Below are 72,089 nucleotides of genomic sequence, written 5' to 3' on the forward strand. Positions count from 1 at the left end.
AGGACAACAACAAGACCTGACACCTTACTAAATTAAAGGACAACTACAGGACCTGACAACATACTAAATAAAAGGACAACAACAGAACCTAACAACATACTAAATAAAAAAGCAACAGGACCTGACAACATACTAAATAAAAGGTAAACAACAGAACATGACAACATACTAAATAAAAGGACAACAACATAACCTGCCAACATACTTAATAAAAGGACAACTACAGAACCTGACAACATACTAAATAAAGTGACAAAAACAGCACCTGACAACATACTAAATAAAAGGACAACAACAGGACCCGACAACATACTAAATAAAAGGACAACAACATAACCTGCCAACATACTAAATAAAAGGACAACAACATAACCTGACAACATACTAAATAAAAGGACAACAACAGGACCTGACAACACACTCAATAAAAGATCAACAACAGGACCTGACAACATACTAAATAAAAGGTAAACAACATAACTTGACAACATACTAAATAAAAGGACAACAATAGGACCCGACACCTTACTAAATTAAAGGACAACAACAGGACCTGACAACACACTCAATAAAAGGACAACAACAGGACCTGACAACATACTAAATAAAAGGTAAACAACATAACCTGACAACATACTAAATAAAAGGACAACAATAGGACCCGACAACATACTAAATAAAAGGACAACAACAGGACCCGACAACATACTAAATAAAAGGACAACAACAGGACCTGACAACACACTCAATAAAAGAACAACAACGGGACCCGACAACATACTAAATAAAAGGACAACAATAGGACCCGACAACATACTAAATAAAAGGACAACAGCAGGATCTGGCAACATACTAAATAAAAGGACAACAACATAACATGACAACATACTTAATAAAAGGACAACAACAGGAACTAAAAAGGCACCAAAGGATGTACAAAAGTGGGACTAAAATGGCAACAAATGATATACAAAAGTGGGACCGAGAAGGAACCAAAAGGGTATACAAAAGTGGAACTAAAAAGGCACAAAAGGATATACAAAAGTGGAAGCAAAAGGATATTCCAAAGGCGAATCAAGAGGGAACCAAAAGGATATACAAAAGTGGAACGGAAAATAAGCAAAAGGATATTCCCAAAGCGAATCAAGAGGAAGCCAAAAGGATATACAAAGTGCGACCGAGAAGGTTCCAAGAAGAAATACAAAAGTGGAATCGAGAAGGCAGCAAAAGGATATCACATAAAACATGGTGTTTTGATTCTTTCGCCAAGAAGAGGCTCTACACATCAGGAACACATGATTTCGTAACTTCTAGTTACGTATGTAATGTTCTCTCCTCGTCCTTCTTATTTATGGATACGTATAATAAACAAAATAACCGATTGGATTTATTTTCTGTTTTTCTTTGTTTATGGCTTGATATCAACAACTCTTGTTAGTGTACATCATCATTAACCAGCAAACCTACATTAGCTGTCTATTAACTCGACGGTTCGGACATCATTTTATATTAAATACTTTTATGTCTTGTTTGTATATAGTTTAGTACCTAAACCATAAACTTGTCTTAAGTCAAAACAAGCACTGGTATTTACACGAAGCCAATGAAGTCCAGCGGCGTAATTTCAGTTCGTTACTATAGAAAACCCTGGTTGAGCAATTTCTTGATAGACAAGACTAATCTAATTAGAACGCGTAATACTTATAACATGTCAAGAAATAGCAAATAAATTATGAAAAGTAAAATACATATGTAGCTGAGGATGATAAGTTCCTATCGACAGAGGAAGTCAAGTATCATGAAAAGCTCTTATAGTGAAATTCAATATTTTAAACAGACACATGTCATATAGTATCAAAAAAAATTATAACTAAATACCTGTTTACTCGCAATGAGGTACATGCATACCGAGAGGTTCGTCTGGACCAGACAATTAAGCGCAATGCTTTGTTGTCAATGCTCGCTTTTTAGCACTTGTCGATACGTCATAGCCAATTTCTAAAATAAATGTGTTAAATTACCGCATCTGGAGACCATTGTGACGTAACTTAGACAGAAAAGTGTTGACGTAGACGCTTTATCTGCTCTGTCCATTAAAGTATAACATACGTACCGAACGTTGAGTAGCAGAAAGCGATCCAAATATCGTTAGCTAGAGGTACACTCATTCCTTAACCGGGCTTTCTAACCTAATTAGGCCGCGGGGTCTACCACCAGGAGACAAACAATGGGTCGTGTTAAATAAGTAAGCAGGATACCTCTAAAGTTAAATGTCAGAACCTTATGTACATTTTGTTCAAATATGGACGTTTATTGACAAACGCATTTATGCCTATATATAACTTTGTTCATTCAACGCTTAAAAAACATCAATGTCAATGGTCTGAAATCTGCGAAAAGTGGAATTCTAAATTAGTCTTTCCGACTTGAAGCTAATCAGGCGTTGATGGGGGCTGTTTAGTCGTTAGTCAGTCTTTAGAGTGCACAAGACATTTTGTTTGGCTGCTGGGCATGGAGACATATACCTGTTAATGGCACCTGGCGAAATAAGCTCATTCTTCTATAACTAGGTCTGATGTCCATCGCCGTCACAAAAGTACAAATCACTTTCCCCTCACACAAACGCTCCTGTCGGCCTTTAGTAGTTACTGATGGCAATGATACAAGATCATGATTCCTTCTGAAAAATTATAGATTGATTAGATCGGAATAGAAACAAAAATACATGATGACCAATTAAGTGCCAAGAGAAGTTGTTGGTTTTTGGGGATTTTTTTTTCAATATACACGACATATTGTAAGGTGCCACATGTTTTCTAGAATTTCTAAGGTCGTATCCAGTATTCACACCTTTATTAACTGTACCATTCTTCATTTTAGATTACCATTACATGTCGTTTGTTTTTGGTAACATTGCATGTCGTTTGTTTTTGGTAACATTACATTATTCTTTGTTTTTTAGGATCTCGCCGGTTTTTGTTTAATTTCCGTAATGTTAAGTATCTCGCCTTTTTTTCATTTTGGTTTGGTATCAACCCGTTCCATTTTGGTGGTATGCGTGTTGACTATTTCATTGTGTCTTAAACTGTCTTTGGTAATGTTTTGCATTTAACTGGTAGGGTTTGTTGGCAGGCTCCGTTGGTTGACTTCTAGACGCCGAAGTTTGATGTTATACTGCATATCACAATTAAATTCTTATGAATAGTGGAATCATCAGTCATACTTCAGGTTCCTAAAATATTATCCAATATCCAAAACGTACAGAATTTATTCAATTCCGGGTCAAGTGTATATTTTACACGTATTCACATTCTTAATTGCGACTGGTGGAAAGTGATATTTGAGAGTTTCCCTAAATGACGGCTGTCAATGGTGCAGCTTACCCTCCCGTAACGCCTGGTCTCTGTGTCCTTATTCTTCCTGTTTCTCATGCGATTCCATTGTAATCCTCCTGTTGATTTAGATACAGAATTACGGTTTGTTGACACGTAGTTATCCTCTAGTTGGTGTTGATCATCAGTAGAGTGCTACAAATCAAAGTTCAGCTGAGGAAAGGTCAAGGTCATTTGAACACTTATGTATTTTTTTTTTTATCTTTTAAAACATTTACAGTGTATTATAATCAAAATAAAGGTTTTGTTAGAGTCTTTTTTTATGCCAAGGTCATGTTTTGCATCTCTTAACATGTAAACAATCTGTAATAGCCTTACAAAATGAGGTCGATAGATGTCAAACAACTCACCTACAGTCAAGGTCATCGGGTACAGTCTAGGTCAAAGTTTGTCTTTCTTTTCTTGTCTTTATTTTATTTATCGAATTGCGTCCATACTGATCCACGTTAACAACACAGGTATGAACCAATAATGTCCTTGTGTCTATCGCTCCAATCGTCAGAAATGGAGTACAAAGTACTGTTTTGATGACTCTAGTATGTCACAGCTTGGGAAAGGAACAGCCTTCCTCACGTGGGCGAAAACTTTAACGCAATATGAGGCAATGTCAAGGGAAACATAAGTGGAAACAAATATTAGAAAGACAAGAAAGGTAAAGAATCACATCTTAAGGAATGATGTCATGGGGACAGTAGGTACAATTATCACCCGCTAGCTACAGGGTTTTCCATCTTTGATTTCAACCTCGAAATCCATTTAGTCATTTGACATAAAGCGCTCTGGATAAGTTGTCACGGCGGCCAAACTTTCTTGACTGGTGATTATATTCAGGGTTCTAAGTTTTCTTTGTTGGGTTTATGTAAGCTTTGTGACTTTTAATTACTCAGGTGTTTATTTAATGGGGGCGGTTATATACCATAGTCAATAATGACGGTTGTTTATGTAACTATGGCGGTAACATACCGTAGTCAATAGTGACGGTTGTTTATGTAACTAAGGCGGTAACATACCATAGTCAATAGTGACGGTTGTTTATGTTACTTAGGCGGTAACATATTATAGTCAATAGTGACGGTTGTTTATGTAACTAGAGCGGTAACATACCGTAGTCAATAGTGACGGTTGTTTATGTAACTAGGGCGGTAACATACCGTAGTCAATAGTGACGGTTGTTTATGTAACTAGGGCGGTAACATATTATAGTCAATAGTGACGGTTGTTTATGTAACTAGAGCGGTAATATACCATAGTCAATAGTGACGGTTGTTTATGTAACTAAGGCGGTAATATACCATAGTCAATAATGACGGTTGATTATGTAACTAGGGCGGTAACATACCATAGTCAATAGTGACGGTTGTTTATATAACTAGGGCGGTAATATACCATAGTCAATAGTGACGGTTGTTTATGTAACTAGGGCGGTAACATACCGTAGTCAATAGTGACGGTTGTTTATATAACTAGGGCGGTAATATACCATAGTCAATAGTGACGGTTGTTTATGTAACTAAGGCGGTAATATACCATAGTCAATAGTGACGGTTGTTTATGTAACTAAGGCGGTAACATATTATAGTCAATAGTGACGGTTGTTTATGTAACTAAGGCGGTAATATACCATAGTCAATAGTGACGGTTGTTTATGTAACTAAGGCGGTAATATACCATAGTCAATAGTGACGGTTGTTTATGTAACTAAGGCGGTAACATACCATTGTCAATAGTGACGGTTGTTTATGTAACTAAGGCGGTAACATACCATCGTCAAGAACAATGGTTATTGAAAACAGGATAGAAGTTATATCAATGTCACCATTATACAACAGAAGGTAGATATATATCGCTTGTAAAATCATTTCTACGCAGATGAGAGGCACTGATCGGTATGCGGAGGAAGTTCCCGGAAATACATGTACTCTCTAACAGAAATCTATGAATGCAGCAGCCGAAGTATTGGATATCGTCGTCCTAATAGAGCTTTCCGCAAATGATTTCTGCCAGGCTGACATCCGCCAATACGCTCAGGACATCAGCTTGTAAATCCCAGACTGCAAAGCTTACAACTGACCTGTGTGTATGCTACATGACTGACGGTACTACCACAAAACGGGCTTTACAAAGAATGGGTTTAACGGCTAAACTGGACATTCTACAACCACGATAACCGTAATGTTATTGTATAGTGTAAGACTGATGTAGGATATGTTGGTGTATTGTGTAAGACTGATGTAGGATGTGTAAGTGTATTGTGTAAGACTGATGTAGGATGTGTTGGTGTATTGTGTAAGACTGATGTAGGATGTGTTGGTGTATTGTGTAAGACTGATGTAGGATGTGTTAGTGTATTGTGTAAGACTGATGTAGGATGTGTAAGTGTATTGTGTAAGACTGATGTAGGATGTGTTGGTGTATTGTGTAAGACTGATGTAGGATGTGTTGGTGTATTGTGTAAGACTGATGTAGGATGTGTTAGTGTATTGTGTAAGACTGATGTAGGATGTGTTAGTGTATTGTGTAAGAGTGATGTAGAATGTGTTGGTGTATTGTGTAAGACTGATGTAGGATGTGTTGGTGTATTGTGTAAGACTGATGTAGGATGTGTTGGTGAAGTGTGTAAGACTCATGTAGGATGTGTTAGTGTATTGTGTAAGACTGATGTAGGATGTGTTGGTGTATTGTGTATGACTGATGTAGGATGTGTTGGTGTATTGTGTAAGACTGATGTAGGATGTGTTGGTGTATTGTGTAAGACTGATGTAGGATGTGTTGGTGTGTTGTGTAAGACTCATGTAGGATGTGTTGGTGTATTGTGTCAGACTGATGTAGAATGTGTTGGTGTATTGTGTAAGAGTGATGTAGAATGTGTTGGTGTATTGTGTAAGACTGATGTAGGATGTGTTAGTGTATTGTGTTAGACTGATGTAGGATGTGTTAGTGTATTGTGTAAGACTGATGTAGGATGTGTAAGTGTATTGTGTAAGACTGATGTAGGATGTGTAAGTGTATTGTGTAAGACTGATGTAGGATGTGTTAGTGTATTGTGTAAGACTGATGTAGGATGTGTTAGTGTATTGTGTAAGACTGATGTAGGATGTGTTAGTGTATTGTATAAGACTGATGTAGGATGTGTAAGTGTATTGTGTAAGACTGATGTAGGATGTGTTAGTTTATTGTGTAAGACTGATGTAGGATGTTTGTGTGTATTGTGTAAGACTGATGTAGGATGTGTTGGTGTATTGTGTAAGACTGATGTAGGATGTGTTAGTGTATTGTGTAAGACTGATGTAGGATGTGTAAGTGTATTGTGTAAGACTGATGTAGGATGTGTTAGTGTATTGTGTAAGACTGATGTAGGATGTGTTGGTGTATTGTGTAAGACTGATGTAGGATGTGTTAGTGTATTGTGTAAGACTGATGTAGGATGTGTAAGTGTATTGTGTAAGACTGATGTAGGATGTGTTAGTGTATTGTGTAAGACTGATGTAGGATGTGTAAGTGTATTGTGTAAGACTGATGTAGGATGTGTTAGTGTATTGTGTAAGACTGATGTAGGATGTGTTGGTGTGTTGTGTAAGACTGATGTAGGATGTGTTAGTGTATTGTGTAAGACTTGTGTAGGATGTGTAAGTGTATTGTGTAAGACTGATGTAGGATGTGTTGGTGTATTGTGTAAGACTGATGTAGGATGTTTGTGTGTATTGTGTAAGACTGATGTAGGATGTGTTGGTGTATTGTGTAAGACTGATGTAGGATGTGTTAGTGTATTGTGTAAGACTTGTGTAGGATGTGTAAGTGTATTGTGTAAGACTGATGTAGGATGTTTTGGTGTATTGTGTAAGACTGATGTAGGATGTGTTGGTGTATTGTGTAAGAATGATGTAGGATGTATTAGTGTATTGTGTAAGACTGATGTAGGATGTATTAGTGTATTGTATAAGACTGATGTAGGATGTGTTGGTGTATTATGTAAGACTGATGTAGGATGTGTTGGTGTATTGTGTAAGACTGATGTAGGATGTGTAAGTGTATTGTGTAAGACTGATGTAGGATGTGTAAGTGTATTGTGTAAGACTGATGTAGGATGTGTTGGTGTATTGTGTAAGACTGATGTAGGATGTATTAGTGTATTGTGTAAGACTGATGTAGAATGTATTAGTGTATTGTATAAGACTGATGTAGGATGTGTTTGTGTATTGTGTAAGACTGATGTAGGATGTGTTAGTGTATTGTGTAAGACTGTTGTAGGATGTGTTGGTGTATTGTGTAAGACTGTTGTAGGATGTGTAAGTGTATTGTATAAGACTGATGTAGGATGTGTTGGTGTATTGTGTAAGACTGATGTAGGATGTGTTGGTGTGTTGTGTAAGACTGTTGTAGGATGTGTTGGTGTATTGTGTAAGACTGATGTAGGATGTGTTGGTGTATTGTGTAAGACTGATGTAGGATGCGTTGGTGTATTGTGTAAGACTGATGTAGGATGTGTTGGTGTATTGTGTAAGACTGATGTAGAATGTGTTGGTGTATTGTGTAAGACTGATGTAGGATGTGTACGTGTATTGTGTAAGACTGATGTAGGATGTGTTGGTGTATTGTGTAAGACTGATGTAGGATGTGTTGATGTATTGTGTAAGACTGATGTAGAATGTGTTGGTGTATTGTGTAAGACTGATGTAGGATGTGTAAGTGTATTGTGTAAGACTGATGTAGGATGTGTTGGTGTGTTGTGTAAGACTGTTGTAGGATGTGTTGGTGTATTGTATAAGACTGATGTAGGATGTGTAAGTGTATTGTGTAAGACTGATGTAGGATGTGTTAGTGTATTGTGTAAGACTGATGTAGGATGTGTTGGTGTATTGTGTAAGACTGATGTAGGATGTTTGTGTATTGTGTAAGACTGATGTAGGATGTGTTAGTGTATTGTGTAAGACTGATGTAGGATGTGTTGGTGTATTGTGTAAGACTGATGTAGGATGTGTTGGTGTATTGTGTAAGACTGATGTAGGATGTGTTAGTGTATTGTGTAAGACTGATGTAGGATGTGTTGGTGTATTGTGTAAGACTGATGTAGGATGTGTTGGTGTATTGTGTAAGACTGATGTAGGATGTGTTAGTGTATTGTGTAAGACTGATGTAGGATGTGTTAGTGTATTGTGTAAGACTGATGTAGGATGTGTTAGTGTATTGTGTAAGACTGATGTAGGATGTGTTAGTGTATTGTGTAAGACTGATGTAGGATGTGTTGGTGTATTGTGTAAGACTGATGTAGGATGTATTAGTGTATTGTGTAAGACTGATGTAGGATGTGTTAGTGTATTGTGTAAGACTGATGTAGGATGTGTTGGTGTATTGTGTAAGACTGATGTAGGATGTGTTAGTGTATTGTGTAAGACTGATGTAGGATGTGTTAGTGTATTGTGTAAGACTGATGTAGGATGTGTTGGTGTGTTGTGTAAGACTGATGTAGGATGTGTTGGTGTATTGTGTAAGACTGATGTAGGATGTATTAGTGTATTGTGTAAGACTGATGTAGGATGTGTTAGTGTATTGTGTAAGACTGATGTAGGATGTGTTGGTGTATTGTGTAAGACTGATGTAGGATGTGTTAGTGTATTGTGTAAGACTGATGTAGGATGTGTTGGTGTATTGTGTAAGACTGATGTAGGATGTGTTGGTGTATTATGTAAGACTGATGTAGGATGTGTTGGTGTATTGTGTAAGACTGATGTAGGATGTGTTAGTGTATTGTATAAGACTGATGTAGGATGTGTTGGTGTATTGTGTAAGACTGATGTAGGATGTGTTAGTGTATTGTGTAAGACTGATGTAGGATGTGTTAGTGTATTGTGTAAGACTGATGTAGGATGTGTTGGTGTATTGTGTAAGACTGATGTAGGATGTGTTGGTGTATTATGTAAGACTGATGTAGGATGTGTTGGTGTATTGTGTAAGACTGATGTAGGATGTGTTAGTGTATTGTATAAGACTGATGTAGGATGTGTTGGTGTATTGTGTAAGACTGATGTAGGATGTGTTGGTGTATTATGTAAGACTGATGTAGGATGTGTTGGTGTATTGTGTAAGACTGATGTAGGATGTGTTGGTGTATTATGTAAGACTGATGTAGGATGTGTTGGTGTAATGTGTAAGACTGATGTAGGATGTGTTGATGTATTGTGTAGACTGATGTAGGATGTGTTGTGTAAGACTGATGTAGGATGTGTTGTGTAAGACTGATGTAGGATGTGTTGGTGTATTGTGTAAGACTGATGTAGGATGTGTTGATGTATTGTGTAAGACTGATGTAGGATGTGTTGATGTATTGTGTAGACTGATGTAGGATGTGTTGGTGTATTGTGTAAGACTGATGTAGGATGTGTTAGTGTATTGTATAAGACTGATGTAGGATGTGTTGGTGTATTGTGTAAGACTGATGTAGGATGTGTTAGTGTATTGTGTAAGACTGATGTAGGATGTGTAGGTGTATTGTATAAAGCTGGTTTGTGATAATGTGGAACATTAATTATAAACCACGCTCTTAATTAGTGAAATATTTACTCTATAATATAATGAAGAAAAGAAACATTAAATGGTGTCAGTTTATGTTTCATACATTATTTCATTAAAGGTATTAGTTAAGATTCCTTTCCGTTGCTCATCCTCAGCTAGCGAGGTGTGTCTTTATGGGTGACTAAAGACACAAAGTAGGGCAGTAAAGGGAGGTCTCTGTGGTACCAGGTAGCCGGGGACCTGATTTAAAAAGGACAGTTCTCGCTACCATGTTTTGTGATTGGATGATTTTAAACGGATATCGGTCGCGTGTTAACAAGACATCAGTCGGTAACGTTTGAACATTTACTGTTGTGGACCAACAACTTTCGTCCCCGACAGCCCATTCAGGTCGAAGTCGGTGTACGACAAAGGAGCAGCGACAATGAATAGTGTTGCCACTCTATGACAAGAGGGATCGTCCAACGCCAATAAGAGGTTACAATACAATTGTAAGCAAATCACTGTCCCCTAACATAATGAAATGATTCCTAGGCGGGTTGCTCTGAATAGGATGGGACCTAAACCTTTATCGCTATCAAATTAAAATATTTCTCGACAATGCCTTTAAAATTGATCGTAAATATATTGGTCAGCATCGATCAATTATACCCCGTGAGCTTAGAACGGGAATCATTTATACGTCTGTGTACATCCTGATTCGGGTCACGTACGTAATGACGGCCATATACCGGACAGGCGGGATCGTGTAACAAAACTTACGAAATAAGTCACCAGATATATCACAGCGGGTCCATCATCCAATACCACAAACAATCAAATTGGTACCACTTAAACTGACCATGCTTCTTGATCACCGGATACAACTTGGACAGTGGTCATTATGAGATGACCACCAAATGGACAAAGGACGATTGTCGTGCGTCCCCAATGAAGGCGCTGTTTTGTATAACGTCCTCGTCCCTTTATGCCGTATGTTAGATCAGTGATTTAAACAAAAGCAGCCGCCGCCGACAACTTAACTCGGTGTCACTAGGGAACTATGTGTGGCATGTGGTGGACAAAATAGGGGGAGACTGGGGAAGGCTCTCCACCAAGCCGTCACCAAATTTACACAATTCCTGTCAGAAAAAGAAATGTCAAGGAAAACATGCGAAATATTGAATTTTTTATCAATAACACCTGTAATGGGTACAACAAACCTCTAGGTTCCACTATTAAATCATTTCGGTTCAACATGGGTTAAGTGTGAGTGACGAATAAATTGTTTTATTCTTTGTCTGAAAATAATTTTGAGCAAGACTGCTTTCGTGGAGACACACCCGAATGTTAATTATGTACTTGCGCAGATGACTGGTGCGAGTATTCCCTCAGTGTCTGGTATGGTAGCTTTACTTTATAGTACAGTACCATCTACCCAGGAAGCGGTTTACTTAGTACAGTATCATCTACCCATCAGTATAATCACACAGTATTATCTTATTGTGTATTGGTTTCCTATTCCAACAGTTTGATGCATTGTCCTGTATTAAAAATATATATCACTCAGCAAGACATTTATCTACCGCTAAGAGCTTTAGAGCGAAATAAAATGCGATACGTAAGACAATCTATTTGGCGTTGCTCTCAGTGAATACATCACAGGAATATACGGAGACTTTCTGCTGCAAGCGGCTTTCATGTTGCTGCTGTTTATCCATTTAATATTAAGCGCTGAAGTTAACATGCTTGTTAATTCTTAATCGGACAGTACGTTGTACGCGTTTGTTGTTATCCTAACCGATATTTGTTTAGAGGTGACGTTCTATAGTAAACACTCCAGAGGTAAATGGTACCAGTCATAAGAAATGAGCTCGAAGTTCCATTTAGCTGTATCCTCGCATTTATGTAGGAGAGGCAAATGACAACAGCAAAAACAAATAACTTCAAATTCATTTTTAATAGAAACTTTTCTCATCAAATTTTAATAGCAACATCAGTATTATAATACAATAGTTAACAACAGAAAGTTCGTCTTGTTCAGTTAATTCTGGCAAAAATATAAAATGAAATAATAACAAACTTTAAATTAAGTAGTTCAATTCTGTGAAAATGGTAGCAAGTATAACAATATTCATCATATATGTATATATGTCTTAATGGTGATGGGTCATTAACATTCAATATACTGATCGGAGACACTCTATCTCCTTGTCGAACACCACACGACTGACAAAGAGTTAGCTCCCCTTATTAGAGTTATCTCCCGTTATTCACAAGATATGTCGCCATTCCCTTGTATCACACGGTGGTCCCTCGATTGTTCGGACACTTTCTCAAGAAAAATAACGAGTTAGTAATTGTAATTCAAAGGCTACTAAGTACCAATGAAATTAGATACCTATATCACTATTTATATTGACTTCAAATCTGAAATAGTTATATAATATAAATATGGATTTAGAAAGCCGAAGTTTGTGGGAGATGGCGACATACAAGATGATTGTAGCAGTACTTTGCTGCAATGGTTAACCACGAATGTAGTTGTGAACAGTCCATCTCCTCAATATTATAAGATACCGCCATATTATAAAATATCGGGTTCATCTCCACGTCAGTATGAAGGAGAGACAGTGGGAGTTGAGGACAACTTTGAATGTTCAGGGGAAAAGGTTACTTTCATATCGGCGATACTATTTGGTCCCATGGTATGAAGTAATAAGAGGAAATGACGTCATTTTCATTTTCAAATAGTGAATGATGAACAAATCAATAATGAAATAAGATAAAATCTTAAATAACACAAGAAACAATCTTATTTTGAATAGTTAAAACCTTTGAGACTTTCAATGAAGGTGTTTTAAAAAAGTAGATAACTCTGACAATAAGTGATGATTTTTCTTCTGTCATGGTAAAAAGGGGCTTTCAGTAAAACAATCCCTTAACAACTTAATTATCGTTTCATCGATGAATTAAAATGATAATACTCAAATTAAATAAAAACTCACAGAAATCATTAAATATGAAATGAAGACAAGAGTAAAAGAGAAAAGAAACACCGGCCAGGTAAGACAATATCTACCTGAGAATAAAGTACTGATATCCATTGCATATATTTATACATTTGTATCTATATATACATTTGTATACATACATTTGTATTTATACATACATATGTATCTATATATACATTTGTATCTATATATACATTTGTATTTATACATACATTTGTATCTATATATACATTTGTATTTATACATACATATGTATCTATATATACATTTGTATCTATATATACATTTGTATTTATTATACATTTGTATTCATACATCTGTAATATGATTAAACAAAAGTTTGGACATTTATTTAGATCAACAATTGGTTGTAGTCATTGTCTAAGAATACCCCAGTTAGGAATTTTACCAGACACCTTTCCATGACGATCAGCTCACACAAAGTATATATACAGCATTACAAGGTCTGTGTGAAATGAAAACAAACTTAAACGAATATACAAACTTGAAATAAAATATAGGTAGCATATATTAAATATAAGTAATACTGTCAGCCCGAGGTTTACGTGTCATGGAGACGTCGGAACAGCTATGTTCTGTAGTTTTTACTAGGTAAGATCTATTTCTGCAGTTGACCGAGTTGAGATTCTGCTTTGATTTCTGAATGACATTTACAAAAGACAACACAACGTAAATGTGTCTGCAAATTACTTTGCAGAAAAAAAAATAAACAAAAAATCGGACCTTCCGAAACTAAAAATGTTTTCGGTAAAGGGTGTTAACAAATGAAGCGATCTAGAATGACACCTCCCCCCTAATAATGATTAATTTGTTAAAAATCAACATCAAATTGGTAAGAATTTAAAATGAAGTCAGGAGATACAGCTTAATTAAAATATCACATCAAATCTAAATCAATGAACCGTGTCATCATTTGATTTAAAACCAATCACATCAAGATATACAAACTCAAAAAGTAGTTACCGATGGAATCGAGTCTTGACTTTGATTGTGCCCGTTTAACAGTGAAGATGCGAGGTCTCCATGCGCTAGACTCATTTACATAAACCTTCTAGCACTTCTTAATCAACAGAACAAAAGGTAACAAAACTGGAACCAATTCATGACCCAATTACGATAAGGTAATACCTCATTAAAGAAGTGGCTGTGGCGAATGATAATTTAACACCCCATCCCCAATTACCAGTGGAGCAGGACATTAACCTAATTATATAACTGACCAGTCTATGTCTGATCACGTGAATTCATTACACCGCCAACGCATCTTCATTTTGCATGTTTTCTCGTTGGCTACAATGCTACTTCCGGTTAAATTATAAACCACTTCCGCCGAAACCAATGTGATCATTGAAACATGATTGTTAGATTGTCATGATTACACACGCGTTTGTTTACTACATCACACGCATGGTCGTCACAGGAAAGACGTTTAACCCAGACACGCTTCTGTACTCGGTGACTGTATAAAATATATATAATCAAACGAAATACGAGAATACGACTGAAACATAAAAAAATAAAAGAGCTACATTTTAAAGTTGTCTAGAGATGAAACGTCACCACGCCTGTAGTCGGAAATCACTTGACTTGAGACGGGGCGAGAGGCTCCGTTGTTTGTGTGTATATCCCTACATCGAAGAACACCTCGAAGCTGAGTAATAATTCACTGTTGTCACGGAAGACCCCCGACGTGCTCAGCCAGGCGTGAAGGTTTGACGATCGTAGTGGTACGATCACCGTCACAGCCCCTTAATACATAAATAAGGATAGCCTGTCTCCCGGCGGCCACAACCCACGTCTTCGGACCCAAATGTATGGTTAACTTTCATCACAGCCAACAAAATACATATTTAAAGATTGTCAGATAAAGTTACATAGCCTCAACATTGAACAGCATTCCATACAAGCTGCCATACCTTTTGGGCAACATACCATATTTTGTTTTCAAACATAATCAATTAAATAAAATGCACACACATAACTGAAGTTGAGCTTGCAAATTGAAAAGAAATGGGTGTATTCTATATTTAGAATGGAGCATGGTATTGATACCTTCATGATGTTTGAAATTTGAAAGAAAAGAGACAATTTCAAGACGGAGAAAATCATAATGTTAAAGGAATCTGAAAAGATAGTGTTTTATGAAGAAAATACTTAGAATGTAAATACAGAGTAGGAAATGTTGAGCGAGAGTAAACGTGAAGGTTTAACGATAAAGAGTGAAAATGATACTGGTATAAAGAGTTAAATGTACCTGAAAATATCATGTGATGAAAAACTAAATTAACATAATCACTACCATGACTCAGAGTTCGTAGCTATTGAGCCACGTGTTTGGAAATGAATACTATACTAGAACAAACGTTCTCATCCCAACACTGTATTACACGGGGCTACAGAACTAGGCGGGGAATAGTCTTATAAAACTATTACATGGGGCTACAGACCTAGGCGGGGAATAGTCTTATAAAACTATTACCGGGGCCATATACCTTGGCTGGCAATAGTTGTGTAAAACTATTACACGGGGCTACAAACCTAGACGTGGAATAGTCTTATAAAACTATTAAACGGGGCTACAGACCTGGGCGGGGAATAGTCTTATAAAACTATTACACGGGGCTACAGACCTAGGCGTGGAATAGTCTTATAAAACTATTAAACGGGGCTACAGACCTAGGCGGGGAAATAATCTTATAAAACTATTACACGGGGCTACAGGCCTAGGCGTGGAATAGTCTTATAAAACTATTACACGGGGCTACAGACCTAGGCGGGGAATAGTCTTATAAAACTATGTACAATGAGGGTGATCTGGAGGATATTAAACATACCATGTACAATTCTTATTAAAAATAATTTTACGAGATCTCGACATACAGTTACTATTCAGTACATCGCAGCATTCATATCGAGTGCGGATATGGAGTATGCTTCGCCCAAGATACTTTTGTGCGCTATTGCGACACTCAAGTCACACTAAAAAATACACTATAACCTTGAAATGACTTGTTCCACATAAATGTCTAAACATCTCCCGTCGAGGTAGTTAGCTGTCGCATGTAATCAATCGAATACACATTCAGCATAAAATTTACGCCATATTGTAACCATCCACGTGTAAGCTGGGTTCCCGCGTACGTCCGGGAAAACGTGTATTCGATGACAACAAAACATCACACGTTTGCCCTGATTTAACATATCTCAAATTACGTAAATGATATTCTAGCAGCACAAACTCCAATAAATGTTCACTTTGCGCCGAGAATTTCGTCCAGCCAATTGGCGTCATTATTGCCATCTGAACTCTGTACCGTTATCCCATCGATAAAGTCAGAGTTACCAGTTTGTGCACTATCTAATAAATTTATAAAATCCTCCTGGTGGCCGTGCGTACCGCTAGGTGTCGCGTTATAACCAGTAGCATTAGCGTCCATAGATGGCGCCATTGTTCCGGAAGCGCCAGGAATAGGCCCTCGAATGTTCATCCGTTGAGAAATTTGCATATTCTGTTGTTGCATCATCATCTGCTGTGTATTACCTTGCATCATCGCAGCCTGCTGAGACTGCATCGCACTCATTTGCATCGGCCGCGTTTGCCTCTGCATTTGCATCCCGGCGACTGAGTTCATTGTACCGCACTGATTTGAATAAGAGCCGTATTGCATCATACCTGCGGCAGACATCTGAGGTCGACTCATTGAGCCCGGTCCACCCTGGTGGGGTGGTGCCGCGTACCGTGGTCCTTGGGGACCGGGTACCATTTGTCGCGGCCATTCGTGCTGAGAGCGAGGCTGAGAAATATTGAGACCATCTGGACCTACGTTCACGTTCGGCGGTCTCTGATTTCGCATTATTGCACTGGTATACGTCGTTCCTCCAGGTCGCTGTTGTCGCGTCTCCTGAGCACTGATCTGCGTTCCCGGGTATGACTGTTGACGCTGAACAGGCGGTTGACCGGTGTACGGCGCAGACGCGCCCGGCACCGGACTCGCACTAACAGGGCCAGGCATTCCCACCGCCGGACCGGCAGAGTTCATTCTCTGTAATGTTGACATTTGTGCACCTTGCATCATTCCATTATGCATTTGAACCGAACTACTTTCACTTTTGATTTGTCCATACCCTGCAGCTTGCATACTCTCGGATTTGATTTGTCCATACCCTGCTGTTTGCATGGTATTCGTTTGGTTCACCATATTTTGCATTGTCTGTAGTGGATTTGAGCCTACACCGTTTGGCGTATATCCCTCGGGCGCACTTTGATTCGACTGTTGCATCTTGTACTCCGGCGGGGGCCGGCTCATATATTGCTGCATCTGAGCAGCTTGTTGTCGGTCCATCATCGTTTGCTGTTGTTGAGTATGTTGTTGTTGCTGTTGTGAGCGTTGTTGTTGAGCATGTTGCTGTTGAGGATGGGTAGGTTGTGAAGAGTGTGGCTGTGGTTGCTGTTGTTGATTGGGGTGTTGAGACTGTGATGTGTGTTGTTGCTGCTGCTGTTGTTGTTGTTGTTGCTGCTGCTGCTGCTGCTTTCTCATTTTTTCAACCATTTCCATGTTCATTTGTTCGTTCATGTACTGTGACTGATTTGGCGTTATGTTGCCACCAGGCATAGAGAATGACTGGTGTTGTGACATTGCGATCTGGTGCGGCTGTCGCATCTGTAGTTGTTGTGTTTGGGACATTTGCATGCGATGAGGTCCGTCCGAGACCTGCATGTGTTGTGTTTGTGTAATTTCCATTTGTGTGCCCTGATCAAAATGTGCCTGCACCTGATTCTGCAGTTGTTGTAGTGATGAAGGTGTTGGGGGTTGTGATGATCCCTGTGGTGTGGAGAAATGTGAAAGGGGTTTCGTTCCCCCATACGTCAAACTCATATCAGTCTTACCCTGACCGTACGGTACCTGTCCACGAATATTGTTCATGCCGTGTTGCTGGCCTATATAACCAGCCTGCTGTGACAGGAAATGCTGTTGGTGATTCATATTTGGCGGGTAGCCATTTTGGCGGTAATTGGTGTTGGTCTGCGGAAACGTGTCGTCCATTGTTTTCATGCCGTAAACGTCTTGTTGCAGACTCTGGTGCTGGGCCGCCATTTGTTTGAGAGTCTCGGCAGCAGGCCCAGTCTCACTTAGGGGTGACCGAAAGTTTTGTGGCATTGGAGGAGTTCTTACTGGATTCAAGTTTTGATTAGTGTCATACCCGGCAGGGGTCGCGTCAGGATAGGGTCCAGAGCCTTTTTGTAGCACCGGAGAAGTGCTAGTCATGTTAAACATTTTGTCCTGGCTATCATTACTGTCTTCTTGTAACACTTTGGAATAAATTTGATCAAACTTTTTCAATTCCTCGATCAATTCGTCACTAATCTCACTATCACCGTTATCGATTGTGTTCAGAATGTCATCTAACTCGGCTTGGTTAAGAATATCCGACGAATTATGACTGGAGTCCGACTGATTGGAACCGCCACATTGGATATCCTCGCCGCCCGGTTCTTGTTTACACTCGAAGCTCGTGCTAGTTTCAACGTTCGTTGATGATTGAGCTGTACCCTGCTCGGGAGGAGCGCCGGACGAATAGTGTGTTTTGACTGTGGTGCTAACGTTCACATTTGTTTGGATTTTTTGGTCTGGGTGTGAATTTCCACTGATCTGCTGGACGATATGTACAGAGACGTCTAAGCCCTGCGATCCCGCGTTTACGGTCTTTTTTGTTGTTGTTGTATCGCTGTCGTCGAAGTCGAAGGCGCTCGTGTCCAGGGGAGGGTTCTCTGTCTGGCTGCTGTCGATCTTCTTTTTCAGACGTTGCTGCAAGAGGAAATGTAAACCGGTTAGTAACACAATATCATCAAAAGAAATGACCATTATACAATTAATTACAACGTTTGTAAACTGGATCAGTGGTCATAAAACGCCTCCCCACTTTTGACTGCACATGTAATTCAACTGGTCAGACTTATAGGAACGTACAGAGCAGGTTAAAATCAAATAATACCAAAATAGCTTAAGCACTATCAAATTTATAAATAAGATTTTGGGCAAAGTATTTCTGATGCAAGCCGCGCATATTCGTTAGCAAACAGTGAAACTGATCCGTAACCTCAAATATCTCCCTATGTCACTCGACATATCATACAAAATTATGATAGAAAAAAAAGTTCTAAAACTCGTAACTAGTTTTAATAAACTTAACCAAGCTCACGAAAAGTATATTTTAAATTTAGAAAAAAAAAACTCATATAACAGTTTTCTTATAAAATATAAAAAAAAACTAATAGCTCGACTCGGATAAAAAAAAAAGGTCAACATAAGTCACTTTAAAACAATAAAATGGTTAATATAAAAATTTGTACAAACTGAATTAAAATGTAGTATACTTCAACTATAGATTACAGAATTTTTCATTATAATTTCGCTAGGCCTAATTTGGCAAAACAAACTTTAAACAATAAAATATAAACATAAACGGGATATGCTGATGAAATTGTGATAAACACGTGCACATGGCCATGTTTGTATTGTTTGCATGTGCGATGTTCATGATAATACACAAACAAAAACCCCAGGCACTAATTCTTATTGGTTGGTGATACCCAGTTTGTTTGGGGTGTTCCCGGAAATGTAATGAATGAATTTAAGAACACTTTCCAGCATATATAAATAATTCTTCTCCGAAATATTATTGATTATCATAAATAAACAGAAAACTCGTTTGTACAGTATTCTATATATCTGTATATATTAGATTCGTGACCGACAACATCCAACACGAAAATCGTATACTCGAGACATATAAAGTATATGATAGTGATTAGCATATATCAGGAAAAAACGTAAGCTGAATGTGTTATCTACATTTCCACGTTTGTTTATGTTTTTACAGATTTCAACTTGATCGGTATTAATATGTACTAGAGAGAGGGCCGATCCTCTCCGTCAACACCCTCACTGGCCGCAGCTGCTCAGCGGCGAGACTCTCGCAGATGGTCCGAATATACACAGACATGTTTATTCAACAAATGCATGCCGCGGGTACACGTGCATTGCGGGAAGCTTTAAGTAACATATATCGTACGTACGATGTTAAACATTGCTCAACATTTCAAAATCTGAAATAAACAATTTATAACGTCAATAAAGAAATATCAGTTACGATATCTAATGATGGGGGTAATTAAATAGCGTGAGTAAATAATGTATATAAGTATAAGACAAGACCTAATTTGAATACTAGACCAAATTGCTGATTTTCGAAAAAATTATATTGGTACACACGGTGTATATTTAATCTTTTAGTTTTAGGTTTAATTTCCCATCAGTCAAATCTAATCGCTAGAGCGATGACATGAAAATTATATTGAAGATTTTCTTAAAAGGCAGAAAGTAGCCTTGGTGTTGTACTTGACAATAATGCATTGACCACCAAAGTTTTTACTGTGAATGTTGGTCAAGATACCGGCCACAGACGAGTTTATCGTCGGACATAGTCTCCAAATCAAAATCTTTAGAAAATTCTACAACACACAATATCATGAATTTTGTTGTCGCAAGGCGCTGAGAAACTCCTCCGAGTAAAGGTCTCGAAAGGCCTCATTAGGAAATATCGTGTCAAATAATTCATAAGAATTCAAATTTGCTGTCGTCAGATCATATATTATAAGTGGCCCTTGTAAGAACCATGTTAATGGGAGACTTATTTACCGATGAATTTTAATTACGATTAGCCATGTACACGTATGCAAATACGGTATATGATGAGACTGACAAGTGAGGTTCTCGGATGTAAAGACAGTTGTCAGACGAGATTTGCTAAGGGACAAGGCTTTAGTAAATGTATTAGGGGTTTTGAATTTAAAAATAAAATCTGACAAGGTCAACATTTTTCTTGAACTTGGGACTATAGGGCGGAGGTTCTGGGTTTTGTTATAGTTATGAAAATACCAAATCATCGGAAAGCTTTCATTTCGGTTGTACCTACATTTGTAGTTCCATAACGCCTGAAAATAACATTTTTTACATATATATAGGTCACCGCTTGGGAAACAACATACTCTTTATCACGGTCCCGACTGGTTGTACCGTTAATTCTTAATTACTATCAATTTGAGTCAATTGACACGACTTTATAAAGGTTACAGTCGCATTTCACGTGCGACGATCCTGCACATATTAGCATGCTCCACTTAAAGAGACTACTGTGTATCCGAGTCAATTACAGCACAGCACATCAAGCCATCTGGGAAATGCCCTGATCACAAAGTCCAACTAATACAGATTGCTATTGATCAAGTTTTCAACGTTAGATCAATTTGGACGAAGCAAGGACGCAGTATGTGGAATGGGGTCATTTAATGTTGATCATCAATATTGTATAACTACAAACGCCAAATGTTTATACGGACCTATACTGACAACAATATCAATACTTCTGTGTGTTGAAGAAAATACAGAGGGATTGAATTACTACAAGCGTGTGGATGATATCGACATACATATGCATTCTAGTTCAGGCGAGTTAGAGCAATGCTTGGCCGGTACAGACAGCACGTCGTGGTACAGTGAGGTCGGTATACACAGCAAAGAACTCGTGGTACAGTGTAGTAGGTATACACAGGATGTCGTGGTACAGTGTGGTCAGTATACACAGAATGTCCCGGTACATTGTGGCCAGTATACACAGGATGTCGCGGTACAGTGTGGTCAGTATACACAGAATGCCCCGGTACATTGTGGCCAGTATACACAGGATGTCGCGGTACGGTGTGGCCAGTATACACAGGATGTCGCGGTACAGTGTGGTCAGTATACACAGGATGTCTCGGTACAGTGTGGTCAGTATACACAGGGTGTCCCGGTACAGTGTGGTCAGTATACACAGGATGTCCCGGTACAGTGTGGTCAGTATACACAGGATGTCCCGGTACAGTGTGGCCAGTATACACAGGTTGTCGCGGTACGGTGTGGCAAGTATACACAGGATGTCGCGGTACAGTGTGGCCAGTATACACAGGATGTCGCGGTACAGTGTGGTCAGTATACACATGATATCGCGGTACGGTGTGGCCAGTATACACAGAATGTCCCGGTACAGTGTGGCCAGTATACACAGGATGTCGCGGTACAGTGTGGCCAGTATACACAGGATTTCCCGGTACAGTGTGGTCAGTATACACAGGATGTCCCGGTACAGTGTGGCCAGTATACACAGGATGTCCCGGTACAATGTGGCCAGTATACACAGGATGTCGCGGTACAGTGTGGCCAGTATACACAGGATGTCGCGGTACAGTGTGGCCAGTATACACAGGATTTCCCGGTACAGTGTGGTCAGTATACACAGGATGTCCCGGTACAGTGTGGCCAGTATACACAGGATGTCCCGGTACAATGTGGCCAGTATACACAGGATGTCGCGGTACAGTGTGGCCAGTATACACAGGATGTCGCGGTACAGTGTGGCCAGTATACACAGAATGTCCCGGTACAGTGTGGCCAGTATACACAGGATGTCCCGGTACAGTGTAGCCAGTATACACAGGATGTCGCGGTACAGTGTGGCCAGTATACACAGGATGTCCCGGTACAGTGTGGCCAGTATACACAGGATGTCCCGGTACAGTGTGGCCAGTATACACAGAACAATGGATGGGAGACACTGTATGATGGGTGGGAGACACTGTATGATGGATGGGAGACACTGTATGATGGATGGGAGACACTGTATGATGGGTGGGAGACACTGTATGATGGATGGGAGACACTGTACGATGGATGGGAGACACTGTATGATGGGTGGGAGACACGGTACGATGGATGGGAGACACTGTATGATGGATGGGAGACACTGTACGATGGATGGGAGACACTGTATGATGGATGGGAGACACTACGATGGATGGGAGACACTGTACGATGGATGGGAGACACTGTACGATGGGTGGGAGACACTGTATGATGGATGGGAGACACTGTACGATGGATGGGAGACACTGTACGATGGGTGGGAGACACTGTATGATGGATGGGAGACACTGTATGATGGATGGGAGACAATGTACGATGGATGGGAGACACTACGATGGATGGGAAACACTGTACGATGGATGGGAGACAATGTACGATGGGTGGGAGACACTGTATGATGGATGGGAGACAATGTACGATGGGTGGGAGACACTGTATGATGGATGGGAGACACTGTATGATGGATGGGAGACACTGTATGATGGATGGGAGACAATGTACGATGGGTGGGAGACACTGTACGATGGATGGGAGACACTGTATGATGGATGGGAGACACTGTACGATGGATGGGAGACACTGTACGATGGGTGGGAGACACTGTACGATGGATGGGAGACACTGTACGATGGATGGGAGACACTACGATGGATGGGAAACACTGTACGATGGATGGGAGACACGGTACGATTGGTGGGAGACACGGTACGGTGGATGGGAGACACTGTACGATGGATGGGAGACACTGTACGATGGGTCGGAGACACGGTACGATGGGTGGGAGACACGGTACGATGGATGGGAGACACTGTATGATGGATGGGAGACACTGTACGATGGATGGGAGACACTATGATGGGTGGGAGACACTGTACGATGGGTGGGAGACACTGTACGATGGATGGGAGACACTGTACGATGGGTGGGAGACACTGTATGATGGATGGGAGACACTGTATGATGGATGGGAGACACTATGATGGATGGGAGACACTATGATGGATGGGAGACACGGTACGATGGATGGGGGACACGGTACGATGGGTTGGAGACACTGTACGATGGATGGGAGACACTATGATGGGTGGGAGACACTGAACGATGGATGGGAGACACTGTACGATGGATCGGAGACACTGCATGATGGATGGGAGACACTGTATGATGGATGGGAGACACTGTATGATGGGTGGGAGACACTGTACGATGGATCGGAGACCCTGTATGATGGGTGGGAGACACTGTATGATGGATGGGAGACATGGTACGATGGATGGGAGACACGGTACGATGGGTGGGAGACACTGTATGATGGATGGGAGACATGGTACGATGGATGGGAGACACTGTATGATGGATGGGAGACATGGTACGATGGATGGGAGACACTGCATGATGGATGGGAGACACTGTATGATGGATGGGAGACACGGTACGATGGGTGGGAGACACTGTATGATGGATGGGAGACATGGTACGATGGATGGGAGACACGGTACGATGGGTGGGAGACACTGTATGATGGATGGGAGACATGGTACGATGGGTGGGAGACACTGTATGATGGATGGGAGACATGGTACGATGGATGGGAGACACTATCCGATGGATTGGCCAGTCTGACACAAGGTATAATAATATTAATCGCCCACCTTATCACTTCATCGGACAATTTCTGCTCCAAAATCGGTTCCAGACCCCCTTGCCGAGGGGCCATCTTTGCGAGAATTGTAACTAAGAATTTCATCAGAACACCACATACACAAAACTTACAAAGTTTATTCCAGTTAAAGTAGGTATCTCTAAAGTACATTATGTCCCTTCAGCTCTTAGTACAGCCGAATTAATTTGTGGCATTTATGTAGAGTTCTTTGAAGCTAAATCTATTCGAGAAGAAAAGAAAATTTAAAACATGACTTGAAAGAACGTCTTTCAAATATAGATAACGTTCACATTTCCGGTTCGCTGCAGCATGAACGGGTTAATTCGTCAACAAGCGCCATCAATTATGCACCTGTTGCTGTCAAACAAGCGTAATAACATATTGATTTGGGTGTGTATAAGTCTTGTATATCCAGAACATACGCCATATGTTATGTTTATGACGGTAGGCGCAAGGTACGTCACGGTACGTGTAAATGTATGGAAAAATTAGCATTATGGTTATAGAAGACTAACTTGGTGCGTGAAGGTGACCCATGAGTTGCAGAACTAAGTTTTAATAAATGTCATCGTAAACTATTCTTAACTTAAATATATTGAAAACCTACCTATTGACTAGATACTATTCATTTGTACATGACTTCCGGTATAAAAACAGCCCAAGTATCGGTATAACTGTTGAAAAGATTATATTTAATCAATTTGTATCTTAATTCCGGTATAAAAACAGCCCAAGTATCGGTATAACTGTTGAAAAGATTATATAATCAATTAATTTGTATCTTAATTCCGGTATAAAAACAGCTCACGTGTCCGTATAACTGTTGACAACATTAGATTAATCAATATTTGAATTCCGGTATAAAAACAGCATATATAGTCATGTGTCCGTATAGCTGTTGAATAGATTGAATTAATTTGTACAGTATTTGAATTCCGGTATAAAACAATCCACGTTTCCGTGTAACTGTTGAATATATCAAATTCATTTGTATTTGAATTCCGGTATAGAACAGCCAAAGTGTCCGTGTAACTGTTGACAAGAATAAATTCATTTATATTTGAATTCCGGTATAAAAACACCCCACGTGTCCGTGTAACTGTTGAATAGAATACATTTATTTATATTTGAATTCCGGTATAAAAACACCCCATGTGTCCGTGTAACTGTTGACAAGAATAAATTCACTTTGAATCCCAGGATAAAAACAGTCCACGTGTCCGTGTAACTGTTGACAACATTAGATTCATCAATATTTGAATTCCGGTGGTATAAAACAGCCCACGTGTCCGTATAAATGCTGAATAGAATATATTTATTTATATTTGAATTCCGGTATAAAACAGCCCACGTGTCCATATAACTGTTGAATATATTAAATTCATTTGTATTTGAATTCCGGTATAAAAACAGCCTATGTGTCCGTATAGCTGTTGAATAGATTGAATTAATTTGTACAGTATTTTAATTCCGGTATAAAACAGCCCACGTTTCCGTATAACTGTTAAATAGATTAAATTTATTTGTATTTTAATTCCGGTATAAAAACACCCCACGTGTCCGTGTAACTGTTGACAAGAATAAATTCATTTATATTTGAATTCCGGTATAAAAATAATCCACGTGTCGGTATCCATTTTTAATGTTGTATTATGTCTTATTAGAATTAAAATACACTTTTCATTTACTTCTTATTTCTAAATAACAAATTACAAATGCTAGAACAAATAAGTTTAACATGTGCTTTAGGGGTTAACAATACACAGTACAAGGGCAGTCTACCATGAATTCTACATGACTGAGTTTAATCGGTTATCTAACAATTGGAACGCATTTCAGTTTTATTACAAAAATCAATGGAAAGTGCGTCGTTCAGTCGTCGGAGTGTGTGTAAGAATGACAGTGTTTTAATAGCACACGTGTATTGTATGTGTAGGTAAATATATTACGTAAATAAATAAAACACAAAGTATGTGTAGGTGTATTATGGCACACACATGCCAAACACGTGTGTAACACGAATAAAGAATCACATAATGCAACGGAAACATTTCTACATTATGTATCTGACAAAACTATGTTATCGGTCCTATATTGCGTCTTTTCTACCGAAGGCGATATGCTTCACTTCGCCCGCACTACTTCCGGGAATGACTCCCCCTCCCAAACCTGGTGGTGGTATAGTATACAGTCATTGCTAGTTATCATGTATTCAGTTTTTCACCCCTTGTGGTCTTGGTGCAAAAACCACCTGATGCGCTACAGATTATATTTGAACGCTTTTGGAAAGGAATGGGTTTTAACAAAGACAGCGAGCGCAGACAACTAGGCTATCTATCTTAAAGTACACTGTGTTTTCTGATCACTCGGCGGGGTGCTGTGTTGGCGTTTTAAAATGTTTATAAATGACATCAAATATCCCTCCGGTCGAAATAACTATTTTTAATCATGTTTAATAATTATACGGATAAAGGTGAACGAATGTCCTAAATGGATGGAAGGGACCAGACGAACTCACGCGTGTACCTCGGTATAAACCTCTACAATAGGCGACAAATATCGTTTATACGAGTTGTTTAAACTGTCGCGATCATCTTCCACAACCAATTCGTGTCAGAAGAAAATGCTATGTTACACGGTATCAACCCCATGTAAATAGTGTCTTAACAAAAGAACGGGAAGCACGTGGAGCATTCCAGTGAGGTCCCGTCACCTCTCGGACACCGCCCCGCACACGTGATAGCGGCGGCAATGACCGCTCTCGAGACAGTCAACAGCCTTAACGACTACAGGAAAATTAATATATAGATATATACAACAATTGAATTGTTTTTGAGCAAACGAAGTTATTGTCAGCAAATAAATTCCTGATAAAAACGTGGCTAGTAGGAATCGTTAAATATTTCATTGCACGAAAAGGGGCGATGATAATCCGGGATATATAATAATGTATCCAAAGGGCGATAGTAATCCGGGATATGTTTATACTACGTCCTAAAGGGCGATAGTAATCCAGGATACGTTTACTACGTCCTAAGGGCGATATTAATCCGGGATATATTTATACTACGTCCTAAAGGGCGATAGTAATCCAGGATACGTTTACTACGTCCTAAAGGGCGATGGTAATCCGGGATATGTTTACTACGTCCTAAAGGGCGATAGTACTCCGGGATATGTTTATACTACGTCCTAAAGGGCGATAGTAATCCGGGATATGTTTATACTACGTCCTACAGGGCGATGGTAATCCGGGATATGTTTATACTACGTCCTAAAGGGCGATGGTAATCCGGGATATGTTTATACTATGTCCTAAAGGGCGATGGTAATCCGGGATATGTTTATACTATGTCCTAAAGGGCGATGGTAATCCGGGATATGTTTATACTATGTCCTAAAGGGCGATGGTAATCCGGGATATGTTTATACTATATCCTAAAGGGCGATAGTAATCCGGGATATGTTTATACTATGTCCTAAAGGGCGATGGTAATCCGGGATATGTTTATACTATGTCCTAAAGGGCGATAGTAATCCGTAATCCGGGATATGTTTACGACGTCCTAAAGGGCGACGGTAATCCGGGATATATTTATACTATGTCATAAAAGGGCGATAGTAATCCGGGATAAGTTTATACTACGTCCTAAAGGGCGATGGTAATCCGGGATATATTTATACTTTGTCCTAAAGGGCGATAGTAATCCGGGATATGTTTATACTTTGTCCTAAAGGGCGATGGTAATCCGGGATATGTTTATACTTTGTCCTAAAGGGCGATAGTAATCCGGGATATGTTTATACTTTGTCCTAAAGGGCGATAGTAATCCGGGATATGTTTATACTACGTCCTAAAGGGCGATAGTAATCTGGGATATGTTTATATTATGTCCTAAAGTGCGATAGTAATCCGGGATATGTTTATACTTTGTCCTAAAGGGCGATGGTAATCCGGGATATGTTTATACTATGTCCTAAAGGGCGATAGTAATCCGGGATATGTTTATACTTTGTCCTAAAGGGCGATAGTATTCCGGGATATATTTATACTTTGTCCTAAAGGGCGATAGTAATCCGGGATATGTTTATACTTTGTCCTAAAGGGCGATGGTAATCCGGGATATATTTATACTACGTCCTAAAGGGCGATGGTAATCCGGGATATATTTATACTTTGTCCTAAAGGGCGATAGTAATCCGGGATATGTTTATACTTTGTCCTAAAGGGTGATAGTAATCCGGGATATGTTTATACTTTGTCCTAAAGGGCGATAGTAATCTGGGATATGTTATACTACGTCCTAAAGGGCGATGGTAATCCGGGATATATTTATACTACGTCCTAAAGGGCGATGGTAATCCGGGATATGTTATACTGCGTCCTAAAGGGCGATAGTAATCCGGGATATGTTTATACTTTGTCCTAAAGGGCGATAGTAATCCGGGATATGTTTATACTATGTCCTAAAGGCTGATAGTAATCCGGGATATGTTTATACTTTGTCCTAAAGGGCGATGGTAATCCGGGATATATTTATACTACGTCCTAAAGGATGATAATAATCCGGGATATGTTTATACTATGTCCTAAAGGATGATAATAATCCGGGATATGTTTATACTTTGTCCTAAAGGGCGATGGTAATCCGGGATATGTTTATACTACGTCCTAAAGGGCGATAGTAATCCGGGATATATACTATTATGTCCTAAAGGGCGATAGTATTCCGTGATATGTTTCATATATTTGATGGGTGCTTTCTTTACACGAGACGATCGCATGTATTCGCTTGTCCAAATCACCAAGACCTCATTAAATCACAAATAAGAATTCACTCTCTGGCCTATTGTCGGACTTTACTGGGGTACTAGGCTAATGTCCAGATTGAAGAGGATTTTTCTTTAAATTTTCAGTCGATTATGAATATTTTGAAGGCTAATCGAAATAATTAATTTTATAAATCGCGTCGACGACCAAAACGGTTGACGGTACTGTAAGTAAAATGTTTCGTCGATGGCATGTCTCTAGTTAACGGCACTATCAAGGCTAAGTAGTGCTATTATCGTTATCATGAAATATTTATGCAAATCTTCCTCTGCACGAGGATTCAATATAAATCCATTTTTAAAGAAAAGTACAGTTGTTTGAGCTTTCAAATAATTTGAGTAACTGAAAACAAAACCATGCATGGTTTCCTTTTACGAACGCAGTGCTGTACGTACATAACTCCTTAAGTACGTGGCTGTGTATTTCGTATGAATCTGACCTTGAATGTACATTGTATTGTTATATCGATGAGATGTTAATGCTCAAGATAAATTAATAAGTTGATTTCACCTTTTGTGCGAACGCCATTACCCTATACGTACAAGCTATCGCGGTGTCAGACAAGAACGACTGGGGACATTCACGGTTGTCATTGCTATTTATATATAGACTTAGATTATCACATCTAATTCCTTAAATAGTACTCACGTAAGCTATATCGATTAGGATAAAAGACTGACCAAGAATCCTAATACACTACGAGGTCCCCAGGCCAGTGATGCCGAGAGGCCCTTTAATAGATTTTGTACCGCGCGAGTTCCCCAGAGACGGACAGAATCGTACAGCTTCTTCCTACTACATACTTGTTATAGTATACACTCAGTATATCGAGACAAGTACTTGTAAATGTGGCTTTCTTGATAGAATTATTGCTAGTCTGTTTATTAAATCTTGATAGAATTATTGCTAGTCTGTTTATTAAAGATTTGTTCTTGTTTTATGACTGTTAAGACGGATCTGACAAGAAATGAATTTATTTATATACATGCATGCTGTTTCTTTTTAATTGGTCGACCCTAGATTGTAAAACAAACAAACCCAATATGTATTTTATGCAATTATGCAGCTTACTTAACCTTAGTGTGTTTTGATAATCGTTTTATAATGTTATCAAACATATATACACCGACTGTATAACTATAAGCCAGGGACATGGATAGTCCGCTCGCCTTTCACTTCCAGTCAAGATTCCCCGGTTGGACATTGAAATGGAACTACTTAGATCTGCTTACAATGGGGCTTCGACTTTGTCTTCCATCTCAAGTATATGCTCTCTTCAATACTGGCTAACAAGAATGATACACGAATCTTAACTTTTTATATATAATCTACCCCTGAACGGTTACCCATACCTCATAGTGTATCATGGTAAAAGATGCAGATATTGCTGGATATATAGGCGATCTGGTGCCGAAAATATCGGGAGTTAGAGGCCCGGTCACATGGCGCTTCCTTCACCATTTATGCTACTATATACTAATTAATTTGGTTAATAGACATAGTACATATATATACCTAGTCACATAGTTCCAACTGGTTTAGAAGAAGTACAGAACATAGTATTCTAGTAATCTACCACATCATTAATAATTTCCTGTTACATAAAATGTTTTCACAATCTGTTTCTTTTAATTTAATGTTATTGTCATATTACCGTTTCAACTGTTTCCCAAAAGCCCTAAACGAGGGCTGTGTACTGTACTTAACGTTCCAATATAACAGGGACAAACCATTCTAAAAACATCCGTCAAATATACCCATCAAATATAGGTCTTGGTTTGGTGTGCAGGTCATACGTCTGTCACATTACGCCAATATTACTGAACTTTGTATAACCATATCTTAGTTTAATATGTATTCATGGGGTGTTATGAACAATTTGTCCTTCAAATGTTCCATATATTGGTTTAATGGAATATTTTTAGGAGTACCTAACCGGTAGCTATTTCGTACAAAGGATTGTCTGTTGAACAAGTTCAGGATATGCACTACCATAGTAGGGACTAGTTTTAGAGGATGGACAGACTAGAGACAAACATATACACATACCACACTACATACTAAAATATTCTATAATTACCTCGATAGTGTAACCATTCAAACCTAGGACATGGGCCATCGCTTGCGTTACATATGCCGTGTGTGACTTCCAAATCGTTAGAGTTTAGAACAATATTTTACAATACAAAGTCGCTGACCGCCTTATATGTAGGCCTATGGCCCGAGGTATAGTGGTGGGAAGGTAGGCTAACAACTAGCCCTTCCTTGTCATCTGGAGAACTTATTCTGGGGTCACACAGTTCAGGAAGTCGTCTCAATTTATATACACGTATAAAACAACGTTATTTTCCAATACCATTCAACTTGAAAACATCTTATAATTATAAAATATGATACGAGTTGTGTTTTCCGTTTACAAAGTTTAAATGGAATTTTGGATTTTTGGTGGTAGGTTTCAGGGATTAGGTAATATAAACACTATGACATTAGCCACTCAATTCTCTTGGTCTATATCTTAGCATTATGTACTACTGGTCGGTAGAATCGGTCACCTATTGATTAGCCAAATTGCAAATCATAATTAACACCGGAACCATTCGGTGTCAATTTACGTCAGGAGTCTGGTCTTATAGATTTTCAAACGGATATACATCGACATGGGGAGATTTAATAATATCAGTGAATTCGAAAGTAGCAAAACACTTGCACTACACGCTGAACACGACCACCTGTCCTCCTCCAGAGGGGATAGTCTGCCTCAAATCTGGAGTATCCGATTCCCGAACTCGCTTACAGAGAACGCGGTCAAGATAACTGTCAGTTTCGGCCGTTCTACAGATTGGATTTGAATAGATACCGGCGTCGTAAAAATGGTTTAAAATCCTGAACTCGGGCGTTCAACACTGTTGTTCGTTCGGATGTTTATATTGTTAAAATGTCCCATCGACGTAAATAGATGGATAAAATAATCCACTACGCTCCGTGCGAGTAACTTGGTACATTGAGCTAAAGACATAAATACACGATTTAGATAAATTAAACTCGTTATCTGAACATCCCAATGGCTTACATTGTATAAACACTGGACAACTCAAAACCAAACTTAACGGGTCCATGTTAATCACGTCCGTTGACGTTTAATGTTACACTTCGCGTAGTGTAATTAATTCTAGTTATTAAAGCACAAATTTCTTTATAATTTTTTTTTTAACTTTTGATTTCTAAAGTCCTTGTTATTTATTCAAACTAGAATGAATAGGTATTAACACACGTAAAATGTCATGGTTTTGTCTGGGAATCCTGTAGTATCGCGAGGGTTCCTTTTAGTCAGACATCTCGGTTCGGTCTGGTAATATCGGAAGTGTCAATCTTGTTATCCCCTTCTACCCTCATTCAAGTAAGTACTTTAACATTGTACGTCATTACGTATGTACGGAACTAAACAATAGTGGGCGATACGTCTCTGTTTGACAAGTGTATAACCTAGGAAAACTTAGGATTTCTTTCCTGAAGTTTTCAAGTTTCACAAAATTCGAAAATTCCTTTTTAATTTTTATAAGTTTACTACTTCACGGAAACCATTGAAAACCTGGTGTTGAATCATCAAATTTCAACACAGTTTCTGTAAGCGACTTTGGATTGTGAAGTGTACCCACACACGTACCAACACAAGTGTGACGGTAGGTTACGAATCACTTCCTATTTATAAGTGTGTGTATATACGAGGGATTTACGACAAACTATACACAACTTCCCACGCTTACAATAACAAAACCTTTTCAGGGTAGCGCCTACATATCCGAAAGTAAACAAAGGTCGAATTTATGACAGCGTGATTTTACTTATTTATATGACTAATGAATGTCAGTAGGTAAGAAATGGCATATATAACCACTGGCAGATTACAATATATACAGCTTAAGGTCAACGGGTACACACCTTGATTGAATGGTCAGTTAATCAGAGGAGGTCAAAAACACCTTTTTGAATGGACACTGGGGGAATAGTGGTGATTTCTGTATCACAAAGCTTGCACATTGACAGGTAGCCAGTATCACATCGCGTTAGGCAGAGTGTGGGAAAATATCCAGGCCAACCGATCACAGGGGTACGTTCAGGGGTCCCGCGATACAGTAAAATGATTTTTATGAATGGGTTGCTTACCGTTACTACGAGGTTACGGGGGTCAGTCCCGTGTCCGGTGTTGGACTCCTTGTTCGCCTTGGACTGTTTGGAGACTTTCTTAGCCCTGCTCTCCAGCCATCTTTGATGTAGTAGAACCGTGTCTTGGCGTTGTTGTTCGTACAAACCGTTTATTGTGTTTTCGAATCTCCTCAATGACCCGTTTTGATGGCGGCGATAAAATTCGTATCTCCTTCGCAGACGATCAAAAACTTCCCGCCTTTTAGGGGATGACAAATCCCCCATGCTATCCACCGCCTGCACTGTGAGGTTTTTATGAGACGATGCTGGTCCCGTTGAGATATATGTATATAGAATCCCCCGATCACAACTTAGGGTAAAACCAGTAACACATAGTACTACTCCGCAAACAGCGCCCCTGTCAAACCTACTCCGGACTTCACATTGACAGTGCCTCCAACTCGACTGTCACTACCCCACACACTATATCTGCACCATTGTCTCTGTTCCTTGGGTTCAGTATTTGCTAATCAGCTGACAGCGTCACTCGATTTGCTAAAGTCTAGTACACACAGTTCGGTATGGCCGTCCTACCACCGAGAGTCGGCCACTCTGCCTATCGCTACAGCTAGCATACAACGGCACGCTTTCCAATTTTCGGGCTAATCCATTCATCGATACGGGGGTTTCAGGAAGTAGAGGAAGGCAGTCGGCAATAAACTACCGTCTGCCGGGTCATAGTATGAAACGGAATACACCTCATGCGAGGCGAAAGGTGAACTGCACCACTGTGTATTGAAGCTGACTTTTGTAGAAGATTTAGTTAGAATTTACCAACACTTTCAGACCGACTCGGACAATGTTTACACCGTATCTGTCATTGCCACGCCGATGAGCCGAGCCTGTCCGCTGTGTTACTATATCGGTATGTCGATTTACCTGTACACAGTATACACGATGAAGACACCGACTCGGAGTTCCTGCCTCGCTTCAATGATTTTTACTGCACTCGACAGTTTACTGTAAATGTTCGAGTAGAGATTGAATGAGGGCCTATTGTTACCAGCTCGAACGTCATGGGATAGCGGACCACTAGACAGGAAACAGCAACACACGTATATAGCTGTGGTCGTGATAGCGTCATTTTAGGCCAGAGTTACAAGTCTAGCGCCGACCCACAGTCGATCATATGATATACCACGGACTTAGATATACACACATCTATCTACACCACGGTCTCTGATACACAGATTTATTTTCGTGAATCTAAAGTTGTGATATTATTTTGGGGTTATGTATATATCACCTCCCTTCAATAAAGAAAGGAATCGATCAAATCTTTTTTGCGCGTGCGACCATTCTATATTTGGTAGACTCGATGGCGTTTTTATTTATTGGACATGGAATGTTTGGAATACCAAAGTTTAGTTTCCCTAATTATTTATTTGACATGATATAGACTCATAAAATAAATTTATATAAGTGTGGGCTCTTGAGATTTGAAGGAAACGCCGTCCTCCCGAATCCTGACTAGGTCAAATGCTATCGTTTACCTATTACATAAGTCGTAAACCACGTGATTGTAGACACGGATTACAACATGCTAACTCGTTGTTTTTTTCTCTTCTATCTTGGTTCGTATTTTCCTATTGACAACGTTACAACAAAAGCAGTGCCAGTGTACATGTGTTTGTATGTAACGTGTATCAAACAAACCTCCTTTACTCGTAGGTGGGCTTCTATAATACTGAACAAGTACACATAATGCTAAATGTTACTCGAGTCTCGTTCAACACTAGTGTATAAAATGTTGTTATAAGATGTAACCCAGATCTCCGGCGGACTCAGCACACGGCCTTTGATGGTGTTACAGCAATGCGTTGATCAGAGCTATCACATTGCAGGGTTAAGTCTGAAAACGGTGGCAACATTACATTTTACCAAGTTACCTCCCTTCGAGTGACTTTATTTTATTTCTTCTCTCGTTTTTGATAGCGCGGTCTTTCGCCGCGATCCTTGTACAGTAACACATTGACCAGATTGAAAGTGTGTAAAATGTAAAATGAAATAAAATATCATTCTTTATTGGTCACGGAAGTGTGAGACACCCGTCCAACTGACTCGTGCGAAAAGCAAAACTAACAATAAATACTCGACTTTTATTGGTTAACTTTCCTCGCTATTTATTTGTCACCTTCCTCAGACAAATGACCGATATTGCGTACAGGTGCGCTAAGGTAAACGCGTATATTGAATCATGTTTTAAAACCATAAAGAAGGGAATGTGTTGAGCACTGGTATGGATTGATATGTTTCCCTTTGGCCGCGAGTCCTAAGCTTCCAGCAGACATTCTTGGACCGTTTAGAAATTAAAATACCCCCCTTCTGGAGAGTATTTCAACGGTATTCATTAAAAAGACGATGACTTCATTTCTCATGATGCGGTTTCTCAGAACGACGTCGATACAATTCGCCTAAGAACATAAATTTCCAGATCCAGGATAAAGAACACAAATTCCCAGACCCAGAATACAATGGATTTACTAGACACGTCTCATTTTTCCGAGATAACACCAATTGTTAAAGTTTAGATAGACTCCTGGACAGTCTGGTGTCTTCCACTGTAGTCAATTTGCTCGTGGAATATTTGGAAGTGCATGCCCACTTTACGAAAACGACACGTTGATGACATGTAAGTCAGAACCAAGAAATGATCATACGAGGGCTTGACTGCACGTATCGATACAGTAGATCCAAAATGAAAAATGCACGAAAATCACGTGCGGACGAGAAAACATCACCATGGTCCTCTTCGAAATCCAATTTGTAAAGAACGATGATATCCAATGCATTGATTAGCGTACCATCTCTTACGTAAGGTGAGTCAGTTAGGTGTAGTGACGTACGCTGCTCAACAGATGGGAACGGTTTGTCACAGAACTAATACCTAGGATCAATAGAATGTTGTGGATATCTGACATGGGTGTAAGAGGAAGACCAAGGATCAATATAATTTTGTGGATATCTGACATGGGAATAAGAGGAAGACACAGGATCAATATAATTTTGTGGATATCTGACATAGGTATAAGAGGAAGACCCAGGATCAATATAATTTTGTGGATATCTGACATGGGAATAAGAGGAAGACACAGGATCAATAGAATGTTGTGGATATCTGACATAGGTATAAGAGGAAGACCTAGGATCAATATAATTTTGTGGATATCTGACATAGGTATAAGAGGAAGACCTAGGATCAATATAATTTTGTGGATATCTGACATAGGTATAAGAGGAAGATAAGGGGCTCCAATAAAACATCATGAAACAGTTGTAAAAAGACATGATCAAACAGAAAAAAATACATCAGGAACATAACAGACAAAAGAAAACAGTAGCCTAGAAGACAAAGGACATCGGGAACCTAGCAGGCAAAGGAACCTAAAAAGACAATAAACCCAAAGACAATAGGAACAGAGAATATATGTTTCAATGTTACAGCATGGACACGGGAATCCTTACCAGACAAACAACATCATCAAATGCAGAGCAAGTTGGAAACAACAGGTATGAACGGACATCTTCACGGACGAACAAAGGATAAAAACAAGAGACATTAACTTCACAGTAATCTTTTTTTATCGGTGGTACGAGCTGTTCCACCTAGATTTGTCCGATAACACCATTTTTAATGTGATTTCTAAATATTTTTTATCATTCGTGATTTGCTAGAATGTGTCACTGCATACCACAAAGTCTTATACCAACAGAAGAAATCTATAAATCCATTTGCTATGAGAACAGGCGATTGACGATACAGATTGATGGACTTTAATAATCATGTTTTCTAAAAAGGCAATCTTGTATTCAATTTTACATATAACTTCCCCTAGTAAGCCATATGGTAAGATATTTCTCTCAGTCATTGAATTTAAGGGCACTTTTCGAATGGATCAGTTAAATCTCCAGTAAGTTTATAACACCAACAAGCAAACCCAAACACATTCGATATAGTGAGGTGCCATACGAGCTGCCCAGACCAAGCAGCAAAAATGTGTCCCTTATAGTTTATATCTAGGGACAGGACGATAGCTTGTTAGGACATTGAAATTTAGTCATATTCGGCGGATTGACAGCAGCGGTCACCGAAAAACAGTCAGTTTGAACTGCCAACAGGGAAGAACAACTTGTGGTCACGTGACATTTCCAAAAGACTTTATCCCTTCAGTGGCCGATAAGGGTTCTGTGAGAGCAGACCAAAATTAGCACCTCAGGTAATTTTCCGTCTACTCTTCTGTAATTATTAAGTAGCTAATTTTCCCCAGTAAATGTCGCAAAAACGTTCAGATTTAGGACAATTATTTGGATTTTTTCTGACAGCTCATGAGGAAAATGATTGGTACGACACTATTGGCGGTGTATGTAAGGGATGATATTGCAATTTATTTAAATCCTGTGTCCTAAGTGTGGTGAGATTACTTCCCTTGTACAACACACATTCCATATATTTATTCTTGAACCAAGATATTCTAGTCCTCCAGAAGATTTGGGACATTGGCGTGTGTTTCCAGACCAGTTAGCCGAGTTCGTCCAACAAATGTTTAATGAGCGGACAAAGTAAGACCATATTGAGGCCAAGGACCGGGACAGTGTGCTGCGCAAGAAAATCGCAACAAATCGTTGCAGCGTGTGACTCAGGGTTGTCCTCCTGGAAGTTACGTTCTACTGACGTATAAGGGAAGGAAGTGGGACAGGATGACCTGGCCCTCTTTTTATCAACGTTATTTAACTGACGGAAATCCCTTAAAAATCCACGAAAAAGCATGATTGGTTTAACGAAAAAATCTTAGTTAAGGAACTTAAGGTTAGGGAAGGTTGATGAATATGGAGCGCGATCCCAGTATTAAACGATGATGATATCATCTTATATAACAGTATCAGCTAAAGGTAGTTTACAACAGCTAGAAATATCTCTCCGACCTGTAACACACCAATTTCTTGTTTTCCTTAACATATCTACACGTACTTTGGCGACCATCGAACACGAATGTCTGATACGAGATGGCGCCAGCGTCGCAGTATGTTACGCAAGAACAATGTGGCGTTAAGTTGAAATCGGCAAATGACTTCCGATCGATCTCTAGTATATTTAGTTTCTAGGATTTCTCCAAAACTTGAAAATGAGAGACGTATCGCTCTCCAAGTAAACCAGGACGGTCAGTACTGGTACCGTCTGTTTACCGTCTACTGTAACGACTAAATAAAGGGACAACAGTCGATGGCTGAAATCCAAACTGCTGGCCGACGTGACGCTGTAATTAAACTTACAAAATTAGAACAATAAACCTCCTGTCTCGCTTTCAGATCAGCTTGGGAACCATGTAGAGAAGTGAGAGTGAGTACCACAAAGAGAGTACTGGAATTGATCATATACTAGTCAATGTAGCTATCTACAATTAGGGATGTTAAATAGAGAAGGCTCTAAACCAAAGTTGTGTTACTTCCGACAGTGTGTTGATCAGACAGCACAATGTCTAATATATTACGTAATAATATATATATAACACGAAGATGGATTTCCGTTACATGTAAGGTCTTAAACTTCCAGGTGGCCTGTTTTCAAACATCTGATGATTAAGATTTTCGGCTGATTTACCTGGGCTCTGCGGGAACGTCTGAGCCCCTAACTTGGACTATACCGAATGAGAAATTGTTCTGTATTTGATATGACAATTGTTAATCATTATGGTAATAAACATTTCAAGCATGAATTAGCCCTGTATTTCCGTGTGTCAGCGTGTTTGTGATGTGTACGAGAGGTTTTAAGATATGTACATGTCGTTATGTAAATAAATGCTTACGGATGTTTCTTTAATGAGGTTTAGACTGGAGATCCTTTGTTCAGTCATCCTCCTTAATGTATCGATCGCAAATATATATTTATAAATTTAATATCTTCCACTTCCTGATTTCTCACAATACCTACGAGAATTAAACCGTCACAAATGTTTTCCGCGTTTTTCTACATCCTGATACATGTCCGTTTTGTCTTTCTCCCGGATGAGAGGCATATGAACATATCAAACATTAATGTTGAGAAGTGGGTCATCATTAAAAGTCGGAGTGACATCGAAGCACAAACAGTACACAATGTATTATTTTTTAACTCCGGTGATACACGTTAGTTCCACAGGGGACACATCGCCTAGTCATTGTCAGACCCACATTCTGTATATGACATCCCCGTGTACAGAAAATGTCGTTAGACGTCTGGTGTGTAATCAACAACGACTGTTTAACTAATTATGCGGACACTAAATTCAGTTGAATATCTCTTTTGTTACACAAAGTAAAGAGATCGACGTAAGGTTTTTAAAAATCCAAGTACATTCTTTTTCTACTCCACCGAGATCAAAAGTCTACGGCCTTTCCAAAGACATGGGGGACCCTCATCTATAAATTGCAAAACTGCAAAACAGTTAATACAATTATGAGGCTGTCCAAAGACAATATGACTACATGTGACGTTTCCCCCGACCTTGGCTAGACATGTAAGTCCTTGGAGACCAACATACATTCCAATTTATTCTGTCCCTGGTTCTTAAACTAGATATATCCTTCAGATGGCGGTGATGTAGACCACGCGAATCCCTGTTTTGACTCGACTGTTGTGTCCATTCCGTTTCGCCTTTCTTGTATATAGGGGCAATTACTTGGTTGTTTTTTTTCATTATTTCTTCCCTCCAATTGCTTTACTCATTAGCCATCTATTCCTATCAGACATCCGTCGTTTTAATTCTTTTACATCCGTTCTTATGACCAATTAGACATTCGTCATTGTGACCCTTCAGCCATCCGTCCTTGTGACCCTTTAGACATCCGCCCTTGTGACCTTTCAGACATCTGTTCTTAGGACCCTTTAGACATCTGCCCTTGTGACCCTTCAGACATCTGTCTTATGACCCTTCAGACATCTGCCCTTGTGACCCTTCAGCCTTCCGTCCTTGTGACCCTTTAGACATCCGCCCTTGTGACCTTTCAGACATCCGTTCTTAGGACCCTTTTGACATCTGCCCTTGTGACCCGTCAGACATCTGTCCTTATGACCCTTCAGATATCCGTCCTTGTGACCCTTTAGACATCCGCCCTTGTGACCTTTCAGACATCCGTTCTTAGGACCCTTTTGACATCTGCCCTTGTGACCCTTCAGACATCTGTCCTTATGACCCTTCAGACATCCGTCCTTGTGACCCTTTAGACATCCGTCCTTGTGACCCTTCAGACATCCGTCCTTGTGACCCTTTAAACATCCGTCCTTGTGACCCTTCAGACATCCGTCCTTGTGACCCTTTAGACATCCGTCCTTGTGACCCTTTAGACATCCGTCTATGCGACCCTTTAGGCATCCGTCCTTGTGACCCTTCAGACATCCGTCCTTGTGACCCTTTAGACATCCGTCCTTGTGACCCTTTAGACATCCGTCCTTGTTACCTTTAAACATCCGTCCATGTGACTCTTTAGACATCCGTCCTTGTGACCCTTTAGACATCCGTCCTTGTGACTCTTTAGACATCCGTCCTTGTGACCCTTTAGACATCCGTCCTTGTGACCCTTTAGACATCCGTCTTTGTGACCCTTTAGACATCAGTCCTTGTGACCTTTCAGACATCCGTTCTTAGGACCCTTTAGACATCCGTCCTTGTGACCTTTAGACATCTGCCCTTGTGACCCTTCAGACATCTGTCCTTGTGACCAATAAGACGTCCGTCCTTGTGACCCTTAAGACATCCGTCCTTGTGACCCTTTAGACATCCGTCCTTGTGACCCTTTAGACATCCGTCCTTGTGACAGTTTATACATCCGTCTTTGTGACTCTTTAGACATCCGTTCTCGTGACCATTTAGACATCCGTCCTCGTGACCATTTAAACATCCGTTCTCGTGACCATTTAGACATCCGTCCTTATGACCATTTAGACATCCGTCCTCGTGACCCTTCAGACATCCGTCATTATGACCCTTTAGACATCCGTCCTTGTGACCCTTTATACATCCGTCCTGATGACCCTTTAGACGTCCATTCCACGTGACCATTTAGACATCCGTCCTTGTGACCCTTCAGATATCCGTCATTATGACCCTTTAGACATCCGTCCTTGTGACCTTTCAGACATCCGTTCTTAGGACCCTTTAGACATCCGTCCTTGTGACCTTTAGACATCCGTCCTTGTGATCCTTTAGACATCCGTCCTTGTGACCCTTTAGACATCCGCCCTTGTGACCCTTCAGACATCTGTCCTTGTGACCCTTTAGACATCCGTCCTTGTGACCCTTTAGACATCCGCCCTTGTGACCCCTCAGACATCTGTCCTTGTGACCCTTTAGACATCCGCCCTTGTGACCCTTCAGACATCTGTCCTTGTGACCCTTTAGACATCTGCCCTTGTGACCTTTAGACATCCGCCCTTGTGACCCTTCAGACATCTGTCCTTGTGACCCTTTAGACATCCGCCCTTGTGACCCTTCAGACATCTGTCCTTGTGACCCTTTAGACATCTGCCCTTGTGACGCTTCAGACATCTGTCCTGATGACCCTTCAGACATCTGCCCTTGTGACCCTTAAGACATCCGTCCTCTTGACCCTTTAGACATCCCTACTTGTGACCCTTTAGATATCCGTCCTTGTGATCCTTTAGACATCCGTCCTTGTGACCCTTTAGACATCCGTCCTTTTGACCCTTTATACATCCGTCCTTGTGACCCTTAAGACATCCGTCCTCTTGATCATTTAGACATCCGTCCTTGTGACCCTTTATACATCCGTCCTTGTGACCCTTTAGACATCCGCCCTTGTGACCCTTCAGACATCCGTCCTCTTGACCCTTTAGACATCCCTACTTGTGACCCTTTAGATATCCGTCCTTGTGATCCTTTAGACATCCGTCCTTGTGACCCTTTAGACATCCGTCCTTTTGACCCTTTATACATCCGTCCTTGTGACCCTTAAGACATCCGTCCTCTTGATCATTTAGACATCCGTCCTTGTGACCCTTTATACATCCGTCCTTGTGACCCTTTAGACATCCGCCCTTGTGACCCTTCAGACATCTGTCCTTGTGACCCTTTAGACATCTGCCCTTGTGACCCTTCAGACATCTGTCCTGATGACCCTTCAGACATCTGCCCTTGTGACCCTTAAGACATCCGTCCTCTTGACCCTTTAGACATCCCTACTTGTGACCCTTTAGATATCCGTCCTTGTGATCCTTTAGACATCCGTCCTTGTGACCCTTTAGACATCCGTCCTTTTGACCCTTTATACATCCGTCCTTGTGACCCTTAAGACATCCGTCCTCTTGATCATTTAGACATCCGTCCTTGTGACCCTTTATACATCCGTCCTTGTGACCCTTTAGACATCCGCCCTTGTGACCCTTCAGACATCCGTCCTCTTGACCCTTTAGACATCCCTACTTGTGACCCTTTAGATATCCGTCCTTGTGATCCTTTAGACATCCGTCCTTGTGACCCTTTAGACATCCGTCCTTTTGACCCTTTATACATCCGTCCTTGTGACCCTTAAGACATCCGTCCTCTTGATCATTTAGACATCCGTCCTTGTGACCCTTTATACATCCGTCCTTGTGACCCTTTAGACATCCGCCCTTGTGACCCTTCAGACATCTGTCCTTATGACCATTTAGACATCCGTCCTCTTGACCATTTAGTCATCCGTCCTTGTGACCCTTTAGACATCCGTCCTTGTGACCCTTTAGACATCCGTCCTCGTGACCATTTAGACATCCGTCCTCGTGACCATTTAGACATCCGTCCTGATGACCCTTTAGACGTCCATTCCACGTGACCATTTAGACATCCGTCCTTATGACCCTTTAGATATCCGTCCTCGTGAACCTTTAGGCATCCGTCCACGTGACCATTTAGACATCCGTCCTGATGACCATTTAGACGTCTATTCCACGTGACCATTTAGACATCCGTCCTTGTGACCCTTTAAACATCCGTCCTTTTGACCATTTAGACATCCGTCCTCGTGACCATTTAGACTTCCATTCCACGTGACCATTTCGACATCCCTCCTTATGGCCATTTAGACATCCGTCCTTGTGACCATTTAGACGACTATTCCACGTGACCATTTAGACATCCGTCCTGATGACCATTTAGACGTCCATTCCACGTGACCATTTAGACATCCGTACTTGTGACCCTTTAGACATCCGTCCATGTGACCATTTAGACATCCGTCCTTATGACCCCTTAGACATCCGTCCTCGTGACCATTTAGACATCCGTCCTTGTGACCATTTAGACATCCGTCCTCGTGACCCTTTAGACATCCGTCCTCGTGACCATTTAGACATCCGTCCTTGTGACCATTTAGACGTCCATTCCACGTGACCATTTAGACATCCGTCCTCGTGACCATTTAGACATCCGTCCTCGTGACCATTTAGACATCCGTCCTTATGACCATTTAGACATCCGTCCTTGTGACCATTTAGACGTCCATTCCACGTGACCATTTAGACATCCGTCCTCATGACCATTTAGACATCCGTCCTCGTGACCATTTAGACATCCGTCCTTATGACCATTTAGACATCCGTCCTTGTGACTCTTTAGACATCCGTCCTCATGACCATTTAGACATCCGTCCTCGTGGCCCTTTAGGCGTCCATTCCACGTGACCCTTCAGACGTTCGTCCTTATTAGCTTGGCTGTTACGAAGGCGTTATCTAGATACCAGGAATGAGAAATCGGAAACCCATTAAAACATCGCATTTAAATATGTGTTCTACGAAAATACAATACTGTTATGTAAATGATGTCCTTAATAGACATTTCTCTTTTTGTAGTAGACCTGTGTTTTAAGCAGGGCGGTGATCACGTGCATAAACGAAAAGTGCTTTTCAGATAACACCTTGTTTTACTGGTCTCGGTGTCCATCTCCACGCTCCTTGTTAGGTTTATCTCGAAATGAGAGCTGTCTCTTACACCACGTCACAAGGGACGACACATTCTCTTCATGTAGTAATAATTAAATATAAACTGGCCACCTATCATGTAGATTAATATTGTATGCGAAACCTGACGCTTTGATGCCGTTTTCTGAATTACCCTGCAATAAATTAATGTCGTATTTCAAATGCATTAGAAATTAATCACGCGATATTACACATAAATGATGAGAGAACATGGCTTTTAAACAAAGGGTGAGCCATTAACGGGAGGGGTCTACGTTGGTCCTAATGATTTAATTCTGGTGATAATCATTGTTAAACGACACTTCAAATGTTGTGAATATACTAATTTATTCATGAAATTGATACGTCCTATTATTAATAGAACACTATATATGATACTACACAGGTATGACGGAACAGCTAATTAGATCATTAAAACTGCATGTTTCTGTCGGAGTGATAATACTAACGGGATGTTAGTCGACATATTTGTTAGGATGGATTATGAACGAAGACTGGTTCCTCTATGTCCATATCAATAAAATTACGAGATACCAAATTTTGTCCCTTAGTGCAATGTACGTAGGCTTTATGTATTATTGTTCTTAATAAATAGTTTTAAGTTAAAGAATTTCCTTAAGTAAAGGAATATTGACGACACTAGTCCGTACAAATGTATCAAATGACGTAGACTTAACACTGATCACTAGGTAATGTAAAGAAGGTTTTGTGACCACTAGAAGACACGATATACGTCAGTTTATATACTCGAGTAGCCTTGTCACGTGCATTCTAAACTTGTATGGTATCGTACTACTGCATATTTGAAAAGGACAAAAGAAAAGGTACATTTATTCCAGGTGTAACTAAAATGATACAGACGGGAAACAAACAGACTTATTTTCTTTATTCTATGACTTACGAACATCAATATGATATATTATGTGTTATAGAAATCTTATAAAGTATTGTAATAGACATACAAGCGTGTCGAATTCATTGGGTTTTTTAATACGCAATACAAAGCTTGTGTTAAGTTATGCCAGATTTCACACTATCGCCCGATGAACCAAGTGTAATTTATGCCTAAAGAAATTAGGATCCTACTGGAGTGACGTGGAACATTGTAATTTCTTCTAACTTACCTTTTATACCATACCGCCATCGAGAACTTGTGCTATTTATATTTAGTGAGTGTGAAGCTGCTTGTAAACCGGAAGTGATATGCCGACTGGAATGCTGTGTAGAGCTAGTAATTTTTTAAGTATTTTTTGTTCATTTTTAACTAGGATATTATAGGGCCAATATTGGAATTGGATCATTATTTGCAAGTTTTGTATAAAGTATGTGCTATCAATGTGATGTATTAATTACAATCATAGGAACTTGATCGTTCTGGCCAGTTCTCTCTATTTTGCAAGTACTTAACTACGACGCTACATGCCAGACAACACTTGTCCTATTTATGGATACTTTAATTCAACTTGTCTTTGATATTTAAATTTCTTCTTAAATATACAATTATAAATACGGACAGGGAAGGACATATTGATAAGGCTTCTAATTTTGCAAATAATAGATTTGTAATGTGCGAGCGAGAGGAACTTTTTTATGAGATTTGATGTGAGACACGATTTGATTGGTTAAGAGAGATCATGTGATCTTGTGAGAAAGATATAAAACGGAGCGCGAACGATGTTAATGTCAAACAATCTTGATAGCTTACACTGCAGCAGCACATATTTTAGAAACACTTTTAGACTACATATGCGCAAGGGAGGTAATTCCAAGATTAGGTACGTTTATATTCTAATTGCATAGCTTGTGTGTGTGTGTGGGGGGGGGGGGGGGGGGGTGGGTTAAGAATAGCATTCCACCGCATACACTTAAAATTCGCACAATTATTGATGACCCAACAAAACCAACTATCACGAGACGGCTGCATTTTTTTTTACCAAATAACAAATAAACCTTAAATCAGACATCAGTATAGTATAACAGGTATGTAAACACACGAATAACAATGGCTCGGAAAACAATACAATAGACGCAATGAATGAGTTGATTTGTAAGTGACACATACCGATAACCTTTTCTCCATTGTTTATACACACCAATGGGAACAGAATACGTTTTCTCACTGCATTCTTGTAAGAGGCGACTAATGTGAGGAGTCCCTGTTGTTTTTCGGATGTGATTGATGCTGTGTCTACCTGGGGACATTAAAGTAGCCAAAGTAAGTCCGCCCAACCCATGGCGATAATCAGGCCCGATGATTTCTCCCCTTTTTAACCACCTCTTGCATTCGCAATGACAAATGGCGAATATGTCGTTCTTGTTTACTTGTTGAACGCATATGTCCAGCGATCAGGATAAACATGTTTCTAATAAATTGCTGCTTTTCGCGCTCTTCTTGACGATTATCAACGGAGACCTTGTGCAATCAACGGAGGCCTTGTAAAATCAACGGTGACCTTGTGCAATCAACGGAGACCTTGTGCAATCAACGGCGACCTTGTGCAATCAACGGCGACTTTGTGCAGTCAACGGTGACCTTCTAAAATTAACGGAGACCTTGTGCAATCAACGGAGACCTCATAAAAATCAACGGAGACCATGTAAAATCAACGGAGACCTTGTGCAATCAACGGAGACCTCGCAAAATAAACGGTGACCTTGTAAAATAAACGGTGACCTTGTAAAATCAACGGTGACCTTGTAAAATCAACGGAGACCTTGTAAAATCCCTCAACTACACATAAAGGTATATTGCCAATGTGTTATCTTTAAACAATAAAAACTTAGAAATTGAAAATGAAGGCCACTACAGTTTTAACATTTTTACTTACAGCGTAATCATGGTCAGGGGCCGCGGTGGCCGAGTGGTTAAGGTGTCCCGACACTTTATCACTAGCCCTCCACCTCTGGGTTGCGAGTTCGAAACCTACGTGGGGCAGTTGCCAGGTACTGACTGTAGGCCGGTGGTTTTTCTCCGGGTACTCCGGCTTTCCTCCACCTCCAAAACCTGGCACGTCCTTAAATGACCCTGGCTGTTAATAGGACGTTAAACAAAAACAAACCAAACAAACCAAAATGGTCAGTTTACAACTAATCTGTATGATAAGCATGATGAATTCAATTTCCAAATTATTAATTTTCCATTTCTAAATAGTAACACCCAAGCTTCCCCTACAGGTACCTATGATGATTATATGCCCCAGTTGATTATCACGACTTTCGTGACAGACGTCGACTACTGACTGAGAAGTTAACAAAACAGGGTTTGGAGAGATCATGAGATCGAACTCATCATGAAGATAATCGGAACATTTTATGGTTGACATGATCTCAAATATTTTACTTCCTTATTCGATATGAAGTTCATCGCTTGTTGATATGGCTGGTGGTTCCGTTGTCACCAACCTAGTTCTCATTTTTAGAATGTGGCTCAACCCGGACGTGATTTAGATTTGTATGGCGGGTGTCGTCGATGAAGCAGAAGACGGTCACTCTTCCGGAGCACATGGTCTTGTTTTTGTTTTTGAGTTGGAATTTAAATTATGGTTTCATTTTCATGTCAGCGTCCTTTGTTTTGATTTATACAGATACTGGCTAACCCTTCATTCGTGTATCGGGTGATGTGTCCTTTTAATATGTCCAGGTAGGCTCTGAATAGCCAAAAAAAAAATCATATACTTACAATACTTGTATGACACTCCAATAACATAAATTGAATATATCCTCTTTCATATTAACAATTCTCTATGAATATTTCACCTTGACATGGAGTGACCTTTATTTGAAAGCTCTCTCACTGCTAACTACGAGCATGGCTATGGGTATCGATCATGGAACGGCACAGTCGACTTTATAATTACTTATTTATAACGAAACGCGATCAAGGTTAGATGTCGACTGAGTAGGAGATGGAGTAGGGGATGGAGTAGGGGATGGAGTAGGAGATGGAGTAGGGGATATGATGGTTACCAAACCAGTGGTACAAGTTACATTAAACTCGTACGAGCGTCACCATGAAATTACATAAACACCAAAAAGTCGTGTGACCAGTAATATATATCAACACAAAAAGTCGTGTGACTAGTAATATATATCAACACAAAAAGTCGTGTGACCAGTAATATATATAAACACAAAATATCACGTGACCAGTAATATATATAAACACAAAAAGATAGCGTACAAGCAATTTATATCAACACAAAGTGTCACGTGACCAGAAATATATATAATCACAAAAAGATAGCGTGACAAGCAATTTATATCAACACAAAGTGTCACGTGACCAGAAATATATATATAAACACAAAATATCATGTGATCAGTAATATATATAAACACAAAAAATAGCGTGAAAAGCAATTCATATCAACACAAAAAGTCGTGTGACTAGTAATATATAAACACAAACGTCGTGTGACCAGTAATATATAAACACCAAATGTCATGTGACCAGTATTATATATAAACACCAAACGTCTTGTGACCAGTATAATTGCTAGATGCCAAATATAATGTATAAAACAGTAAGTATCGACACATGATATTGAGACCCCAGACAGCTTTAAACAAATACAAGTTTCATTCCTTCGCTCATTACATAATGAATTCAACTTTTATTCGCTATGCATTGAATATGTCTGATTAATTATATGTATCTGGATCTCCGGCGAGAAGAGTCCGTCGCAACCCTTGCTGATAACTTTAATTAATTACATGACTAAGGACGCCGAGTGATTATACCGGGCACAGGTAACTGTGTATCATGCGTTGTCATTCTTAACTATGATTTATACACTTACAAATTAAAATTCAATAATAAAAGTCAGATTTATTTTGATACATGTCAACAGTTGTTAGAATTTGATGAGTTTATAGCTCTTCATTACACGTGTTACTCTTTTTAAATTTAACATAATCGCAAACTTCAGCAAAATATTTCGAACCCAAAATCGAGAAAGTATTTATATTTATGCAAAAGAAGATCGACATTTATGAACATGAGTGACGTTATTTCACAAACTGTGTATGTGCGCCCATATGACATGCAGCAAGCAGTTAGTTCCGTCAAATTTGACTGTTTTAAAACAATACAGTATACCATTATGCCATTTGGTCATAAAAAGTTTCAATATTAATTATGTTCTACAAATTTAATTCATAAACTTATTTAATTATGCTATATAACATGCAAACCTTTATGGAAAACAACAAGAGTACCGTTTTATTATGGAAATTAAATTTTAACTCAAGCGTAAAACTATTTTGTTAAAATTTATATTTACATAAACATATTATATATGTTTACGTATAAGTTCAAGCTAACAAGAAGTACATGTACGTGCTTTACATTCATGTAACATTTGAATAACTATTACAGACAATTTTCAGTAAACCATTTCTCTCCTAAGTTGATGATAATGACGGTTGTGATTGACTAGTTGTTAATGACGGTTGTGATTGACTAGTTTCAGTAAAAAAAAAAACCGTGTTGATGATAATGACGGTTGTGATTGGATTTATTTTCAGTAAACCACCCCTCTCCGAGTGTTGATGATAATGACGGTTGTGATTGGCTATTTTCAGTAAAAAAAAAAGAAAATTAATGCTAATGACGGTTGTGATTGACTAGATTCAGTAAAGAAAACCCTCTCCGAGTGTTGATGATAATGACGGTTGTGATTGGCTATTTCAGTAATCCAATCATGTCCGAGCGTTGATGATAATGACGTGATTGGCTATTTTCAGTAAACCAATCCCGTCCGAGTGTTGCTGATAATGACGGTTGTGATTGGCTAGTTTCAGAAAACCAATGCTGTCCGAGTGTTGATGATAATGACGGTTGTGATTGGGTATTTTCAGTAAACCAATCCCGTCCGAGTGTTGATGATAATGACGGTTGTGATTGGCTATTTCTAGTAAACCAATCCCGTGCGAGTATTGATGATAATGACGGTTGTGATTGGCTGTTTTTAGTAAACAAATCCCGTCCGAGTGTTGATGATAATGACGGTTGTGATTGGCTATTTTTAGTAAACAAATCCCGTCCGAGTGTTGATGATAATGACGGTTGTGATTGGCTATTTTTAGTAAACCAATCCCCTCCTAGTGTTGATGATAATGACGTTATTGGCTATTTTCAGTAAACCGATCCCGTCCGAGTGTTGATGATAATCACGGCTGTGATTGGCTATTTTCAGTACACCGATCCCGTCCGAGTGTTGATGATAATGACGGTTGTGATCGGTTTTTTTCCTAAACCAATCCCGTCCGAGTGTTGATGATAATGACGGTTGTGATTGGCTATTTTTAGTAAACCAATCACGTCCGAGTGTTGCTGATAATGACGGTTGTGATCGTTTTTTTTCCTAAACCGATCCCGTCCGAGTGTTGATGATAATGACGGTTGTGATTGGCTATTTTTAGTAAACCAATCCCGTCCGAGTGTTGATGATAATGACGTGATTGGCTATTTTCAGTAAACCGATCTTATCCAGGTGTTGGTGATATGATAATGACGTTTTTGTTTGTCCAGCTTCAGTAAGCCAATCGTTTCCGAGTGATGATAATAATGACGGATGTGATTGGCTAGTTCCAGTAAACTAATCCTATCTGAGTGTTGATGGGAATGATGGTTGTGATTCGCTAGCTTTAGTAAAGCAATTGTCTTCGAGTTTTCACGATTTTGGCGGTTGTGATTGCTGAGTTTCCAGTAAACTAATCCTCTCCGAGAGTTGTTGATGCTGACACGAGGTGTGAGGTATGACTAGAGTATGGACCCATTAGGTACCACAACGAAATACTCGTCTCCTCATCGGATCGAGGCTGTGATGTTACAATTGATTATCACTTCATTGTGTATCGATACTCGTTATAAATTTATCTATATCGATATATACATGTCGTTTTACAATAATCTTAAAAGAATGTCAAACATAACAGGTAATTTAGATACGAAATGTGATTTTTATTACTTCATTAACTTGACCAGACATTACAAATATATGATGTCTAGTCAATTTGATGGAATAAACGGCAAGGATTTTGTTTTTATGTTGGTCATACGATAAGGTCGAGAAAAGGCATTACGCGTTCCCTATAGCGATCCATGTCGACAGGAATAATATCAGCGAATGTTTGTCAGGTTTTCGGTACTCGACTGTGCATGCGTCAAGGACATAACTGTGCTTCCGTTTGGAATTCCATGATAACAGTCTGTTTCGGTTACTGTTTCCATCTTTTATACCTTGATCACTTAATATTTATCCAATTTCTCATCGGTATAACGAAGATGTTATATCCGTATATTCGAATCCTACAAAGTTATCAGTTACCGGAATGGAAGACGACACGGATACCACTGACAACTCGCAGCTATAGCGTCATATAACTTGAGTGTAGGTTGTGATCCAGTTCACCGCTTATGAATATATGTAAATATTGGCGAACTTTTTCCGAAAAAAAGTGCCAATGTTTACAAATATACGCCATGCTTCGTTTTCATATCAACATGTATTTTTTCGTCAAAGTTTTTTTTATTACAGATAAAGTGCACAGTGTGTAGTTGTCTGCAGCAGATTAAACGTGACGTTAAAATGATTTTGAATGTAGATCACGCAAGATTAATGCGTCTATCTGACTTTTTGAATATTGTCATTGTTAAAAGAAAATATTGTAAATATTAATTTTAACCTTTTATTATTTTATTTTATGAGATCATAAATCCAATAGAACACGAGGTAAATTGCGTAAACATTTCGTGTTTACGCAATTTAGCGACTGGTCCATTGAATTTACGATCTCATTAATGAAACCATTTAAAAGGTTAATCATAAATTACACACAATAAGTGACAGTTTTAATTTCTTAAATAAATGAACTGGTATAATGTGCTGTGTGTATAAGTAAATACCATATATGTACACTGTAGAAATATTTCTATTATGACTCCAATTTTAATGTATCTGTTCCCATGATTGAATATTTAATCTAGAATACAAAAAAAATACACAGTTAAATAGCAGAAAAATAAAAATAAAGTTTATCAGCTGTCCATTAATTAAATGTGCTCGGCGCTGACACGATCTCCTCCCATTGGTTCTGAGCTTGGAATTACCTCCAACGCGTGGGGATATTATGCATTAAGGCCAGTTAATAGTATACAGCAGAGAAGAGGGGCAAACTGCATATAAATTAATGGAAAACATATGTAATTGCTGCCTTTTGTGAACGCGATGTAATATTTCGTCCTTAGATCTAAAAGTCCACAGCACGAGGTGGTCACCTCATACAAAGACACATGTCAGATATCGGTGTGATGTGTTTGTGTGATAATATTTCCTATAAACCATTGGGTAAGGCACGTCAAGCTTGGCAGACACCTCTAATATGTCCCAACACCTGGTCGCAGCATCTCAATGCAACCTCACCTGCTCGCAGAAAATAAGAGATTTTCACAAGTTGCCTTTAATGTTTGTTTATTTCAATGGTAACCCTTGATCTGCTTACTGTCTTTGAACGACTCTTACACTGCCAACACTGTCCACACTCGTCCAGAGAAGTTAGTGTTAAGACAATAAATGCAGTCTTCGTTTGTCGTTAGGACTTGTGTAAGCTGACGGTGTGAGGCATGTCGGACACAGGTCTAACGGCCCTCGGCATACTGTTACATCTAAAGTGTTGCGTGGTCATGGATGTTGCCTAATTGTGTTTTTATATTAACTATTTGTAATGATAAAACAGCGGCTAACTTCAAACAACCTTTTGAAATAGTAAACATAGAGTTTTGTTTGAGACCATCAACCTTACAGAATATGAGGAAATTTAAGTCGACATGATGCACTATTAGTTTGGACATAAATTTGGGCTGACGTCTTGAATCATTGGTAATGATATAGAGTATGCTTGAGTACAATACATTATCTTTTTAAACATTTACAAGATTTTACAGCTGTTAGATATGTCCACGCGTCATAACTAAGAAGCTAAACGAACATAAATCGACAATATTGATATCTCAATAGGATAGTCCACCAGGATGGTGCTTTGTATTTTACGGTACGGCATTCATTTCCATGTATCCTTGAACTAACTCTGTAAAAGGAAGTGGTATCCATACCTCAACTTATTTTTCCGAACAGTAACAAGATACCGGTATTGTGTGGAGCATGTTTCCATGTGAGGTTTGGTCTGCAGACGGGGCAAATGGAGTATTTGCCAGAATTTAAGATAATAAGTCCATATATGGAATGACTCTCTGTCTCTCATCTCGACCATGTGTAGTGTCTCCGCGTGTCTAGAGTGTTTTATACTGATATATTTACATCTGTCCCTTCTTAGCTTAGTAAATTCTGACTGCGAATAAATGACCGTACACTGAGTGAAAAAAAGGTTCAGCGTATTAATTAGCGCGGGAATCGGCAACATGATCATGACGTCGTCTATTTGTGACGTTACCGGAACGTCAACTAGACGGCGCCATTTTGAAAGGACTGATCAACGCAATTTTAGCGTTTTCTCCTGTTACCCGATGATCTCAGCACAAAAAGCTAACGTCAAGTGAGTATTTTGTCAAAACCTGAGCTGAATATTGCGGAAATGGGTGCATATTTAACTTCTCCACGAGGTAAGCTAACAACAAATGGCTGAAGCGTGCAGTTCTTCGAGAACATTTGACCACGTCACTACTAAATCTGTGTCAATACACATAGTGCTTGACAACCATAGCTAATATGAGACGGAAATTCTGGATTGTGAATATTTAAGGATCGTACAGCATTTTGACATCGTATACGGTAGTATGCCCGCAGTTGGCAACAAACATTTCCTATGGTTAGCGCGTTTAGTTCCTTCCGGCCAGATTTATTTGTCTGATTGCTTATAATTACAGCTGCAATGTGATGGCTAAATTTGTACAAATAAGTAGCCTTGATAACTGAATTTGCGCTAGTACCCCTTGATTTTTGTTGGTACCCCACCAATTTTCAGAGGAGGGGTATACTATACCCCTGACAGGATAAATTAATGGGGTACGCTTTAAATGTACCGTGATACGTAACGTATCGTGAGACAAGTATCGTGATACGTAACGTATCGTGAGACAAGTATCGTGATACGTAACGTATCGTGAGACAAGTATCGTGATACGTAACGTATCGTGAGACAAGTATCGCGATACGTATCGTATCCTGAGGGACGCGTATCGTTGCTGCACTAGGGTATACATGATATGGAAACACGTGTATCAGGGTATATATGACATGAAAACACGCGTGTATTAGGGTATACATGACATGGAAACACGTGTATCAGGGTATATATGACATTGAAACACACGTGTATCAGGGTATATACATTTGTATGACATGGAAACACACGTGTATGTTATATGGCCAGTGACAGGTCGGGTTTTATCCATTTTAAAAAACTTGTTGCCATTCGTGATAAGAACAAAAAAATCGTTTTGCTGTTTAAGAAGTATTTATAATTTCAACCGGTTGACAGTAGGAATTAGGATGTAATTTTATTCACTTCGGTATTGGATACGCCAATAGGTGGCGCTACCGGTATTTGCATGTACAAATGAGCTTAGGTATAATATATACGTGTCATTCAGGCGACGCAGCAGGTAACAGTGACCACACGTAATTTTATTATCATTATTATTATTAAATACTCAAATGTAGAAAAAGCTGAGGAGATTGTAGGATGTGTGCGAAATGTGTATTTTCTATGTCATTGTTTTGATAATTATGACGTTTTTGAATAAAATCATCAGTCAGTGCCTATGTCGTGAAATACAGTTGTAATTGTTTTGTTTAACCTACTGGATTATGTAGAAAAGTTTACTGTCATTGTGATACGGCATGTCGACAGTGTAAATACTAAGATCGTTATCCAGGTGTCAACCACTTAGCTTCCAATAAACTGTTTTTGACTTTGATGAAAATATCACTCATTATAACACCAGTCGTTTACTTTACTCTGTAGTGTAACATCTTTGATGACAATATCACTCATTATAACACCAGTCGTTTACCTTACTCTCTAGTGTAACATCTTTGATGACACTATCACTCATTATAACATCTGTCGTTTATATATTACCTTACTCTCTAATGTAACATCTTTGATGACAATATCACTCATTATAACACCAGTCGTTTACCTTACTCTCTAGTGTAACATCTTTGATGACACTATCACTCATTATAACATCTGTCGTTTACCTTACTCGGTAGTGTAACATCTTTGATCTATAATCCCGCAACTGAAGCACATCATCGCGCCTCGTCAATTTGATCAATACTACCACCCGTAACAAATCAGGTTAACAGTTTTATTCTTTACAGCGAATGTGTGAAATTATAGACACTTCAGATACATTTACTCGTCAATTTTATTAGTGTATTAGAACTTAAGTTTAAAGATCAAGGTAAAATACATATTGCGTCTTTAAATTCTTATCCAAAACAATTTTGTCAGTATGTCCCAATGGATTTCACCCTTCACTAAAAGCTTCCGTTTAATGTAATTAGTAAAGATGCCTTAGAGCCACAGCTAACGGTAAATGTCATTAGGTTAACGTCTGTAATACAACACTTTATCACAGAGTTACATAACACACAAAATGATGAACATTCACAGTCTGACTCCCTGAATCAAAACTACATGACCTGAGTAAAAAGTGTTCCTCAGAACCTCTCTATGCAATGTGATTACGTCATTACTGGAAGTAACCCGATGAAGTTTAATAAGAAATATATGTAATAAAAACCTGTCTAAGAAAATAAGTAAAAATTCGGCTTTTGAAATTGTAATCAATACAAGATACATTTGGAAAAATAAAAGGGATTACCCAGAATACAGCGAACTCGTAGTTCTAACTCCAAATCGATGAGATATGAACACAAATATAGTGTGTCATTTTGTCTCTTGCCTATTTTGCTCGTATTTTTAATCACATTTTTTGGCCTTTATAGTCTTAATGGCCTTGATAAGCACGTTGACTAACTAACTAACTAACAAAGTATAGGTTTGCATGAAGAGCCTTATAAAGTACAAGGAGAATAAAACCAGGCGTTCCTGGAGAGTAAGCGACTAAGCGTCATGCGAATTCATGTCAAATCCGGATTATGCTCTTTGTTGTGACAATAAAAGCTATGTGTATTGTCGAGTAGCGATCAGTGTTGTCATTAGTAACACCGTTTAATTAACTTTCCCCAAACGTCATTTAGCAACTATAATCACATTAGGTATATGTCAGTGTCAACAACTAGTCACATGACATCACTATGTCATTAATTCATAATAAAGATAAAAACAAACTTATCTTTTCTACATAAGTGACATTTCCAAAGTTGGAAAAGTCAAAATGATATATAGATAGAGGTTACACAACTAGTGGTTGTTGTAAATGATATTTCTTTTACTGGAGTTAGGTATTTTACAAAAAAATACAAAAACACGAAGGAGTGTTTTTTGTAACTTTGGAAAAATAACAAACGAGTTTGTGTGACCTGTTTCTACCATAATAGAAACGCTATTCTGAAGATGAATGGACCTATTTTGTGTCAACGTGTGTTCATTTCATTATATCAGGTGGGATGCAAGGTTTTGACTTAAAGTGAAATGCCGCTAATTAATATGCAAAACAGAAAACTTGGAAATACTACAATTTATTACCAATCATAACAAACAATAAGCACGTTTATTGTTTTCAAATACAAAAATCGTTTAAAATTTCTCTATATGAATTATTTAATATGACAAAAACAAAGGCGAAATACTTTTTGCACGTTATCATTTCCAGGACTTGTGAAGAGGCCTCCAAGTTTTAGCCAATGAAAACCACGTGATTAAAAAATAGTTCCGGTCAAAGGTCACAGTGTCAACCAATCAAAACGCATTTAGAAATTGTTATTAAACAGTTGCAATGATTATATTATGGCTTTGGAATTGAACAACACAAACCTATCGTGGTAGAATTATTTTGAAATGAAAATGCTGCACTTCAACAATCAAGAGGGGGAGCAAGAATGTTGTATGATACTTATACATCAGTTTCGTCATTATACCTGACACACAGTAAGTTAAGACTCCACAAGTTAATACATTTTTCAAATATGATGCTGGCAATTTCTAACAGCTACCTGCAAATGTAAACCCGTAAGATGTGACTAATTGCGAGACCCCTGTAGTATGTGTATAGAGATGACTAATTGTGAGACCCCTGTAGTATGTGTATGGAGGTGACTAATTGTGAGGTCCCTGTAGTATGTGTATGGAGGTGACTAATTGTGAGACCCCTGTAGTATGTGTATGGAGGTGACTAATTGTGAGACCCCTGTAGTATGTGTATGGAGGTGACTAATTGTGAGACCCCTGTAGTATGTGTATGGAGGTGACTAATTGTGAGGTCCCTGTAGTATGTGTATGGATGTGACTAATTGTGAGGTCCCTGTAGTATGTGTATGGAGGTGACTAATTGTGAGGTCCCTGTAGTATGTGTATGGTGGTGACTAATTGTGAGGTCCCTGTAGTATGTGTATGGATGTGACTAATTGTGAGGTCCCTGTAGTATGTGTATGGATGTGACTAATTGTGAGACCCCTGTAGTATGTGTATGGATGTGACTAATTGTGAGACCCCTGTAGTATGTGTATGGATGTGACTAATTGTGAGGTCCCTGTAGTATGTGTATGGATGTGACTAATTGTGAGGTCCCTGTAGTATGTGTATGGATGTGACTAATTGTGAGGTCCCTGTAGTATGTGTATGGTGATGACTAATTGTGAGACCCCTGTAGTATGTGTATGGATGTGACTAATTGTGAGACCCCTGTAGTATGTGTATGGAGGTTACTAATTGTGAGGTCCCTGTAGTATGTGTATGGAGGTGACTAATTGTGAGACCCCTGTAGTATGTGTATGGAGGTGACTAATTGTGAGACCCCTGTAGTGTGTGTATGGAGGTGACTAATTGTGAGACCCCTGTAGTATGTGTATGGAGGTGACTAATTGTGAGACCCCTGTAGTATGTGTATGGAGGTGACTAATTGTGAGACCCCTGTAGTGTGTGTATGGAGGTGACTAATTGTGAGACCCCTGTAGTGTGTGTATGGAGGTGACTAATTGTGAGACCCCTGTAGTATGTGTATGGTGGTGACTAATTGTGAGACCCTAGTATGTGTATGGATGTGACTAATTGTGAGGTCCCTGTAGTATGTGTATGGAGGTGACTAATTGTGAGACCCTAGTATGTGTATGGAGGTGACTAATTGTGAGGTCCCTGTAGTATGTGTATGGAGGTGACTAATTGTGAGACCCCTGTAGTGTGTGTATGGAGGTGACTAATTGTGAGACCCCTGTAGTATGTGTATGGAGGTGACTAATTGTGAGACCCCTGTAGTATGTGTATGGAGGTGACTAATTGTGAGACCCTAGTATGTGTATGGAGGTGACTAATTGTGAGACCCTAGTATGTGTATGGAGGTGACTAATTGTGAGACCCATGTAGTATGTGTATGGAGGTGACTAATTGTGAGACCCCTGTAGTGTGTGTATGGAGGTAACTAATTGTGAGGTCCCTGTAGTATGTGTATGGAGATGACTAATTGTGAGACCCCTGTAGTGTGTGTATGGAGGTGACTAATTGTGAGACCCCTGTAGTATGTGTATGGAGATGACTAATTGTGAGACCCCTGTAGTGTGTGTATGGAGGTGACTAATTGTGAGACCCTAGTATGTGTATGGAGGTGACTAATTGTGAGACCCCTGTAGTATGTGTATGGAGGTGACTAATTGTGAGACCCTAGTATGTGTATGGAGGTGACTAATTGTGAGACCCATGTAGTATGTGTATGGAGGTGACTAATTGTGAGACCCCTGTAGTGTGTGTATGGAGGTAACTAATTGTGAGACCCCTGTAGTATGTGTATAGAGATGACTAATTGTGAGACCCCTGTAGTGTGTGTATGGAGGTGACTAATTGTGAGACCCCTGTAGTATGTGTATGGAGATGACTAATTGTGAGACCCCTGTAGTATGTGTATGGAGATGACTAATTGTGAGGTCCCTGTAGTATGTGTATGAAGATGACTAATTGTGAGACCCCTGTAGTATGTGTATGGAGGTGACTAATTGTGAGACCCCTGTAGTATGTGTATGGAGGTGACTAATTGTGAGACCCCTGTAGTATGTGTATGGAGGTGACTAATTGTGAGACCCCTGTAGTATGTGTATGGAGGTGACTAATTGTGAGACCCCTGTAGTATGTGTATGGAGGTGACTAATTGTGAGACCCCTGTAGTATGTGTATGGAGATGACTAATTGTGAGGTCCCTGTAGTATGTGTATGGAGATGACTAATTGTGAGACCCCTGTAGTATGTGTATGGAGGTGACTAATTGTGAGACCCCTGTAGTATGTGTATGGAGGTGACTAATTGTGAGACCCCTGTAGTATGTGTATGGAGGTGACTAATTGTGAGACACCTGTAGTATGTGTATGGATGTGACTAATTGTGAGACCCCTGTAGTATGTGTACTTTCCTGTCTTTTTCATTTTCCCAGTTTCCTCTCCGATAGGTCAGTTGCTTTCTTCTGTTATTTCTAGTTTTAATCCTTGGAAACATGTGCCTTGGCTGTTACGGGGACATTTAACCAAATACAGACCAAGCTCTTCAACTGCAAAATGATTCAGTTGTATTTGTGAGTATGACAATGATAGGAAAAGGGGAAGGGAATGAGACAAATAAAAACACCCACAAGAACATGATGTTATCTTTTAGTAGAAAGTAGAAATGTTAAAGGTGTAAATGAAGGGAAAGAAATAACACCAGATGGTAGAGATATTCACTCAGATATCGTTCTAGGAGGGAGTATTGGCATATCTGTGTGTGATTGCTGTTTTGTTGTGCGTGTCTGGTTTAGAGAATTGCATGAGCGCGTTTGTCTTTTCCAATGCAAAACTTTGGTTATATATTGTAGATTGTGGATCGACCCTGTCTTTTCCTTCTTTGTTCTAGGGAATGCTTGTTTATTTGATCCACCATGTCACCGACACTGGACGTGTTTCTATGCTGGTGACAGGTCTTGTAGTTGGAAATAGGATTCAATTGTTAGGTATGCAATGTTGTCATCAGTTAAAATACTCGCTGGAATTTCTACAATAAATGTAAATTACGCAGCATATTCCAGATCTATACATGCAATGATAACATCAACGGAAATGATAACTATAATAAATCAAAATGTGTGCCAAGTATAGGTAGCAGGGTACATGGTAGACTCATTATCGGGGTACATGGTAGATTCGTTATCGGGGTACATGGTAGACTTATTATCGGGGTACGTGGTAGACTCATTCTCGGGGTACATGGTAGACTCATTATCGGGGTACATGGTAGACTCGTTATCGGGGTACATGATAGATTCGTTATCGGGGTACATGGTAGACTCATTATCGGGGTACATGGTGGACTCATTATCGGGGTACATGGTAGACTCATTATGGGGTACATGGTAGACTCGTTATCGGGGTACATGGTAGACTCATTATCGGGGAACATGGTAGACTCATTACCGGGGTACATGGTAGACTCATTATCGGGGTACATGGTAGAATCATTATCGCGGTACATGGTAGACTCATTATCGCGGTACATGGTATCCTCATTATCGGGGTACATGGTAGACTCATTATCGGGGTACATGGTAGACTCATTATCGCGGTACATGGTAGACTGATTATGGGGTACATGATAGACTCATTATCGGGGTACATGGTAGACTCATTATCGGGGTACATGGTCGACTCATTATCGGGGTACATGGTAGACTCGTTATCGGGGTACATGGTAGACTCATTATCGGGGTACATGGTAGAATCATTATCGGGGTACATGGTAGACTCGTTATCGGGGTACATGGTAGACTCATTATCGGGGTACATGGTAGACTCGTTATCGGGGTACATGGTAGACTCATTATCGGGGTACATGGTAGACTCGTTATCGGGGTACATGGTAGACTCATTATCGGGGTACATGGTAGAATCATTATCGGGGTACATGGTAGACTCGTTATCGGGGTACATGGTAGACTCATTATCGGGGTACATGGTAGACTCGTTATCGGGGTACATGGTAGACTCATTATCGGGGTACATGGTAGACTTATTATCGCGGTACATGGTATCCTCATTATCGGGGTACATGGTAGACTCATTATCCGGGTACATGGTAGACTCATTATCGCGGTACATGGTAGACTTATTATCGGGGTATATGGTAGACTCATTCTCGGGGAACATGATATATTCGTTATCGGGGTACATGGTAGATTCGTTATCGGGGTACATGGTAGACTCGTTATCGGGGTACATGATAGACTCATTATCGGGGTACATGGTAGACTTATTATCGCGGTACATGGTATCCTCATTATCGGGGTACATGATAGACTCATTATCGGGGTACATGGTAGACTCATTATCGCGGTACATGGTAGACTTATTATCGCGGTACATGATAGATTCGTTATCGGGGTACATGGTAGACTCATTATCGGGGTACATGGTAGACTCATTATCGCGGTACGTGGTAGACTTATTATCTGGGTACATGGTAGACTCGTTATCGGGGTACATGATAGACTCATTATCGGGGAACATGGTAGACTCATTATCGGGGTACATGGTAGACTCATTATCGCGGTACGTGGTAGACTTATTATCGGGGTACATGATAGACTCATTATCCGGGTACATGGTAGACTCATTATCGCGGTACATGGTATCCTCATTATCGCGGTACATGGTATCCTCATTATCGGGGTACATGATAGACTCATTATCCGGGTACATGGTAGACTCATTATCGCGGTACATGGTAGACTTATTATCGGGGTACATGATAGACTCATTATCCGGGTACATGGTAGACTCATTATCGCGGTACGTGGTAGACTCATTATCGTGGTACACGGAAGACTCATTATCGGGGTACATGGTAGACTCATTATCGTGGTATACGGAAGACTCATTATCGGGGTACATGGTAGACTCATTATCGGGGTACATGGTAGACTGATTATCGGAGTACATGGTAGACTCATTATCGGGGTACATGGTAGACTCATTATCGAGGTACATGGTAGACTCATTATCGGGGTACATGGTAGACTCATTATCGGGGTACATGATAGACTCATTATCGGGGAACATGGTAGACTCATTATCGGGGTACATGGTAGACTCATTATCGGGGTACATGGTAGACTCATTATCGGGGTACATGATAGAGTCATTATCGGGGAACATGGTAGACTCATTATCGGGGTACATGGTAGACTCATTATCGGGGTACATGGTAGACTCATTATCGGGGTACATGGTAGACTCATTATCGGGGTACATGGTAGACTCATTATCGGGGTACATGGTAGACTCGTTATCGGGGTACATGGTAGACTCATTATCGGGGTACATGGTATCCTCATTATCGGGGTACATGGTAGACTCATTATCGGGGTACATGGTAGACTCGTTATCGGGGTACATGGTAGACTCATTATCGGGGTACATGGTAGACTCATTATCGGGGTACATGGTAGACTGATTATGGGGTACATGATAGACTCATTATCGGGGTACATGGTAGACTCATTATCGGGGTACATGGTAGACTCATTCTCGGGGTACATGGTAGACTCATTATCGGGGTACATGGTAGACTCGTTATCGGGGTACATGGTAGACTCGTTATCGGGGTACATGGTAGACTCATTATCGGGGTACATGATAAACACATTAGGCCATGTGGTAGGCATATTATCGGGGTACATTGTAAACTTATACTTCTACAGAACTACGTACTGTATGTAACCCCTGACCATTATTTGAGACACGACTCGCTCTTTCATGGTAAAAGACTGGTACCATTGTCTACGAAATCTTGCGTACTCTACGTGTTTTTACTTTGTTTAGAAAGTATCATTATCATTTCAACTTCTTCATTTCTAAGTAACCACACAGCATTCAAAAGCATCTAAGATTTTCTCGTTTTTTTAAGTTAAAGAACACACAAGAACATTTTCTAAAGCATGTGTACACAGTGTGTATCTAATGTCCATTGTTCACGATGTACACGATAATATTGACACCGAGAATAATACAGTTCGTCACTAACGTGAATTTGAACTCACGTCCGTAGCTAAACTTTTCTGTCTGTAATCCAAACCAAATTGAAATGTGTGTGGAAGCTTACGGTAAACATTGTTTTGTATCAACAGAGGCCGTGTACATACAGTTAGGCAGTCTTCATCAATAGACCGCGTTTTGTTACTCGCCCGGGGCTCCAGTATGTACGTAGATCATTTGTCCACTCACCGGAACGATTGGCCGAGTTTCGGCAAGAACCAAGAAGGGGCTGTCTGCAAGTCGAGCCCTTTGACAAATGACTAACTCGGCACACTTCGAATCGTCTGCCCTCAGACCCTTCTAACGCAATTTAACAATAGCTGAAAATATTTTAACAAATTTATTTGAAGATCGTGGCTAGGAGGAGCCGTGATTCACTTAGCCCGGTACAAATGCCGACCTCAGACCCCGGATTTCTCGCGCATGGTCAGCTTAAACCTCGTTTTGGTGTTAATATTATTCCATACCTTTGCTGCATTTATGATATTTTGAAAATCTAGAATGTTCCAAATGCAATAATACAATTTTGATTATAGTACAGTAAGGGTTAGAATGTAGAGGATATTGCAATGATGATGTTAAGCTATCAAGACATTACACTGAGAGACACATATCGTACACATTTACCGACAGTCGACAATGACGAAATAATCGTATTTGATATTTATAAACCCTGATTGTGTGTACATAATGTAATTGTAGGTCATTACATTATCATATACAATAGTATATACTATTAATGTGTATATATAAGTATTATGCGATTTACGGAGCTAAATTGATAAGTGTCCGTCGGCGCCCTGTACAATGGCCGCATACATCAACGAGTTCGAACTTTGGACTACAAAACATCAATGCAAACTAGATAAAAGAAGAGGCGATATGATAGCATTTCACAGAGACAATTATTGAAATCATCACACTCTCAGTGTTAAGAGAATTTATAATCCTACGTAGACAGATTCAACGATTTTCAAAAAATCAAAATCTTTGTAAGAAGTATAGTTCAAAAGATACAATATATTAGCACTTTTCAATACAACTTGACAGTTGATACTGTAAAGCCAAAACTGAATTAATGTTTCGTCCTTCTAGGACTCGTCATTGATGGATGTTAGGGGCATCATGCAACTGTTAAGTCCTTCAAGGATTTATCAGTGATATTAGTGACATCATACAGCTGTTTCGTTGTTCTAGGATTCGTTAGTGATGGTAGGGACATCGTACATCTGTTTTGTCCTTCTAGGACTCGTCAGCGATGTTAGGGACATACTCCAGTTGTTTCGTCCTTCTAGGACTCGTCAGTGATGTTAGGGACATCCCCCACATGTTTCGTCCTTCTAGGACTCGTCAGTGATGTTAGGGACATCCTCCGGCTGTTTCGTCCTTCTAGGACTCGTCAGTGATGTTGAGGGTCTAACGTGTTGATACCTAGGTGGCAACTAAGATGACAAAATCTAGACAGGGAGATTTAATAGCACCACACATCAATAAACATCCTAATTTTCAATATTAGACTTTCACCAGTATTTTCATCGTCTTCAGCGATTCGCGTCTGTCACTTTGTCGGGGTATGTCACCGGAAGTGCATCACTATTCGATGTCAATGGACAAGTTATGACAAAAGATGAGAAAACAGTACTATATGGACGAATGTATTTAGAGCTAAAAAAGAGAACAGGAGCCGGAGGTACATGTATTTGATGGTGACATAGATGTTATCCAAATGCATATGATAACTAATGTGTCTGAAGTATTTTTTCTACAAATGACGCACACGGAATCAAATAAAATAGCCGATAATGGTAGGTTGTCACGCCACCTAGCCGTATAGTTTTACCACTTCCTGTCATGTAGCCTATCTAGGGGGAGCTGAGTATATTCTCACCAAACTTGTTTATTTTATTTAGAGTTAAGTTAAAACCGAGACCAATTTAACCATTTAAATATGATATTCATCGATAGATTGCCATATAATACTTAAATATGGTGTTAAATGGTTTGTTAATACTGTAGCTTTGCTTTCTCGCAACAGGTAAGGGTAATCTGTGTCCACGAATGATTGGTCAACTTTACAGTGCCTTTACACTTACCGATATCAGTCTAACAAGTCCGCCGACATAATACTCACGTCAAGTGATTCGGAAATGTAACATGGAAGCATATTAATTGTCTATGTCCAAAAACAGACCCCTAAAGCAAATCTCAATTTCCAAAATCTGTCGCCTCTAAAGTACATGCAGTTTCAAGAAATACTAAAAAGGTAAACCACGGAGGTCATGTTTAATGCATTTCAGTAAAGGACGCCAGTTGTATCAATATATAGTCAACGTGTTTTGTTTTTTTGTTTTTTGTTGTTGTTTTTTTTAACTATACATTTCCGTTCGTCCGACATTATCCAGGAGAATGTGCGGTCGTCCGTCCGATTGACACACGTATTTGTTTTTAATGTACTGATGAACCTTTGTCGGAGAATTGGTGAACCTCAGTTGTGGTTGTCTTTGAGGACAAAGACTTTGGGAATGGGTTGAATAGAAGAGAAAAGGACGCTTGATGAAAGAGAATGGAATAGCACATAGGATTACATGAAGAGTAGTCCGAATGAGTCTGACTATCGATCTCCGGTGAAAGGAACATCCCCTAAATATTTCATTCCTATTGCATAATACCTGTTATGATATAATTAACGGTAGTCAACACTTACTATATTACTGCTGTAACTACAGACTACAGAACACCAACAGTAAAGATATCTCATTTCACTGTTATTGGTTAACCCACTAAAGGTCACTCTAACTAGGTGATAAATCAGACGTTTTACGTGGAGTTCACCCATTGTCCTGTGCACGAGCTCCTAATTAATCCATGTTCTACATGTTATGTAATGCCTGTAATTGTCAAACAATTATTAACCTCATGTTTCATGTTAATGATGGACAAAATTGGACTGAAGCATGTGGCGATCGGGTACGTATAGTACAGCGCTATGGAGGTCCGCAGTCCCGATACTCGATAGGAGGTAATAGGTAGATAGCTTTTATTATGGGTATATAAATCAAGAGGATTATCAAATATTTTAATTTTAAGTATTCATAAGTGATATATCCATGTTCTTTTTGCACACAAAACTGAGATGATTTAAAACACAGATATATGAAACGATGATTTTAACAAGTAATAACAGGGACTTTTGTTTTCTTTCAATATCATCACATTAAATCATTTTTAAGTGTATCTTTGGCAGCTCTTGTCATTTTTTATCAATGCAGCGATCAAATTTAATCTTGTTAGAAATAAGACACCAGATTCATGAATAAGTTCGTCATATAGATATTCTCGGCGAAATGCATTGTTTGTGTATATAAACGCCACGATTCTGGATTCCATAAGGAACATTAGCGTTGTGTTGGCGAGTTTGTTGGTCCGCCATTATCATAATTCCGAACGGAATATCTAAAAGGATCTCCGCCATCTTCTGTCCGAAGACATTTATAGTTCTTCAATGACACAATTCGTGACTGTTATCCTTGACAACCTACTGATAAAATACCACACAGAAACATTAGAAAGCTATGAAGTTAATCCTCCTCAACACACCAGATTGAGTTAACCCTCCTCAACACACCAGTTTGAGTTAACCCTCCACCACGTACCAGATTGAGTTAACCCTCCTCAACGTACCAGATTGAGTTAACCCTCCTCAACACACCAGATTGAGTTAACCCTCCTCAACGTACCAGATTGAGTTAACCCTCCGCAACACACCAGATTGAGTTAACCCTCCTCAACACACCAGATTGAGTTAACCCTCCTCGACACACCAGATTGAGTTAACCCTCCTCAACGTACCAGATTGAGTTAACCCTCCTCAACACACCAGATTGAGTTAACCCTCCTCAACACACCAGATTGAGTTAACCCTCCTCAATGTACCAGATTGAGTTAACCCTCCTCAACGTACCAGATTGAGTTAACCCTCCTCAACACACCAGATTGAGTTAACCCTCCTCAACACACCAGATTGAGTTAACCCTCCTCAACGTACCAGATTGAGTTAACCCTCCACAACGTACCAGATTGAGTTAACCCTCCTCAATGTACCAGATTGAGTTAACCCTCCTCAATGTACCAGATTGAGTTAACCCTCCTCAACACACCAGATTGAGTTAACCCTCCTCAACGTACCAGATTGAGTTAACCCTCCTCAATACACCAGATTGAGTTAACCCTCAACGTACCAGATTGAGTTAACCATCCTCAACGTACCAGATTGAGTTAACCCTCCTCAACACACCAGATTGAGTTAAGCCTCCTCAACACACCAGATTAAGTTAACCCTCCTCAACACACCAGATTGAGTTAACCCTCCTCAACGTACCAGAATAAGTTAACCCTCCTCAAGGTACCAGATTGAGTTAACCCTCCTCAATACACCAGATTGAGTTAACCCTCCTCAACACACCAGATTGAGTTAACCCTCCTCAACACACCAGATTGAGTTAACCCTCCTTAACGTACCGGATTAGGATAACCCTCCTGAACACACCAAATTGAGTTAACCTGCCTCAACGTACCAGATTGAGTTAACCCTCCTCAACACACCAGATTGAGTTAACCCTCCACAACGTACTAGATTGAGTTAACCCTCCTCAATGTAACAGATTGAGTTAACCCTCTTCAACACACCAGATTGAGTTAACCCTCCTCAACACACCAGATTGAGTTAACCCTCCTCAACACACCAGATTGAGTTAACCCTCCTCAACGTACCAGATTAAGTTAACCATCCTCAATACACCAGATTGAGTTAACCCTCCTCAATGTACCAGATTGAGTTAACCCTCCTCAATACACCAGATTGAGTTAACCATCCTCAATACACCAGATTGAGTTAACCCTCCTCAACGTACCAGATTGAGTTAACCCTCCTCAACACACCAGATTGAGATAACCCTCCCCAACGTACCAGATTAGGATAACCCTCCTGAACACACCAGATTGAGTTAACCCGCCTCAACGTACCAGATTGAGTTAACCCTCCTCAACACACCAGATTGAGTTAACCCTCCACAACGTACCAGATTGAGTTAACCCTCCTCAATGTAACAGATTGAGTTAACCCTCCTCAACACACCAGATTGAGTTAACCCTCCTCAACGTACCAGATTGAGTTAACCCTCCTCAACGTACCAGTTTGAGTTAACCCTCCTCAACGTACCAGAATAAGTTAACCCTCCTCAACGTACCAGATTAAGTTAACCATCCTCAATACACCAGATTGAGTTAACCCTCCTCAATGTACCAGATTGAGTTAACCCTCCTCAATACACCAGATTGAGTTAACCCTCCTCAACACACCAGATTGAGTTAACCCTCCTCAACGTACCAGATTAGGATAACCCTCCTGAACACACCAGATTGAGTTAACCTGCCTCAACGTACCAGATTGAGTTAACCCTCCTCAACACACCAGATTGAGTTAACCCTCCACAACGTACCAGATTGAGTTAACCCTCCTCAATGTAACAGATTGAGTTAACCCTCTTCAACACACCAGATTGAGTTAACCCTCCTCAACGTACCAGTTTGAGTTAACCCTCCTCAACACACCAGATTGAGTTAACCCTCCACAACGTACCAGATTGAGTTAACCCTCCTCAATGTAACAGATTGAGTTAACCCTCTTCAACACACCAGATTGAGTTAACTCTCCTCAACACACCAGATTGAGTTAACCCTCCTCAACACACCAGATTGAGTTAACCCTCCTCAACGTACCAGATTAAGTTAACCATCCTCAATACACCAGATTGAGTTAACCCTCCTCAATGTACCAGATTGAGTTAACCCTCCTCAATACACCAGATTGAGTTAACCCTCCTCAACACACCAGATTGAGTTAACCCTCCTCAATACACCAGATTGAGTTAACCCTACTCAACGTACCAGATTGAGTTAACCCTCCTCAACGTACCAGTTTGAGTTAAACCTCCTCAACGTACCAGAATAAGTTAACCCTCCTCAACGTACCAGATTAAGTTAACCATCCTCAATGTACCAGATTGAGTTAACCCTCCTCAACACACCAGATTGAGTTAACCCTCCTCAACACACCAGATTGAGTTACCCCTCCTCAACACACCAGATTGAGTTAACCCTACTCAATGTACCAGATTGAGTTAACCCTCCCCAACGTACCAGATTGAGTTAACCCTCCTCAACACACCAGATTGAGTTAACCCTCCTCAACACACCAGATTGAGTTAACCCTCCTCAACACACCAGATTGAGTTAACCCTCCTCAACACACCAGATTGAGTTAACCCTCCTCAACACACCAGATTGAGTTAACCCTCCTCAACACACCAGATTGAGTTAACCCTCCTCAATACACCAGATTGAGTTAACCCTCCTCAACACACCAGATTGAGTTAACCCTCCTCAACGTACCAGATTGAGTTAACCCTCCTCAATACACCAGATTAAGTTAACCCTCCTCAACACACCAGATTGAGTTAACCCTCCTCAACACACCAGATTGAGTTAACCCTCCTCAACACACCAGATTGAGTTAACCCTCCTCAACGTACCAGATTGAGTTAACCCTCCTCAATACACCAGATTAAGTTAACCCTCCTCAACACACCAGATTGAGTTAACCCTCCTCAACACACCAGATTGAGTTAACCCTCCTCAACACACCAGATTGAGTTAACCCTCCTCAATGTACCAGATTGGGATAACCCTCCTCAAAACACCAGATTGTATGTCTTATAACCAAACAACTAGCAAACAACCAAATGTCAATATCAAACTCCGTAACATCAATTGCTGTTTTTCAGTTGCTTAACTCGATCAGTCTATCAATATTGGTCTATCCTTCCACTGACCCCTTCTATCCTCGTTCCCCTTAAGAAGGATACTTAGTTAGGGACACCGTTAAAGCGTTAAACTAATAAGTAATGTCTGCGGTAACTATGCAGCAGGTTATATTAGGATGAAGTAAGATCAATCATAAAGACAGGGAATAAGAGGACATCTAAAGGAAGTATATGCGCAAGATTCTTGCCTTCTAAGACATGTGGTATTAGCACCGAATGTAAACATTCTTTGAAATAGCATAGGAAGAACCAGAAACCTCTTTATACCTATAAATCTGAATTAATGATCCAAGTCACATGCATCCATTATCAAATATCTCAATGTTATGATTTTAAGTCTGGTGAAGAGGATCTTCATAGAACCTGCATCGGTAAATAAATCTAACTTAATATATATTTCCCTATATCACCAGTGCAGCCTCTCTTCGTAATCTTTCCTTACTCCTATGTAAATATAGTAATTAACGTATTAATCAGATACTATACTGATAGAGTGATAGAAACAACATGTAAACATTTGGATTTGTTCCCTTTATCAACCCAACAGAATTGTGAAGAAATGTGGAAAGAACGCTGATGGGAGCCGAGGAGACAATTTCATCAGAATTCCGAACAATTAATTTGAAACCTCCCCCTTTCTGAAAACTGTCAGGCAATTTTCACCCAATCCTGAAAAAAATCAATGATAAGTAGCTCGGCGTGATACGTCTGGAGGAGCGCGCCCAGCACCAGGCGGTCGCTCTGGATAACATGTTCCCCGCGTCATGAATCTTTTGGCGCCAAAGTCTGCACCAACGCTCGCGAAACGCACGAGCAATACCACCATTGAGCAGACGACCTGTGCTAATCTCGACAAACCGATGGAAAGATGATCTATTGAAGGAATTTTATTGAACCATTAGTTTACATTGAAGTTGTAAATCAATTTTCTCCGGTTTTACTTAGATTTAGGCGTTTGCCTACGGTAAGACAAGAATCAATTTTAAGGTTTTTGAAAACATCTCGGATTAAATATTTTTTCTGAACCTTTGTGACCGTTCCGAATCAATAACACGACAATGAAGGAAACACCACCGACGCCAGACGAAAGATGTCACCAATTTCGTTTGTTTATATGGCAGATTAGCAATGTATATTAGCAGCACACTTTGTTCTGATGAGATTTCATCAATATGGCACATTATCTGAGGAGATATCACCAACGTTACACATTATCTGAGGAGATATCACCAAGGCAACACATTATCTGAGGAGATATCACCAACGTTACACATCTGAGGAGATATCACCAAGGCAACACATTATCTGAGGAGATATCACCAAGGCAACACATTATCTGAGGAGATATCACCAATGCAACACATTATCTGAGGAGGTATCACCAAGGCAACACATTATCTGAGGAGATATCACCAAGGCAACACATTATCTTAGGAGATATCACCAACGTTACACATTATCTGAGGAGATATCACCAAGGCAACACATTATCTGAGGAGATATCACCAAGGCAACACATTATCTGAGGAGATACATTGTACCTCTCTCCATCCACAATCCACTGCTCGCCTACCCCGATCTGCCCCTCTCTACCCACAATACACTGCTCGCCTACCCCAATCTACCCCTCTCTACCCACAATACACTGCTCGCCTATCTTAATCTACCTCTTTCCACCCGCAATCCACTGCTCGCCACCTTAATC

At 39.7% G+C, this 72,089-nt stretch overlaps 2 protein-coding genes across 2 annotated transcripts; both read right to left on the reverse strand.

The window, feature by feature from the left end:
- Positions 1–11,822: 11,822 nt before the first annotated feature.
- Positions 11,823–34,222, reverse strand: LOC117328935 (alpha-protein kinase 1-like). Its single transcript, XM_033886565.1, has 2 exons — positions 33,318–34,222; positions 11,823–18,723 (listed from the first exon to the last, which is right to left on the reverse strand). Exons 1-2 carry the CDS (start codon positions 33,579–33,581, stop codon positions 16,168–16,170), a joined length of 2,820 nt encoding a protein of 939 aa, XP_033742456.1. The 5' UTR covers positions 33,582–34,222; the 3' UTR covers positions 11,823–16,167.
- Positions 34,223–59,891: 25,669 nt separating this feature from the next.
- Positions 59,892–62,888, reverse strand: LOC117330031. Its single transcript, XM_033888249.1, has 2 exons — positions 61,040–62,888; positions 59,892–59,989 (listed from the first exon to the last, which is right to left on the reverse strand). Exons 1-2 carry the CDS (start codon positions 62,886–62,888, stop codon positions 59,892–59,894), a joined length of 1,947 nt encoding a protein of 648 aa, XP_033744140.1.
- Positions 62,889–72,089: the final 9,201 nt, after the last annotated feature.

This window comes from Pecten maximus, chromosome 6, assembly GCF_902652985.1.
Source record: "Pecten maximus chromosome 6, xPecMax1.1, whole genome shotgun sequence".
In the NCBI taxonomy this organism is placed as follows: domain Eukaryota; kingdom Metazoa; phylum Mollusca; class Bivalvia; order Pectinida; family Pectinidae; genus Pecten; species Pecten maximus.

What these genes read in the sequence shown, in the direction of transcription:
- LOC117330031 (XM_033888249.1), bottom strand. Translation starts at nt 62,888, where the DNA reads ATGTACCCCGATAATGAGTCTACCATGTACCCCGATAACGAGTCTACC. An exon ending in CCCCATAATCAGTCTACCAT is followed by an intron (nt 59,990 to 61,039) that starts GTACCGCGATAA and finishes ATCATTTTGCAG; the next exon opens with TTGAAGAGCTTGGTCTGTAT.
- LOC117328935 (XM_033886565.1), bottom strand. Translation starts at nt 33,581, where the DNA reads ATGGGGGATTTGTCATCCCCTAAAAGGCGGGAAGTTTTTGATCGTCTG. An exon ending in CCCGTAACCTCGTAGTAACG is followed by an intron (nt 18,724 to 33,317) that starts GTAAGCAACCCA and finishes TTCCTCTTGCAG; the next exon opens with CAACGTCTGAAAAAGAAGAT.